Source organism: Vigna radiata, chromosome 2 (genome assembly GCF_000741045.1).
Source record: "Vigna radiata var. radiata cultivar VC1973A chromosome 2, Vradiata_ver6, whole genome shotgun sequence".
NCBI lineage: Eukaryota > Viridiplantae > Streptophyta > Magnoliopsida > Fabales > Fabaceae > Vigna > Vigna radiata.
The window spans coordinates 23,340,268-23,410,619 of NC_028352.1; the positions used below are offsets into that span (position 1 = coordinate 23,340,268).

The 70,352-nt window shown below is 30.3% G+C and overlaps 9 protein-coding genes across 13 annotated transcripts in view; 6 read left to right on the forward strand and 3 right to left on the reverse strand.

Moving 5' to 3' along the window:
* Window positions 1–1,817: 1,817 nt before the first annotated feature.
* LOC106755636 (protein trichome birefringence-like 33) lies at window positions 1,818–5,380 on the reverse strand. Its single transcript, XM_014637822.2, has 6 exons — window positions 4,999–5,380; window positions 4,700–4,913; window positions 2,936–3,107; window positions 2,636–2,835; window positions 2,388–2,546; window positions 1,818–2,315 (listed from the first exon to the last, which is right to left on the reverse strand). The coding sequence occupies exons 1-6, from the start codon at window positions 5,192–5,194 to the stop codon at window positions 1,976–1,978; spliced, it is 1,281 nt and encodes a 426-aa protein (XP_014493308.1). The 5' UTR covers window positions 5,195–5,380; the 3' UTR covers window positions 1,818–1,975.
* A 2,001-nt stretch (window positions 5,381–7,381) lies between these two features.
* LOC106777620 lies at window positions 7,382–15,742 on the reverse strand. Of its 3 annotated transcripts, none has more exons than XM_014665278.2 (11): window positions 15,394–15,742; window positions 14,912–14,954; window positions 14,214–14,267; window positions 12,570–12,633; window positions 10,884–10,940; window positions 10,585–10,691; window positions 10,426–10,464; window positions 9,376–9,464; window positions 9,200–9,278; window positions 8,154–8,201; window positions 7,382–8,002 (listed from the first exon to the last, which is right to left on the reverse strand). In XM_014665278.2, the coding sequence occupies exons 1-11, from the start codon at window positions 15,597–15,599 to the stop codon at window positions 7,922–7,924; spliced, it is 867 nt and encodes a 288-aa protein (XP_014520764.1). In that variant the 5' UTR covers window positions 15,600–15,742; the 3' UTR covers window positions 7,382–7,921. The 3 variants fall into 3 exon arrangements, with proteins under 3 accessions (XP_014520764.1, XP_022634586.1, XP_022634587.1); XM_022778865.1 differs by having other exon boundaries at window positions 14,912–14,963; XM_022778866.1 differs by lacking the exon at window positions 9,200–9,278 and having other exon boundaries at window positions 14,912–14,963.
* Window positions 15,743–18,920: 3,178 nt separating this feature from the next.
* LOC106777121 (DEAD-box ATP-dependent RNA helicase 18) lies at window positions 18,921–24,079 on the forward strand. The gene is made up of 11 exons (XM_014664651.2): window positions 18,921–19,245; window positions 19,647–19,883; window positions 20,161–20,421; window positions 20,656–20,735; window positions 20,822–20,927; window positions 21,058–21,171; window positions 21,307–21,405; window positions 21,515–21,604; window positions 21,937–22,043; window positions 22,127–22,270; window positions 23,213–24,079. Exons 1-11 carry the CDS (start codon window positions 18,982–18,984, stop codon window positions 23,472–23,474), a joined length of 1,764 nt encoding a protein of 587 aa, XP_014520137.1. The 5' UTR covers window positions 18,921–18,981; the 3' UTR covers window positions 23,475–24,079.
* A 1,002-nt stretch (window positions 24,080–25,081) lies between these two features.
* Window positions 25,082–31,938, forward strand: LOC106777164 (cytosolic endo-beta-N-acetylglucosaminidase 1). Its single transcript, XM_014664701.2, has 11 exons — window positions 25,082–25,833; window positions 26,745–26,882; window positions 27,480–27,589; window positions 27,677–27,788; window positions 27,881–27,988; window positions 28,793–28,905; window positions 29,830–29,911; window positions 30,108–30,188; window positions 30,437–30,486; window positions 30,743–30,878; window positions 31,181–31,938. The coding sequence occupies exons 1-11, from the start codon at window positions 25,330–25,332 to the stop codon at window positions 31,883–31,885; spliced, it is 2,139 nt and encodes a 712-aa protein (XP_014520187.1). The 5' UTR covers window positions 25,082–25,329; the 3' UTR covers window positions 31,886–31,938.
* A 12,107-nt stretch (window positions 31,939–44,045) lies between these two features.
* Window positions 44,046–45,064, reverse strand: LOC106755928 (LOB domain-containing protein 12). Of its 2 annotated transcripts, none has more exons than XM_022776010.1 (2): window positions 44,663–45,064; window positions 44,046–44,413 (listed from the first exon to the last, which is right to left on the reverse strand). In XM_022776010.1, exons 1-2 carry the CDS (start codon window positions 44,885–44,887, stop codon window positions 44,090–44,092), a joined length of 549 nt encoding a protein of 182 aa, XP_022631731.1. In that variant the 5' UTR covers window positions 44,888–45,064; the 3' UTR covers window positions 44,046–44,089. The 2 variants fall into 2 exon arrangements, with proteins under 2 accessions (XP_022631731.1, XP_014493648.2); XM_014638162.2 differs by having other exon boundaries at window positions 44,046–44,431; window positions 44,663–45,057.
* An 8,630-nt stretch (window positions 45,065–53,694) lies between these two features.
* Window positions 53,695–56,094, forward strand: LOC106756485 (ferritin-3, chloroplastic). Its single transcript, XM_014638937.2, has 8 exons — window positions 53,695–54,192; window positions 54,380–54,463; window positions 54,560–54,620; window positions 54,744–54,831; window positions 55,301–55,362; window positions 55,458–55,523; window positions 55,665–55,728; window positions 55,840–56,094. The coding sequence occupies exons 1-8, from the start codon at window positions 53,903–53,905 to the stop codon at window positions 55,890–55,892; spliced, it is 768 nt and encodes a 255-aa protein (XP_014494423.1). The 5' UTR covers window positions 53,695–53,902; the 3' UTR covers window positions 55,893–56,094.
* A 1,332-nt stretch (window positions 56,095–57,426) lies between these two features.
* On the forward strand, window positions 57,427–59,936 carry LOC106755536 (eukaryotic translation initiation factor 2 subunit alpha homolog). 2 transcript variants are annotated; one of them, XR_002667284.1, is made up of 7 exons: window positions 57,427–57,923; window positions 58,018–58,104; window positions 58,188–58,334; window positions 58,486–58,590; window positions 59,195–59,293; window positions 59,417–59,620; window positions 59,721–59,936. XR_002667284.1 is itself a non-coding variant. In XM_014637708.2 (6 exons), the coding sequence occupies exons 1-6, from the start codon at window positions 57,492–57,494 to the stop codon at window positions 59,567–59,569; spliced, it is 1,023 nt and encodes a 340-aa protein (XP_014493194.1). In that variant the 5' UTR covers window positions 57,427–57,491; the 3' UTR covers window positions 59,570–59,739. The 2 variants fall into 2 exon arrangements, 1 of the variants encoding a protein (XP_014493194.1); XM_014637708.2 differs by having other exon boundaries at window positions 59,417–59,739.
* A 1,180-nt stretch (window positions 59,937–61,116) lies between these two features.
* Window positions 61,117–65,753, forward strand: LOC106753518 (probable methyltransferase PMT23). The gene is made up of 8 exons (XM_014635341.2): window positions 61,117–61,637; window positions 61,964–62,113; window positions 62,805–63,075; window positions 63,202–63,312; window positions 64,366–64,540; window positions 64,841–65,095; window positions 65,198–65,392; window positions 65,550–65,753. The coding sequence occupies exons 1-8, from the start codon at window positions 61,200–61,202 to the stop codon at window positions 65,737–65,739; spliced, it is 1,785 nt and encodes a 594-aa protein (XP_014490827.1). The 5' UTR covers window positions 61,117–61,199; the 3' UTR covers window positions 65,740–65,753.
* A 3,487-nt stretch (window positions 65,754–69,240) lies between these two features.
* LOC106753527 (uncharacterized protein At3g28850-like) overlaps window positions 69,241–70,352 on the forward strand; it is a 1,210-nt gene continuing 98 nt past the window's right edge. Inside the window, exon 1 of the mRNA XM_014635350.2 lies at window positions 69,241–70,352. This exon is cut by the window's right edge and continues 98 nt beyond it. Coding sequence (XP_014490836.1) covers window positions 69,420–70,133 — 714 coding nt within the window. The 5' untranslated portion in view covers window positions 69,241–69,419 and the 3' untranslated portion in view covers window positions 70,134–70,352.

Consider the following 70,352-nt stretch of genomic DNA (forward strand, 5'->3'; position numbering starts at 1 on the left):
TCTCTTTTAGACTGTCATGTTTGATTCCAAACATATTGTTTTAAATTAAGGAGAAATAATTTTTTCACGCAAAATAAAATTTTTATATTTATTTAATAATATTTTCTTTTATTTATTATTTTTTTATAATTATTTTACTCTTCTTTAATTATGTATCAAAACAATATAAAAATATATTATGATGCCATTATTCTAAATTAAACGCGTGTTCTTTGGTCAAAAGTTACAGTTTTATTCCTGTGTTGCAAGTTTTATTAATTGGTTGGTTTTACTTCACCCATACTTGGCTTTATCAAGAGATCGTGCTTATTAATCATTTCCATATCCCAACATCTTCCACTAATTTTCATGCTTTTCATGTAATATGATAGGTTATTTATGCACCCAACAAAAATTTCTTATTAATTTCAGTTTAATAATAGATTATCAATAAAAAAAATTTCGTCGGTCGTTAATAAATTTTAGTGAAATTTATAAGTGATTGTCATAAGTTTATTGATAAATTTATGTTAATAAAATTCATGAGTAAAAATCGTGATTAGTTTTTTTTTTTGTGATTAGGTTTTTTATGTTTTGTAAAAAGTATTTAATTAATATTTAAAACAATAAATTGATGGGTACGGGTATACTCGATGGAGATTAAATGACACAGATTTCATAAATAGTTTATGGAAACTTTGTATGATATAGAAAAATAATTTTTTTATCAAATTTAGTGATCAGTTACAACAATTCATTGTTCATATTATATATTGCCTTAAAGATGTTTTATAAATATCATTATTAATTTTCATAACTTAGGATAAACTATATTTAAGGAATTAATGCATAGTGATTTTAAAACAAGTACAACATTATAGTTGAATAAGAGATGAATATGAATGTTATTGAGAAGGAACTTATAGGAGCAAGTTTGATTAAATTTGATTCTAAGAATATTTATTATTGACATTTTTCCTATTCACAGTTTTCTCAAATATTCTCTTTAAATAATTTTGATCTCAAAAAGATTAAAAAGAAAAAAAAAAGAAGCGTGACTGTTATAAATATTATTAGTTAATTTGAATATGTATAAAAAAAAATGATATTTTAACAACACTTTTTATAACTTTTTTGACAATCGAATACGTGTCATCATTTTATTGGTGTATTTGAATTTATGTTTAAAAAAATATGTAAAATAGACCAATCATAAAGTGTCATGTATATGTTATCAAAAAGTTATTAAAAAAGTGTTGTTAAAATGATTTTTTCCTAAAAAAAATCACTTTTAAGTTTCTCTAGGCACAACATTGTGAATAAGTTTATTAAAAACAAGATAAATTAACAGAGCAGCGTTAATTCTACCTCTTTTATCACTCTTTTGGCAACACACCCAAAGTGAAGACTCCTTTAAGTTAAGCACAAAGATTAGCTCAAATGAATGAAAATGGCTTGGAATTTTCATAGCAGATATTAATGCTGTTCTTTTAACATTAAATTTTCTGAAAATCAGAAATCACAACAAACAAACCCATTCTAACGTACATAGCTATGCTCCCACTTTCAAAACACGGTTATTGAGTTCTGATTGGGAGATATATACATCTGTTATCACTTTTCTTAATACGTGATACTTCAAAGCAAATCGAGATTTTTAAATATTTTCTTTCCGTTTGATAAATCTTTAAAGGTTTTATGGTATATATATGAATTGTTTCTAAAAATGTTTTGATTTAATTAATCTATTTTGATCTCAGTAATCACTGAATACTGTCTATTGTTATGATAAAAACACACACACATATTTTTCCTCTTATATTTGATTTCACACTGACTAAACTCAAAAGAGATGTTCACAGCAATTCAATTAAACAATATGTTAACATTGTGCTAAAATGTACAATCTTCTCCTTCTTCAATGTTAACTACTATTAATTATACATAAATCCTCTCTTTTTTCTTCTATATCCTATTATTTTATATACTTAACTTATTAAGGAAAAAATAACTTAGCAAACAAAAGTTCGTTCCAAGTGTCTTGAAGTCCTGGCAAACACCAATGCACACAATCAGCGTAGCTAGCAGGGTTAGCCAGTTGCTCTGAAGTCAATGGGTTCCATTGCTTCTTGTAAATTGACGTGTGTGCATCTTTTCGGTAGTTGGAAAGTTGAGTAATGTTGAGAAAAGTTATAGGTACTTTCGATTTTCCAAACACTTCTCCAATTACTTGCATTATGGTTCTTTTAGAATCAGAACCCCAATATGTTGGATCATCAATTGGTGTTGTTTCATTGTAGCAATTCCCTTCTGATTCTCTTCCCCACTCTATGCTTCTGCAATTTATATCCATGTGAATAATAAGTTAATATTAGTATATATTTTATATGTGTCTGAAGCATACTCACTTTGCATGAGAAGGTGACATGCTGGTGAAGAATACTCTTGTCGTGTTGGAGTCCATGTTCAACTTCACCCATCTAACCATACTTTTCATAGCCATACGATAAGCATCTTCTGTTGACATCTCAACAGTCTTCTTTACTTCATCATTAAAAGATCCAAGCCTGAAAGTTTGAGAAAACTTTAGGGAATATATTTTTCAAAGAAAAGTAAATAATTGGTTGAATAAAGAAAGGTATATATAGAAGCATACAAGATCTTCATCTTAGATCCAGTTATCCACCAAAGATAAGTGTTGAATACGATAATGTCAGCACCTTTCCAGTGACGACCATGAGTGTTGATTGAACCCTTTCTCACTATTCTATCAGTTACCCTATGGATCACAGCATTATCGGAGTTTGATTCAAGTAGAAAAGGTGCCCAGTAAAACTCAATTGTGGCATTGTATTCCTAGTTAAATAAGACGATGAAGACTGAGAAAATAAAAAAAGAAAGAAACATAATTATGAATTGTACAGAAACAAAGAGTGAGAGATATAATTAAGTATACCTTGGCTCTAAAGATGGTGAGGGAACCAAGAGTTTCCATGGATTTGGCATGTTCAGGAATGAGGTGATGGAGAAGACATACCAAAGAGACATATTGACCTCGGTTCAGAGAGTCTCCAACAAACATCATCCTCTTCCCACGAACTTTCTCCAGCATTAAACTTGCATTGAATCTGTTGTTCGTCTTAAATTAATGAATTAAGATTACTTTCAATGGATAACTGATTTTAATATAATGTCTTTAAAGATAACGGATTCATTATTTGTTGCATTGGAAACTTTTCCTGGAGAATGATATTTTGACAACACTTTTTTACAACGGAACACATGTCATCATTTTATTAGTTTATTTGAATTTATGTTTAAAAATATTTAAAACAGATCAATTATAAACTGCCAAGTATGCATTGATAAAAAGTTGTTAAAAAAAGTTTTTCCTTCATGTCTGATATAAATGAGGATGCTGAATTTTTGCTTTCCTTTTAAGATGAAATAAAAGCTACAAAGCATCCCTTGATCACTGTACAAAACATGTGGTAGTTGTTTGCATTATTAAACATTAATTTAACTTCAAAGACCCTACCAAATAAATCAATCCAACCAACGCTTATAATTCCTTTAGTTTCCACCACAAAAAGCAAATAATCATTCTAGATTTATTAAGGAAAAACGTAGCCACAGCTTAAGAATTTTAATTTTCTGTTTCAAACTAACTACCAATAATTTTCAACCACAAAATAAGGGCTTAAAAAATCAACTTCTAATTAATTAAATTAATATATAAAATATCACAACACATTTTCAAATCCGACTTTTCGGGCATTTTCGGAATAAAAATTAAAACCTAATGCATTTTCGGGCGATCGAGTTTCATTTTATCTCAAATTATATGTTTAAATTCATTCTAAATACATATTAATTGTAATTATATTTTAATTTTTCAATTTGATATACTGAGATTGATATATTTAAGTGACAAGATAAACTCACTCTACATTAAGAAATATTTTAAAAATCATTTAATTTTTTAAAACCAATTCAGTGAGATTGCTTACCAATTATATATGACAATTTTTTCTAAATATAGAATCTTCAATATACATTTATATCGAGACACTCATCTTAATTTTAAACATGAAACTAAACATAAATAATAATATAATAGTAAGAAAATATTTTTTTCACAATTTCTTTTTACAACATTTTAACACTGTATTTACAGTAACTTATGATTGACTTATTTTAAATATATTTTTAAAATTAAATTCAAATACATTAATAAAGTAATAAATGTTATAAAAAAATTATATAAAAAATTTATTAATATATCAAAATTCAATATAATATATAAAGTAACACGATAAATCTTAAAAATAACGTAAATCTCGATCCAATTGATTTGATGTTGGTGAAATATTTTAAAATTTTTTGATTAGGATGGAGCTAAAGCTGTCCTTGCAACAGCCACTGGAAAAAAAACACACACACACACAAGGTCGTACTGCAAAAGAGAGCTATAACTACAAGTGTCCAACTCCATCATTGCATTGCTTAATAGGTACAAAATTGTTGGTGCCAACCATTCAATTCTAGTTATATTACGACTTCAATATTCACAGCGTTCAACCACCACACCATGTCGCACCGACAACTTGGACCCGACAAAAAACACAACACACACTTTTTAACATTCTCCTTTCTAACTATTTCAAAATTACTAGAATAATTAAAAAAAAAATGTTGAAAAAAATAGCGAAGCACTTACGTGGGAAGATCGCAACCGTGAGGTTGCCATCGCCATCGTTGATACTCCTTCTCAGGCCGACCGTGTTCTTGACATGTTAACTGGGGCTGTATGTAGGGACAATCCGATTCCTCGTACAGTGGGCGAGTCAACTCGTCGCGTACCCACCTTCCCTGGAACACGTCACACCCTCCTCCTTCTTCTCTTTTGGTTTCTGTCACCGTCGTCGTGTTTCCTTCATTCGAAGACCAATAACACGAAATAAGAAGCGATAAACATGTAGATGATAATAAGAAAAAGAAAGAAAGAGTGAAACTGACGGGGTGTAGAGAAGAAGAGGGTTTGTGTTTGATCCTTAGGGTATGGATGCAAGATTAAGAGAAAGTCATGACCAGAGATGATCGTAGCGAAGAGAATGAAAGCTAAGAGGGTGAAGAGGTAAGAAGAGGAGCGAGGCTTCACTCTCAGAAGTGAAGGGAAGAAGGAGGAAGACGATGCCTTCATCAAATTTTCCATCCATAAACTATTCTTTTCATTCTTCTAACATTCACAAGCCATGGTTTTGGAGTTCTATACTTTCTAAGGCAACCCATCATCCTCCGTGATCTCCGTCACATATCAAAATTATTTTTTTAAACTATTTTGTTAACTCGATATTAATTTTCACGTAATCTTTGATTAAAATTGATGGTGTCAAATATGCATATATAGTTGAAAAATTGATGAAAATAAGAGTTTTCTTTGCTATTACTACTAAGTACATTTAAATCAAATAAAGAAAAAGGTGTGGCTATTTTACTGAATTAGGGTTTGTTGGAGAATGTTAGGTAGATGGTGATTAGATGTTAGGTCACGTTGCATTTCGAATTCACATGGACACCACAACAATTGCAAGCATTAATTCAAATATTTACGTTATCAATATTCTTTTTATGTGCCAACTAAAATAAGAATACCAATAAGTAGTAAACTTTGTAATACTTTCAATTACCATACATTTTTCCAAAACTCAAATAACGTTATATGTTGAACGTTGATTCTATTCCACGTTACTTCTATTAAAGATTATCCATACGAAAAGAATATTATTCATTGTCATGTGTTTTAGTAGTAGATATTAATCAATATTATTAGTTATGTCGATTATCCGCATAATCAGTACTAAATTATTATTACTATTATTATTATTATTATTATTATTATATATCTTTAACCATAGATTTAAATTAATTAAGTTATTTTAATAAATTGACTAATAAAATTTAATAATTATAACATATTTAATTATTTATTATATATATGAAGCAATAATTGGTAGAGCATGAAAAATATGTTGTATTCGCTAGTTTGGTTGGTTTTGTGTTGAATTGAAGTGTTGATGACAAGCAGAGGGAAGTTTGAGTTTGAGAAATGGTCCTTCGGATTTTGTCTAATATATGAACAAATGACAGAAAATTTACTTTTTTTAGTGAAAACATATCAATAATTAAATAGAAGACAAGTGTAATTCTTCTACCTATTAAATATGACACATAATTTACCAAGTCTTTCACACACTAAAAAACTTATTGAGTTATAATGGCAAAACTCAAATTGCACATATTCAAAACATAAAAAATTGTATTCACAAAATACTTACTAAGAAAAATACAATTCTTCTAATAAATATTGTAAATTTTTTCATAAGACACAATTATCTAAGTCTTTCACAATCCCAGAAAATTTAATTGAGTTGAGGTATAAAACTCAATTCAATTGAAAGTAAATAAATATGTTGAAAATCTCAATTTAATTAAAAATATCTCCATTGTAAAATCAAAGGCAGGATGAGGACGGGTTTGCATTTATGATGATCGGCCTAATGTGGCGTATAATACTTATCTTGCTGCACTTCTTGTCCATTTTTGTAACAAAAAAACAAAAGCAAAACTTAAGTCGTCACTGTCACTCTTTATTTGTTTTAGAATCTTTTTATCATAAGAAATATAAGTCATGTGGCCACAAATTATGAAGTTCAAATAATAATAATGAGGTATCAATGAAGAAACTCATTGTATTTTAGTATAGTCATAATCGAATATATTCATAGTATTTTTATTTAAATTAATCATTGAATCCTATTAACAAGCACTGATTCATAACAAACTAACTGAATCTGGTAACTAAGTCTAATAAAATTTTACTGTCAATTCTTCAAAAGTATATTGTTCTTCCTGGTAAGGGGAGAATGAACGTGAGCTATTATTTTTTTATAGTATTATTTAGTTTTTATTTCAATTTCATATAACAGATAACACTACAAGAAGTACTATTCAATCATTGTCATCAATTAGGTTGTATAACTGTTACTCTCAGGGTACAATAAAATATCTGAACATGTTCGTTTCATCTTCACACGGCTGTCTTATGGAAGTCTTAGGTTATCTATTGCAGCTAATATGTGTAGAACACAAATACTGCTAATAAGATAACACTTAATTTACTATTCTCTATTTTTAGTCATTATTATTGGAAAATATGAAATTACAAGTAAAAACGACTGAGATCACAATTTAGTAAAGAATTTATTCAAAAGTGTTAGAAATTGTTATTAGTTTTTGTCAATAGGTAAACATAACGTGGTAGTATGTACAAAAACTCGAGTATTACAAAAGCCAGCAGCGGATAGATAATATGGGATGACTCAAGACAAGAGATTAGTGCTGACCATTGAACTTACATTTACTGTGGATATATACCAGGCCATCTTAGGCAGAAAGCTAACAGCATTAAGGCACGCCCAATCCATATTAAATCAAGTAGAAATGCAAGAATGATTACAATATGAGAAACAAAAAAGAATTAATGGTCAAACTAACAAAATAAAAGTTACAATTTCATTCAATTATCTGATTATCAGCCAAAGAATGTCTACCAAAATTATTAGATTAGCTCCATTATAATCAATCCCTCCTTTCTTAAAGAATTATCCCGACTTTCTTTTTTGTGTTATCTTGTTTTCTTCTTCTTCCTCCTGCTCTTTCTCCTTGTCTTTCAAAGACGATAATGATAAATTCATGGAGGGACAATCAGAAAAATAATTACAGATTTCTGAGGAATGTTCCATATCAAGGAAGCTCAGAACTGACCAATAGGGTATCTGAAAATGGAATTTTCTGCATTTGTCTGCAGAATGTTTGCCTCGTATTTGTAAGATTTTCCGTAGGAAATTCACCAGATATATCCAGAATCAAAAATATAATCTCAGAAGTTCACAGGTGAATAGGAACTCCGGTAACTTTCAGACGGTCCCTTAAACCTCCTTACCAAAGAAGAACACAGACTCTGCAAAGAAAAAGTAGATGCTTAGACTAAAGACGCAACTCCCAACCTTCTTGTACATATATCGTTGAGCCAAAGTTTTAAAAACTCATTTTATCTTTCCCTACCGCCTGATTGGAAAAACTAAAATTGAAGCATTCATGTAGAACAATACCTGTAGTCTCCTAGGCAAGCTGACCCAGAAGTCCAAGTTAGGGATAATCTGAAAAATAGAGTTAAAGGAAAAACATTTCAATCCAAAAAGCAGTGAAGACCAAAAGGGTGGATTTAGTGCTCTAAAAGAGTGCTGTGAAGGATTTGACATGAAATTAACATTGTAAAACATCATAAACCAACTGGGTGTTATTAACAAGCAATTTCCCCCCATTGAAGGGACAGTAATGAATTTGAGTTTCAGTATGGGTTGAGGAAAATTTAGCAATGACATTAAAGTTACACATACATAAATACTAAAGCTCACCAAGAAAGGCAAACAGAAGTGTTACACTATGCAATGTTGATTCAAAATACCTCAGATAATAATTAAATTAAATCAATAGAAGAAAAAAGGCCAATAATAACTAACTAAAAGGGTTTCTTTTTCTCTTTTCACTTTCTAGGGAGAAGAGCAAGTATAATGAAACAATTATGGACTAGTCAGTTCTTACAACCTACATTAAACGCATAAATATGACATTTTCTAAAATATCAACCTTGTTTAAAATTTATCATTTTAAAAATTATAAAAAGTATGTGTTTTTGGTCCCCAATGAGATGCTGCAAACAAAACTTTTGCCAAAAGTAGAGACTAAACAAAAATAAAATTTAAACAAGACCTTGAGAAAACCATAATTTAGAATAACATATTTAAGTCCAAATAAAATTAGCATGGATGTACATAATAGTAGGACTATGGGAAAGGGGTCTTAGATACGACAGTTACGTTATTGATTAGTTAGTTAGAGGGCTGACGAGTTAAATGATTAGGAGGACGTAAGAGAAGGGATTGATTCTAGTTTGTATAATTTGTAAATAGAGTATTAGCTCTTTGTGAAGAGAAAACCTTGGAAGAGAGATTGCTCGCCTATTCCTTGTTCGTTTCATCCTATACATTAAAGTTTTTCTTTTCTTTCCTATTCATAATTATTGGTCCGTAACACATACCCTACAGGGAAGAGAGTAAAAGACAAGTAAACAACATAAAGGCAGCAGAGAGCGTACATCTACACCACGAATCCCGAGGAAGAAAAATCGGTAAACTATACCAGCCAGGAGATATGCAGCAAAAAGGCACAAAACACTGGAATGAGATAAGATGAAACAACTATTAGTAACTTAGCCAAATCACAGTCCCCCATGATAATTCACAGTCCCAGGAAAGACAGTAAAACCCTTACATGATCATTAAGGTGCCAAACCACCCCAACCCTCCTCCATGAACATTTATAATGACGGCACAACCAGATGGGTGTTTCAGCTCTGTAACCTGTTTGAGAAAATTAAAACAGAAAGTAAATAATAGCTGTCTTTGCTTTAAAATTAATATCACATTCATCTTGCCCTATGTTTTCCACTTTTTCCGAGCCATCATTGATATTCTTCTGTTCCATTACTAGACGTATATCAATGCAGGGGAATAAGAGATTGGATTTCTGTCCAACTTTCTTCATTTTGAACAGCAAAAAATTGAAGACATAAGAAAAATACTCATTATCTTGTGTATTAAAGATGAGAGCTTGTTAGCTTAGCTCTGCTGCTTTTTTGCAAAGTCAATCAATTTTCCTTCCATCTATATTCAACATCTATAGCTTCGAAAAAGATGCATTTTGACTGGTAAGGTCTTTGATCTTTTAATTTCACAAATAAAACTCCATTCAACAATAATACAGAGATAAAATAATTTGAGCACATTACAAAATAAATGTTTACACATCATTGAGGGACATGGCAGTTGGTGAAGAAAATAGCTGGAAAAGGAAAAATATAAGAAAATCTTTCTTGGTACACTTTCAACTTATAAATTAATTGACAGAAAAAGAGAAAAAATGATAGCAATATCATTTGATAATATTATGAAGATTCTACTAGACGAAAAGGAAAATCCAACAAATTCAATCACATCCATTGCTGATTCAAGAGCCCACAAACAACATTTCCTAGATTTTCAAAAATTGTCATTAATTCTCAATTTCCAAATATATATACTGCTAGAGAACATAATAGAGCTATGATAAATCTGCCTCATGGTATATCATACAATAACAGATAATATGCAAGGAAGCACTAATTATAAAAGATATCCAAAAATGGGGAGGGTTGGTTTATTGGTAAAAGTGGAAGGGAATGAGAGGTTTGAGTCCACCCCCCATTTAATAAAAAAACTAACATATTAACAATCAACATTTGGCAATTAAAAAAATAAAAGATATAAAAAATAAAGTACTCACATAATCACAGGCACCTAATCTCTCCAGAGCTTGTGGTCCCTGTAAGTAGAAGATTGATAAATGATACACTCCATCCAATCATTACCAGAGTCATAATATTTCTTTTAATCAATTAAAAACGTAAAATAAAATAAATAAGTAAATAAATAAAAAACCAACCTGCACTCCATTTGAATTGCAAATAACAGATACAGCTAGCGAACAGTTGAACTTGGGGCCATTGTTTGACATTTTAACAATGACACCAGTATGGGGATTTTTCTTATCTGCCATTGAAATAGCATTAGAGTCATATTTTCTAGTTAAGTTCATACTTAGAAGCATTACTCAACAACTTAAATCAAAATAGTGCATAACATACAAAACAGGTGAATAACTGAAGCACCGCAAATTAGCAAAAGAAAACCATAGACTAAAGAAAATAAGAAAACAGAAACAGATAGGAAAATTGCGCTTACCAATTATATTAACATCTATTTTTGGGCCACGTCCTATGGCTGTGCATACATGATAACCTGCATTAATTACTCTGTTAGAAGATGAAGATTCTATCCTACCAAAACTTCATTCTTAGATGTGTAAAATAACTGCCTTCAATAGGATATAGTTTATGTCTGGAAGGCTTTTAAGTGGCTGAGCAAAGTAGAAGGGTAATGCCAAAATTAACTATTGACCTAAAGATGATGAAAGGGGAATATTATTTCAAGCCTAAAAACAATTTCTACTAAAAGAAAACTGCAGCTCTACTAGTTCCATTGTACAAGCTGAAACAATGTTACTAATGTAAAAAACTAAGTAGTTCATGCATGAACACATTTTTTTTTTCAGATTTTAAATGCAAGAGTGCTAATGAACATGTAGAAGCAAATGAATAAATAGTTAAATCAGCGGCACGGTAGATTATAGGTTCTTCACATACCAAAAGCAGTTTACAAAAAATGAGAAACAATAAGACAAAATACAAGAAATATTAATTAGCAATAAAACTTGTAGAAAAAAGCCTGATAATTCTTTACTTATGTGTATGACTAATTATTTAATACGAACAAGTTCAATCATGCCATCCCTTAATATAATATAAGGTCGTATTGGGAGGTTGTAAGCTTAAATTTAAAAAAAATAAAAAATTGTTTGGATAAAATGTGGGTGAAATGGTTTTTGAATCAATTTTAATTCACTTTTGAAAGCAGTAGTTAAAAAGGTTTCCTAATTCTACTTCTAAGGTTTTGAAAATCGTCTCATCTGTCTTGTTATTTTCCTCTATCCTTCTCCAACTCTTGTTCAGAGTCTCTCTGCCTCCACTCACTCACCACCAACTGCTACACCTTAAACCATCACGCTTCCCTTCCCATGCCTATCCATCACCTACATACATGCCCTCTCCTGGCAGCCCCACCCCTCACCCACATTTCTCCTACCCACAATTCCTCTATTGGCAGTTCCTCCACCTGCACTGACCCCAAAACTTCTGTCATGTCCATTGACCATGACCCCAATGCCTTTATCCACCTCCCCCTCTTTCACCCCATGTTTCTAACTTCCCATTGAATAAAATTAATCGGGTACCATATTGGATGCAGACGGAATATTCTTTTCTGCTATGCTTCACTCCAGATCCTCTCATCAACACCTCATTTGAACAGTCTCACATCTTTTCAGTTAACGTTTTAAAGGAAAACTATTAGATTCACAACATTTTAAAACTGGAATAAAAAAACAACTACAATAGAGGACAAACTAAAACCTGGTTTTAGTTTTGAAAAATTGAAAATCATCCCAAATGGGGCCTAAATTGTGTTACGGTGGTGGTAGAATCAATATTTTTCAGAAAAAGAGAATTAACAACAGAGGCCAAGAAAAAAATGACCTGAACTGCGTTTTTACTTAATGACAAGCTAAAAAAAAATGCTTCAGAATAAGCAATTATTCTGCAAGTGGAGAAATCACGCCAAGGTCCAACACCTACTAATCATATAATTCATTTCAAAACAAGGAATTGTCCATCTTATAAAGCACCACAGCTAAACAAAGCAGAACTTTCCAATTGTCACCACCACTACCACAGGCATAAGCAGTAGACAGTGGACTCATTTTATGTACAAAAACAGGTAAATGGGAGAAGACAGATATGACAGGAATTCTACCTCCAACTTTGTTTGCCACGAGTGCGTTGCACTGAGTCCCACATTGATTTGGGCCTCCACAATCCTAAAGCATACAATAGGACAATCAAATAAGCAGAAAACATTGCATAATAATGGGATAATAAATAATTGAATATATTACATTATTTCCACAAATTCTTGAAATAATTTACTTTTTGGTAAATGAGTTGTGCCTAACTTAATCTCACAAAATAGACTTATAAGGTGAGGATTGCATGCCACTTATATATTATACTTTGACTTTATTCTTAGTCAATGTGAGATTTCCAACATACACCTTCTCATATTGAGGAATTAACATCTTGAACATGGGATTGGATATTTGTGGATGATCTAATAGGAGCCCAATAACGGTGCCATAGTAGTCTCAAAGAACTTGAGTAAGGATAGACTTTGAATGACTTTGAGACCATCTTAATAAATGGGTTTATGTTTAACTTAACCTTATAAAACCAATTTATAAAGTGAGGATTGCACTCCACTTATATATTATAATGGATTAGGTAAGTTTTTATTCCTTGAACTTTGATGCAAAATTGAAATTCGTCCCTATCCCTAAACTTTAAAAATGAAAAGATATATTCCTTTTAACCCAATTACGTTAAATTTTTTTGACGTATCAAAAATGTTTTCCAACAAATATTGAAGCGGGAACGTGTCAAACAGGATAAACAACTCAAATACAGCATGAAATACGTTTGACATATAAAAAAAGTTTAACGTAATTGGGTTAAAAGGACTTTATCCATTCATTTTTAAAATTTGAGACCAAAATGTATCAAAGTCTCGTACAAGGACGAATTCCAATTGTGTCAAAGTTCAGTGTCTAAAAACATACTTAACCCTATTATAATTTAGCCTTATTCCTACATGATGTAGGATCTCACACATTACTTAATGGAAATCGCAATAGCCTTAAAATCCTTCTTGTGTGCCAGTCCCTGCTGCTTTTTATCATTGGTATGAACTAGCTTTTCATCTCAACCTTTTGAAGTAGCATAGCTTATATGTGAACAGTGACCCTAGGCAGTAGACTAGACTGACTGATTACTAATTGCTAGTAAATTAAACTAAATGTAGTTTCGAATCAGCTTCATCTTTTGAACATTTATAACACATCACTAGATTATGATACGAAGTCAACTTGATTGCAAGGTACCTAGTCTAATAACTTGTTCTTTCCTGTTCATTAAAAAATGTGCAGTTTCACTGTAGTTATCTGTTGTTGAACTTCTTGGTCCAAGTGTATATCCATAAGAGAAAAGGTATGAATGCATTAAAGCTTCATATATACATTTGGATTCACTTCCTAAAGGGTAAGATCTCGGAAATGATCTTTTTACTCTACAATTTTCTAAGAAAACTTAAAAAGGATGAATAAAAACAAAGGAACATAAAAGTCTTGTACTGAAAAGAAAAGGGGAAACCATATATTTGAGATATATTACAAACAATAAATATATCTAAAACTCCTGTGATTTCATCAACTATTCATTTCCAAAACTATAAATTTCATCCAAAAGCAGAATTAATTGTAAAGTAAGATCAGAATTCATAAATCATGATTACTGTATGTCAATCAAAATAAGGAAAAATAGCGTCAAAGAAAAGAGAGAAACTCACCCAGCAGTCAGCACATACTGGAGGGTCATGATTGAAAACCATTCCATCGCAAAGCTGCTCACACAACCGATGCACAAAATTCAATTATAGATCAACATGGCACAAGCTTTAAGCTACTATAAGACCATTGTTGCCTATAAACGTATATGCTGCGTTTTGAAAGTCCATCTATTCATAGCCAGTTCAACTAAAGTGATTGACCTTGCATAGTTACATATAACAAATACCAATAATTCACTAGAAGACCAGAATGAAGCAAGTTTCTAACTATTAAACCCCTAAATTAACGTCAATATTATATGGGTTGAACATTTTAGTACCTGAGATTTAAAAAAAAAAAAAAAAAAAAAAAAAAAAAAAAAACTAAAACTGTTAGTCCCCAATTTTACAAAAAGTCATTTTTATTATTCTCTTCTACAACAGATTTCACTGCCGTTTCTCCTAAAAAAACTAAAGGAAATGACATTTTTAAATTTCCAGCGACTAAAAATGACGATGCATACAATCCCGATGACTAATTCAGAAATTCGATTGTTTCTTCGAAGAGTTAAAGTATTAAAGCCCCAAAAAGAAGAACAGATAACATTCTGTGTTTATGAATTATGTCAATGATCATAGACAACTAGAAAACATTACTGATGGATGGAAACGCTACTAGCCAGAATCCAAAGAAATAAGAGTGACCTGATGGAGCCAACCTGAAACCAAAGTGTGGTCTCGTTTACTGCCACTTTGTAAAATCTACAAGCACCGAAATAAATATGAAAAGAAAACCTTCAGTCATAACTGCATAACTGCTATATCCTTGCAAAGTAATCAAGAGTAGAGACAGTAAATCCCCTTTTCTAGATCGTGATTTAAGAACCGACGATACTGCCACTGCCAAATTACAGCAAAAACCAGAGAATCCAGATACTGACAGATAAAACATTCCAGAACACTAAATTACAAAAACTCTAGCTATAACATTAACAAACTAATCCCCGTAAGTACAATAATCTTGAATCAGGGAAGACCGAAAAATAATAGAACAACTAATGAAAAGAAAGCGTACATATCTTAACAGGGAAAACGATACTAAATCAGATAAAAAAAGAAGAAAAGACGGAACATCGTTAAATCAACGCAACAGAAAAACAGATATAGAGAGGGTTAAGGCAAGATCAAGAAGAGAGAATACCCGTCTTCGCTGAGGATGCCGTGAGGGAAGTTGCGGATGGGAGAAGAGAGGGTGTAATTGTAGAGACGGTCTCCGTCGGGAAAAGAGAATCGGCAAGGTCCGGAGGCGGTGGCGGAGGTGACGGGTAGAAGAAGCGTGAAGAAGATGATGATGATGATGCGTTGATGCAGCATTGACATTGCGAAGGTGGAAGGTTGAAAAGACATTTTATTTCATTTCATGCTGCTCGCTGCATCGTATTGAGTTGGTCGAGCAAAAGAGAGTGAAGATTGGTTTGGAGAAGCGTGGAATGTGGGGCGAAAGAAAGAACTATTGGCTATTGAGACCATATTTAACCCACCCCACCCTTCTCCCCAATTTTACAACTGCTTCCTTTACCCTCCTCTTACAAATAAAAATAAATAAATTATATATATATATATATATATATATATATATATATATATATATATATTAGACTAAATTATATGATTCATAAAGAATAATGAAGGAAGACAAAATTGTGTTATTCTTTAAGACGTGCAGGTCATCCTTTTCTCAATTTATTTTGAACCTGAGCTCTTTCTTTATTCGACGTTCAAATATATGAGTTTTTGTTTTTGTTATATTAGGATAACAAATAAACTTTTTTAAATATTCGTTTAATATTTATAAAATGTCAAGATATATTTTCTTTTAAGGACCATTTATAAAATCATGTATGATTTTCAAATTAAAATGATATTCTTATATATTCAATTTTAGATAAAACTGAAAATTCAACTTGAGCTTAAGTGTTAACTAAAAAAAATTGCTGATGTTTATAAATTCTTTAAGAGAAAAAAGATAAATGAAAAATGAAAAAGAATATGTAATTATTGTAAAAAAAAGGTATTTTTTGGGATAAATAAGACAAAATACGTTATATTTGAAAAATCATTTCAAAAGTTGAAAACTTTGAAGAATCGGGGACATCTAATATCTAATTTTAGAAACTCGTAAAAAATGTGATGAAACCGTAATTGTTGCAATTATATGCCCAATCAAATAAAAACTAAAAATGCATTTAAGATGATAATTTTATATCAATATCCAAGATTAATGGTTGATCACATAACTTTTAAAGAATTTTGTGTTGTTGTATCACCAGGTGGTTTATTGAAATATCTTAAAAAGGATATTATGAAAAGTTACTAACTTAGAAAAAAAAAATGAAATTAACTATGTCAAGGATTCAAAGTCTAATCGAAATAGAGGCTACATGACTATAACAACTCATTTTATTGATTATTTGTGTAGGTTACAAAATTGACTTGTGAGGTAATAACACTATACTTTACTTTAATAGTAATTTTTATATGAACCATGTTATTCTTAACTAAATTAATAAAATTTGTCTTTAGGTTTATATATGTGCTTGCTCTTTATACTAGTCCAGTTCTTGTTGAATTGTTGGTTGAATGTTTAATGGATATAAATTTAAATAAAAAAGTTTTTAATTTAAAGGTTGATAATTACACTATAAGTGATGTTATGATTGATCGCATTTTAAATAAGATTTCAACTAGGCGTCTTATCTCATGCAACCAATTGTTTCACATGAGATTTTATGCACATATGTTGAATTTGACCGTAAATGATGGTTTGTCAATAATTGCTAATGTTATTGAAAAAGTTAGAGAAAATGTTAATTTTTGGACAAACACACCTAATAGAGAAAATAAATTTATAAAGATATGTACTAAATTGAATATTCTAGACAAAAATTAGTTATTGATTGCACAACTATGTTGAATTCTACATTTTTAATGCTTTAAGTAGTCCTACAATACAAAGATTTATTTGATGGTTTATCATAACAAGAAAGTCAATATAAAGTTTTGTAGTCTAGCATACATGAACGGCAAGTGACAAATAAAATTTACCAAAAGTTGTAAATATTTTATGATGTGACACTTACTTTCGATATTTTTTGTCCAACTTCCAACATTTTCTTTTTAAATGTATGTCAAATTAAGTTAGCTTTGATGGTTTAAAGTTCGAAAAATACTAATCAATGTAGTAATGCCTCTAGGTAGTTAGCTAGACCCCAAGTATAAAATTGATTTGTTAAATTATTTTCTCCTTTACATGTATAGTGATGAATTTGGTTTTGAAATTGAAAATGAGATTTTTTTTAAGAACTTGGTAAGAAAATATGAAACAAACGTGAAAGGTAAAAGAAAAATGTAGGCTAAAGTGTTGATGAAAGAAAAAAAAAATGCTTGGATGAGAGATTTTACATATCATCATTAAAGAAAAGTGAACCATCAAATTATAGGTTGCAACTTGAATATAACTTAAAAAAACCGAGAGTACCTAATTCAAAATAAAGAATTTGACATTTTAGTTCTGTGAAAGGTTAATAGATTACACTATCCAATCTTGTAAATGATTGGAAGAGATTTTATAGTCATTCATATCTCAATAATTATTTATGAATATTCCTTTAGTACTGATTGATTCCTTACTCTACATCATACTAGATTACGCTCAAACATTTGTAGAGGTATTGATATGTGTTTAAGATTGACTATGAACTCCAATAAAAGATAATTAAGTGAACACTTCCAATTACATTTTTATATTAATTTAAATGATTGATTATAACGAATGAATTAATTTTTCCTTTTTAATGTCCTTCAAAATTGAAAATGAAAAAAATAACTTAATACAATACTAGAAAAAATAATTAATGATGATGTTAATAATTTGTTTTAGTATTATATTTTAATTTTATTATCCGACAGTCAGATGATATTATTTATATCTTATTTTGTTTAAAAAATTAAATAATCAGTACCAAGATACAAGAGAATAAATATAATTCTTAAAGTATAATTAAAAAAGTTATTTTTTAAATTAAATATATTTGAATATATAATTTAGGTATTATTAATTTAAATTTATGTTTTAATTTTGTTAGAATGGTCATTTACTTATACTATTTAAGTTTTAAATATTATTTATCTTTTTTTTTGTATTTTAATTTAAACTTCACTTAAAAACTTATAAAAATATATTTTTTAAAAAATATCTACAAATATCAATTAGTACACATGAATTTAAAAATACACTTTTGATGCAGTGTAACTATCGTATAAGAATGTAATATAAGATTATTTAAAATTATTAATAATTATTTTTAAAAATTGAAATTTAATTTAAAGACAATGATAAAACGATAAATTAAAAATAATTCTAAAACTCTCTCCTTTCTTTACAAGGGAAAACTCTTCAAATGTTCTAAAATCAAAGAATACTTTCTCAACATGTTTTAAATGGAATATAAACTATAAGATAGAGAAGAATTTGAAAAATAATAATTAAGAAACCGTTTTCATCTCTGATATATAAGCAACAAAATACTGGGAATATAAATGAGAAAAAAAAACTTAATTCTTCATAATTATTGTAATCATAATTACCATGATAAATATAAGATAAAATTTAAAAATAAAACAAAAATATTTTCTACTTTAATTTTGATAAATCCCTGAAATCACCCTAGACAAGAATAAAGGAAGGAAATTGAACAAAGGTAACGAACACACACTGCACGGCGCAGCCATGGATTCCGACTTCCCGAACAAGGCGTTGACGAGCACGCGTTTTTCCGACCTGAATCCGCCACTTTCCGACCCCGTTCTGCAAGCCCTATCACAATCTGGCTTCGACTTCTGCACGCCGGTCCAAGCCGCCACCATTCCTTTGCTCTGCAGCTTCAAAGACGTTGCCGTTGACGCCGCCACCGGTTCCGGAAAAACCCTAGCCTTTGTCGTCCCTCTCGTTGAGATTCTGCGCCGGTCATGCTCTCACCCCAAGCCTCACCAGGTTCCCATATACTCTTATTTCTTTGAGCAATGTCCACTGTGTCCTATTATTACTTGACAATATGTGCATACCTGAATACTAGTTTATTTGGTTTTCATTGTCGTGGAGTAATTGTTGTAGAAAATGTTAAATAGAGTGTACTGGATTTTAGTGACTGGTGTTTTAGTTCCAATCAAGCTTTTAAACTGGGGTTGCATTAGTGGTTTTATCGCTATCATTGATGTTTTGAGAAATTGCAGACAAATGTGGTCACTGCGGTTGCACACTCAAGGCTCTAGAAACCTTGATGTTGTGGCCGAAATTGGGGACCTCTTGGTTTCAGTTTATTTTGTTGGGCCACTATGATTGGGTTAATGGCAACAAATAATTAAATCATCATTATTATGTGCACATTTGTGTAGGTGCTAGGGATTATTATATCTCCTACAAGGGAGCTTTCAACCCAAATATATAATGTGGCACAACCATTCATTTCGACATTGGAGAATGTTAAGTCCATGCTCCTCGTTGGTGGAGCGGAAGTAAAAGCAGACATAAAGAAAATAGAGGAGAAAGGAGCAAACATATTGATCGGCACGCCTGGGCGGTTATATGACATAATGAATCGGATGGATGTCTTGGATTTTAAAAACTTCGAGGTATGTGTTTCACTCTTAATTTTCATGGATATTTGTTTATATCATAGGATAGGATACAATGTTTCACTGTAAAAAAATGTTCAAGGTTTTTTTGGTCGTGCTGACAAAATAATATTTAATTGATTCGTTCTGATGTTTTATGTATGCATTGGCAGGGACCACTGATTACTTACTTCATGCTTTAGAGTCATAATCTAGCTGAAGTTTGAAAAATTGACTGAATAGAATATTTGATTTTATGTCCCCGTAAATAACATTATTGTGACTATGCTCGCAGATTTTGATTTTGGATGAGGCTGATAGACTCCTAGATATGGGATTCCAGAAGCAGATAACTTCTATTATATCTCAATTGCCTAAGCTTCGTAGAACTGGTCTATTTTCTGCTACTCAAACTGAGGCTATTGAAGAGCTTTCTAAGGCAGGACTGAGAAACCCTGTGAGGGTTGAAGTTCGAGCAGAAACTAAATCAGAAAATGATCTCGTGTCTTCAAAACTGCCAGAATCTTCAAAAACACCTTCAGGACTTCACATTGAGGTAAAGCTTGTGGGGTGTTCACTAGTGCTGTTGATTCGATGTAACTTTACTATCCAATGATTTCGTTTTCTCACCTTACTAGCGGAGTCATTTGAATGTTGTTTGTAATTTAGTAGTGGTTCTCTCTTACATTATTACTTGAATCCCTGTAATAAATTTCTTGTTATTAGATTCATAACAAGTTTATGTTTATCCTTTGGTTATATTCATCCTCTCATCCTTTTGAGTATGCAGTACTTGGAATGCGAGGAAGATAAGAAGCCATCACAGCTAATAGATATTCTTATTAAAAACCGCTCAAGAAAAATTATAATGTGAGATACGCTTGGTAATTAATGATGTGATTTTTGCAGTAGAAGAGTATTTCATCGTAATCAACATCATTCTGACTCTGATGCAGATATTTCATGACTTGTGCTTGCGTTGATTATTGGGGAACTGTCCTTCCTTGTCTTTCTGTTTTGAAAGGTTCCTCCTTGATTCCCCTACATGGAAAGATGAAGCAGGTATGGTTTTAGGTGTTATCATTTTTCAATATTGAAACATAATATTATATAAGTCGGCATTGTTTTTCTTATTTCCCATTATGTATTCAATGTTTTAGTGTTTATTACTTGATTTTTTTTTGCTATGTAGTCTTCAAGGGAGAAAGCACTAGCTACATTTACATCCCTGTCAAATGGAATTCTGCTATGTACGGATGTTGCTGCGCGAGGACTAGACATACCAGGCGTTGATTGTATAGTGCAGGTAGCTATACGTGTCTGTGACCTTGTGGATGATACTGTCTATTGACTGACGTGTTTCATTTCATCTTCTTTAGTTCTGCCTTTCTCTTTGTTGCTTAAGTAAACCATACACTGGTCGAAATGTTTTCTTGTGCAGTATGATCCCCCTCAAGATCCAAATGTTTTTGTACATAGAGTTGGTCGAACTGCTCGGCTGGGAAAACAGGGTCATGCTGTTGTCTTCTTATTACCAAAGGTTTGGTCACAAGTATATTCATGTTGTAATGTTTTTGATAACCCATACAGGATTCTTCAAAATTATTCATTTCGTTGTAATGGAATCTATATTTTATACAAATGTGTAGGAGGAATCTTATGTAGAATTCTTGCGTATAAGAAGAATCCCTCTCCATGAGAGAATATGTTCTGATGGTGCATTGGATGTTGTTCCTCAGGTTTGCTCTTTAGCTTTTACAATCTTAATTTTTTTGTTTTGCTATAATATTTGTATCAACATAACAATGGCTAGTGATTAATGATTTCTTCTAACTTGTAATAGAGTTAACAAAGATAATTAGTGGAAATAAAATCCCCTTGTACAACAGCATACTGAATGCTACCTAGGCTGATGCTGATTTTCCCCATTCACTTGTAAAAATTTTCTTTTGATTGGTTGTTTTGGTAAACATGGTTACCAGTCCTATATTTATCAAATTGCAAATTATACATGTAAAAAATAAATAAATAACATTTTCCAATAAAACACTATTAATTAAACTTTCTTCAGATTCGTTCTGCTGCAAAAAAAGATCGTGATATCATGGAGAAAGGAATTAAGGCTTTTGTCTCTTACATCCGTGCTTATAAAGAGCATCACTGCTCTTATATTTTTAGGTGAGTAACACTAATTTATAATGTTGCTTTCACTTCATGGTGAAACATGATCTTTATCAAACTAGCTATTCTCACTCTTACAGGTGGAAAGAACTTGAAATTGGCAAATTGGCCATGGGATATGGCTTATTACAACTTCCTTCAATGCCAGAGGTAAAACATCACTCACTTTCCACTGACGGATTTGAACCAGTTGAAGATATCAATTTCGAGGACATTAAGTACAGGTAAAAATATTTTCATAATTCATGGCATAACTTTTCAGGTTCTTAGATAAAAGCATTGTGAAGAATCATTTATCCCCAAAAAAGCGTCAACTGATAGGTGAAAACTTCTGAACGGCTTAACCATGTCTAACATGCCACATAAGCCTTTTGGGCTTCAAGCAAAGGTCCAGGTTGCCTGACCTTGTGCTGAAATTTATCATTTTTATTTTGAAGAATGGAGATAGCATGTGTCAAACTCTAGTTCCCGGACTCTTGGACAAGAGTCTTTAATACCGTGCCAAGAACCTTTTTCCCGAAAAGATCAAGTTGATGGGTTAAACTTATGAATGGTTGTACATCTAATAAGAAGAAATGATTGTACCAAAGCTATCGCAGGGAATGAAACCATTATATAGATCTTACTTTATTGTAATACTTTTATGTTGTGGTAATTGAATGAGTACCTTAATGTGGTTTATATTGTTTGAAGCTTTCCAATGTGGAAGACTGGAGTTGGAACAGTATAAAATTTCATTAGTTTTGTTAAGATAGATAATCACATGTTTTATAAAATCATGTTATAATGAACTTCGTTGTATAATTATAATTTAATCTTTTATTATGTAATTCAAATTGAGCCTGAGCTTTGTTGTTCTTTAAGCTTTTTCCTAATTTTTATTTGAATTATTAGTGGGAATTGAAAACTCATTATAATCTACTTTTGAAGACGAGAGGGATCTAGACGCCATTTTTTTGTTTACTTATTTTCATGTTCATGTATACTAAGGGATTATCCAATTCCCCTTTTATGATGATAGAATGCTGTAAATTAATTGTCTTGTAAGATTTATTGTTTACTTTAATATGTAGGTCTTGGATTCATATTGACTTTCTATGGTCCTCAATTTACTTTCCCTTTCTCCTTTTGAAACCAATCCTGATGGCTTAACTTGAATAATATAGGGATAAATCACGGGAGAAACAAAGAAAGAAGAACCTACAAGCAAAGAAAGAAGCCAAAGAGAAAGAACCAAAACCTCAAAAACCAAAGAAAACCCCAGATGCTGTCATGCGGAAGAAAACAGCTCGACAGAGACGTGCTCAGCAGACAATAGAAGACGAGGAGGAGTTGATGCAAGAATACCGCTTGTTGAAGAAATTGAAGAAAGGGACCATAGACGAGAATGAATATGCCAAGTTGACAGGCACTGAGGAGTTACTTTGAAAGCAAAGTGTGCATGCCTGGCTGTGTGCTGTTCTGGATATCATGGTACGTGTTGTAAAGGTCTTCATTCAGTACAGAATGACAGTTCCAATCACCACGATTTTGACTAGTAAATTACGACATCTTTGCCATGTGGTTCTGTTGGCATTCTTTGAAAAATCTGAAGACAAATACATCTTTCACTAGAAATGGAGTTTGAAGAGCTCAGAAGACTTTGGTTGAGCCATGAAGCCTTCAACAGTGAACTGAAATGCATTTACAGATTATCATACATGGAAAGTGGTGACAGTGCGGAGATTTGTGGCAAGGTTGTGAAAAGCATGAAGATTAATATTATACATAATCGTTTGCCTTAATTAGTCTTTTGTATTTACATACTCTGGTCATGTGATTTTTTGATTAGTCTGATAATTTTGCCAGAGCTTCAGAGTAGAATAATGATTTAGGTGTTTGTAAGATTAAAAACTGGGTCATATGTTAAAGAATCTTGCCGTGTCCTCTTTTAGTGAATGTTGATGTATTAAGTCCATTTTGTTTTAGCCCAGAGGTAGTTCTATTATGTCCATGAAAATGCTAGAATTAAACTTGGAGCTTGTTTGAACGAATTTTACCATGAACATCTTTTTGAAGAAAAAAAATAGAAGTAGTTTCTTTTCTAACTAATTTAGAAAAGTCTTTTTTATATGATTTCTCTTATCTTTTTATTTTAATTTGGTTGCAAGTTAATTTTAATTTGTAAGAAAGTTAAAATAATTTTTTTCCTCGTTTTTCTTTGCCAACTTATAAAGAAATACGTCTAGCCTCTTAGACTAGGGTTCTTCACTAATAGAATGAACTTTTTTTATCTTCGGAAATCCTTTGAAGCAAGAATACAAAGCACTAAAGAGATGAAGCTGAGAGGCAAGTTTTCAAATGCAAGGGTGAAAGCAACTGAATGACAAAAGCTTCAAAGTAACATCATAGATATCTCTCTACCCATTGAACTTTTTTGCCCCGTCTAAATCACGTTGATGATAATCAAAGTGAAGTACCTCGGTCGTGGCCCCACCAAGATTAGGCCATAGACAGCACCATCGTCTTCCGTAACATGAAATTGCTTTTGCACATGCTGAATAAATTAAACTTCTGTATTGAATTACACTTAATGTTCTCTTTAACGTGCGTAAAATGAATGTTAACCATCTTAATTTTGCTTTAAACTTCCCCATTTGATATCAGATTTCGGAATTCAAAAGACACTTTTTTCATCTAATCTTACTCAACAAAATCTTCAAAAGACACTCGCAGTCGCACGTTGCATGATATTATATAACTTTTTGCTATACGATGAACTGGAGTTCACGTGAACGATCTTTTCTTTACAAAAAGAAAAAGGATTTTTTATGTCTGTAAATTTATTCATAATGTAACTAGCTGAAATCTTTGAATCACGATACATTGGTGATACAGCTATCCTTACCAAAATATTCTAAAACTTTTTATAAATTATTTTGATCAAAATGTTTTGTTGACTAATCAATAAAAAGATGTGTACAGTTGCGGAGGAAGAAAATTCACTTTCTTTTGAGGCCCTTAATCTCTAGTTAAACTTCAGCAATATAAAAGATTGCTTGGGAGAATAAATCTCAAACAAAAAAGAAAAAGAAAAGAAATTGTGAGAGAGAAATGAAACAAATTGAAGCACTGGCTGGAAAGAAATGTAACTTTAGCAAAATAAAGTAACGATATTTTCTTTCTCCGATCAAAGAGATAAACGTAAAGCGAATGCTTGAGTTAAAGAAGCTTTTTTTTTTCTAGAAAAAAGTGAAGTGAAGGTCAATGCTTAAGCTTAATCAGCGTTGGTTTGGATCGTGTAATGATTCCTCGGCTTCTGGGTGTCTATATAAACCGCCAATTCTTAATCAACGTTCGACATATCCTACGTTCCTTTGTTGCAGCGATTCAGACATCATACGATTTCGTTGCCATGTCCAATCCCAAATCAGAGACAGTGTCAGAATCCTCCGTTTCAGAGCCTCCACCGACGCAACCCTCTGTGCCCATTTCCTACCCAATCAAAACACTTGAGGAGTTGGAGTCTCGCTCGTATTTCGACTCCTTTCACTACCCTTTCAACAGGGCTTCGGTTCCCATTCTCAATGGAGGTTCTTCTTCGTTGCCCCAGAGGCGAAGATTGCTTGTCTGCCATGACATGGCTGGGGGCTACTTGGATGACAAGTGGATTCAAGGTGGCACTAACCCCGATGCTTATGCCATTTGGCATTGGCACTTGATCGATGTTTTTGTCTACTTTTCACACAGTCTCGTTACTCTTCCTCCTCCCTCCTGGACTAACACTGCTCATCGCCACGGCGTTAAGGTTCTTGCTTCAACAGATTTCTTGCTTTGCTTGAACAAAAGTGTTACGTTTTTAGCTTTCTGTGGCCTTAGAATTTGCTTTTGAGCTTACCTCAGCTCATTATACGACCCAAGTAGCCATATAGTTCCAAAGCTATCACTATCACTAATCACTAGAATGGGTTCTAATACTTTTTTAGAATTTGAGATAGTGTTTAACTCAACTCATGATACTCTCCCATAACACGTGGCCTTATAGGTCTGTCATGGATAGTCGGTATAGGCTTTGATGCTATCTTAGAATTTTGCCTTCGATGAACAAAACTGATAACGTTTTTAAGTTTGATGCAACTCTTAGAATTTGGATTTGGGTCTAACTCTTCATTATGTGAACTGATGATAGGTCTAATATCTGTGTCTACGATAAGTTCTGATATAACATTAGAAAGTGAGTTCGTAAATGGAGTTACCTAATAGGTCTATAGAAATCACTAGAAAGCTCTAATACCATATTAAATTTTGAATTTAAATTTAACTCATTCCTGAAAACAACTAGCTCGTGAAATGAGTGCAAACCCCGCCTATGCTTCTACTCAACGTGGGATTTCCAACGGTGGTCACCTAAAAGTTTGATCGATAATATAGCCTCACATATAGATTTTCAAGTTTTGAAAAACTATTTTCTTTTTGCTTTACTAGCAATCAGTTTTTAAGGTCATTAATTTGCTTATATAGATGATTTAGTTTAAATGTTCAAGTGATCGACGATCGTTTGATAACTTTAAACTTCTTTTCTGGTTCTTTCATTGGAGCTCAGATTTTTGGTATTTTTAGTTTGTTTCTTGCTTGGAGATGTTTTTTTGACATTATTTCATATGCTTTGATTAGTAAATAGGTTATTCTTTGGTTGTACTTGTTACTTAAATATTTCAGGTGTTGGGGACTTTCATTACTGAATGGGATGAGGGAAGGACTGCCTGTAATACATTGCTTTCAACAAAGGAAACTGCACATATGTATGCAGAACGTCTGGCAGAGCTTGCCGCTGATTTAGGTTTTGATGGGTGGCTAGTAAGTAATTCATTAATCACTGTGTGCTTATTAGTTTTATGTTCATGTCAAAGGCTCTATTTGAATTTTGTATAATTTAATTAAATAGATATTTGATTTACTCACTTCCTTTTATGAGTGATGAGTGAATTGTTGACCTGCACTGCATCGGATGCTCCAAATACATGTACAGTCTAAATTTAATAGACTAGAATGATTTAGTTCAGGCTCTTAAGCTGAATGTGCATGATGTTTCGTGTTAATACTGCTCTGAATGATGTAGGAATAATTCTCCAAGAAAATAATGGTGGATAGTAATATTGTAGAGATTTTTCTTGAACACCTGTGATTTTTTTAAGACTCAATTTTCTAACATCTACAGTTTTTAGAAGAGAAATGTAACATTGGGAGTATTATAAGTAGCCTCATAACAAATACATATTTAGACATTTACTTGATATTCTCAATGAATTGACATTAAGAAGTAAATCATAGTTAGTTGTTCTATGCTTATTTATACTAAAAGGCAAACCGATACGTAACATATTTCTCAAGCTTTACAGCCTTGTATTTCTCATATTCCTGTCAATTTTTCAAACTAGTATCATTTAAATGCAGATAAATATGGAAGTGAATTTGGATCCTGGTCAAATTCCTAATTTGATAGAGTTTGTAGACCATTTATCACTAACAATGCATTCTTCTGTTCCTGGATCGTTAGTGCTATGGTGAGTATTATTAGATAAGTCAGAAACTTTTTTATCGCAGTTGATTGTGCCAAAAGCTTACTTTGATGTGTTTTCTTGGTTCTGTAGGTATGACAGTGTTACAGTTGAGGGTAAATTGAATTGGCAAGATCAACTAAATGAACATAATAAGCCATTCTTTGATATATGTGATGGAATATTTGTGAACTATACATGGAAGGTATTGTTTATCTTCCCCTGGCATGCTGGTGCAACACTAATGTCGGATCAATTGTCATTTTCCTTGTTTAAATTTTAATGTGTACCATGTAGGAAGACTATCCAAGGCTGTCTGCAGCTGTTGCCAATGAGCGGAAGTTCGATGTGTACATGGGAATCGATGTATTTGGAAGGAACACATATGGTGGTGGACAGTGGAATGTAAGTGGTTTGTGACATGCAATCAGCTATCCCAAATTTGAACTTGTTAGGGATTAAATTTTTAGTTGTCCTGGGTGGAACTTATGTCAGAAACTGAGCTGAACATGCTAATTTGACATTTAATGGGATGTCATAGGTGACCTGCATGTTTTATTTCACTTTAAGCATAGTACAAGGTCTTTCTCCAGTGTTTCACTTTTTAATAGGCCCATCTTCAAATAAGAAAAGAAAAAGTATTGCAAACAACAACAACAACCAAAAACTTGTTCATCTCAACAGATTTAATCACTTCTCATTTTGGCTGCCAGACTATGGAATACATCATGTTCTTCAAATTCAATTTCATTACTTGGATTAAAATTATGATTAAATATGGTTTTGCACAATATTGTAGACATTTCAACCATCAGAATGCTTTGATTTCATTTGGTTATTGCAGAATATATAGCAGATTCACTTTAATCTAAAGTAATAATTTCCTTCAGAGAAGCTTATTACTACATGCTGAACCCCCCCCTTGGTGAAGCAGGCAAATTTCCTTTCAACAGATATTATTTACTAAAAAGATAATCATGATGACTTATTTTTGTTTACATACTACTTTTCATATTGCATTGTATTTTATGAAAACAGTTGCTGTTGAATTTTTTTCATAAAGTTGTACAAATTGAGCTGCCAAATAAGTTTGGACAAGTGAAATATGTAATTGGTAAAGTGAATATGATATCTGTGTTACTTCCCTTGTCTTGGTAATTCATTTCAATTTTGCTTCTGGTCCTTTTTTTATTCTCATGGATATCTCAGGTAGATGTTGCTCTTGATTTACTAAGAAAGAATGATGTCTCTGCTGCAATATTTGCTCCTGGATGGGTCTATGAGACAAAGCAAGCACCAGATTTTGAGACTGCTCAGAATAGGTAATTTAGGTACCTATTTTGCAATACCCAAAAAAATATTGCACTTTTGTTTTACAAGGTCAGCTGAGTCAGTAATTTTGAAAAAAAGAATTTAGTGGCACAAGTGGCCAACATTGTATATATAGAAAAAACATGAAGCAGAGGATGCCACAAAGGCTGGAGATCCAATAAAAAATAATGATAAATTCAATCCATCTCTACAATTCTAAATATCTATAAGAAGGATCTTTTTGAAGAATAAGAAAATAAATTATGGTTGCTCCAGAATTTGCACTTCAAAGGTTTTGATTTCATTCCGATAAGCTTAAAAATTATGTACTAATTTCAGAGAAAATCTTCCTTGAGTTGTTCTATTCTCTTTGTGATTAATAACATAATATATATGGATGATCTACCTGATTTTCTTTGCTAAAATTTATCATAAGACTAGTTTGGTATTTTGTAACACTCTCTACATTATATTTCTCCCTGATCACTCTTAGAAAGTAAATATAAAATTTTATGTTTTGTTATTTTAGAATTCAAGATTCACAATATGTTTTGTCATTTGAAACAACCATAAACTATAATTGTTAGTAACTTCGGTTACAAGTTTGTTAGTTCATTGATTCCCTGAGACAACCTTATTTTACAAAATCGGCACTTGTCTGATAATATTTTTTTTTACCTCGCTGAAGTCACGTAGACAAAATTCATGAAAGCAGAAATATTTAAGAAAGTTCATTGTTTGGAAACTTCATCGTTTGATCCTATAATTCCCATCGCCATAGAAATTCTAAAATATATCATGCATTTTCAAATGGGGTTTGGTGGGGGGCGCAAATTACACGGTCAAACTTTCTTTTTGCATTAATGATGGAGATCAAGTCAAACTTAAATTTCTTACTCAGATACCAGTATTATTGCTCTGCTCTGTTGTTGCAGTTGGTGGGGTCAGGTGGAAAAGTCATGGGGAGTACTGCGAAAATTTCCTGGACCATTACCATTCTACACTAATTTTGATCAGGTTAACAACTGCAATTCTTGTCTAAGGAAGCATTCTTTTTCCTTTGTACATTTGGAATGTGCTTTTTCCCGTACATTCTGAATAAAACTTTGAAGATATTTTTGCACATTTTATACCACAGGATTTATTTTTAATTTAATTTCAGTGAAACTGATTCTAAGACTAATTTAATGTATAGTGTGTTTGTTACTTACAGGGACGTGGTTACCATATTTCAGTTGATGGTGACAATGTATCAGATACAACTTGGTGCAACATTTCTTGCCAAGGTTTCCAGGTATGAGTCTGTCGGGTGATCATTCTTATTGTTGGCTCAACTATTAACTGTATACATCGTTGATTAGATGACCAATGAAAGATTATATGCCCCTTTTTGAATTTTTACTTTGTCATTTCTAATATAAGGGACTAATTTTGAATTACATCGATATATTAACTGGAAAACAAAGTTTAGTTTAACATTTTGAATTTATGATACTTGGTTGAAGAGCTCTATTGGAATCTAACTCAAATATTTGCGTGCAGCCACAACTTAAGCTTCTTGATCCTTCAAATTCTATTCAAGTTTCTGTAGAGTAAGTGATGGTACATATCTAACATTTTAATATGCTCCTGTAACTGGGAGCTGTAATAGAATGTGCATTATCACATATCACATCAGTTAAAAGTAAATATTCTATAACAGTGTGTGGCTTAACTTAACAGTTTGTGTGTGAAAGTGTCTGTAAAGAAAATTCATCGTAAGAATATTTTCTTATTGAATCACTACATTTTAGTTGTAGTTCTGACATATCTGCTATATGTATTTATTGACTTGCCGTCAAATTGCAGCTTGAAGGAAACATCATATAGTGGAGGGGGAAACATTACATTCAAAGGATCCCTTGAAGAGAAAACTTACTTTGAGAGCAAAATATTTCAAGTAGGGTTTCTTTTGAGCGAGTTGCCTGTCCACTTTATCTATACTGTAAGCCATAACTTCTTTATCACTATTGCTGAATAAACTGCACTTTAATCTATTTTAAAGAATGTCATCATACTTATAACCTGGAATAACCACCAATGCGTCAGTTTTGATTCAATTCTTAGTGCAAATCACTGTCGTTTGTGAACTGAACCTGGATATGAATTTGAGGCAAGGAGAATTAGAGTATGTTATCTTGATAATGGTTAAATGTGCATTCAGTCAAATTGACTGAAATGATATGTATGTATGGACTATCCCATATGAATCTTCTTTTTCACACATGAAGTTAATGACTAATGCAGGTGAAATCGGATAGCAATTCTTCATTAGGACTTAAGCTCGAGTTCACCTCCACTGGCGAAGGCAGAAGAGCATCTATTCTTCTTGCATCCCGGGAAGTGAATAACTTTTCAGACAAGTTCAGCAAAGTAATCATGACTCGTGAACGCAAGGGATTTTCCTCTGGATGGGTTATAAATGAAGGTGTAGTTGCAATGAGTGGATACACTTTAAGAGAAATTCATGCAGTGTGCTATAGATCAGATTCAAATGACAATGATGGAACTGTGGCTTCTCCATCAGAATATTTTGCACTTCTTGGTCACATCACAATCAAGAGTGTGGACTATAAGTCAGATTTTCCTCTGTCTTCTTCCTGGCTAGTTGATGGCAGCTGCATAAAATGGACATCAGACCCTCTGGGTTCAAAGACCCTTGATGTTAAGATTTCTTGGAAATTAAAACATGAGAATAGTTATCTATTTCTGAAGTTCAACGTTTACTTGGTAAAATTATCAAAACAAGCAGGTGGCAATCCAGGTACAACATTGGAGGATGTAAAAGAGTACCTTGGAGTAGCACAAGTAAGCTGTTTCTATGTTTCTGACCTAAAAGTTTCTTCAGACACTTCTACTCTCAAATTTATAATACAAGTCTGCGGTGTAGATGGGACAATTCAGGAATTGGACGAGTCTCCATATTATGAATTGGAGGTTGAAGGTCCTTAAATTCTCATTAAAATGTAACATATTTCTCCAATAAAAGAAAGCCTATATTTCCATTATAATGTAATATTGTAACATTATTTCCTCAACACAGAAAGACCCCAAATTGTCATTCAAATGTTGCATTGGAATTCAACAATTCAATTCAAAGTTTGTTTCTGAAACCATACTCTATGAAACAATGTATGATCAAAAGGCTATTTTCTCACCAATAATTAGAGATTTTTTTTTCTTGAGTAAAATGTAAATTTCCTGTTTATCATCTTGTTTAAAGTACTCTTATCAGAATATTGAATAAATTATCAATGGTTATTCAATGATATGCATAGCCAATAATTGAACCCTGCAACATTATCTGGTAAGTAACTTTAAAATGTTTCAGCTTTTTTAACAAAGCAGCTTTGTCCGTGTTCACACTTTTTTAACAAGTTCAAATTTTTTATCATTAAATAAATCGACTTTTTTTTGTACATTATTGTTTTTGGTCAATATAAATATTAAATATTTAAAAACATAAATACGCTTGTAATTTTTCTTTATTTAGAATATCATGTTCTACCACTTTTAATTTATATTTAGAATTAAAATAATAAAGTCTATAAACTCTAATTCATTGTTCTAGAATCAGAGTTTATGTTTATAATTATAAGAGAATCAGCGTTTAAATTAAAGAAACGTACGTAAAACTTAATATATATATATATATATATATATATATATATATATATATATATATATATATATATATATATATATATATAACGAAATCAAAATGATTTTCAACTGTGATATTACATGTGTGATTTTACCCTATGTTGATAGTTATAATTTACCATATAAAAATAATTGATGTTTCAATGTTGTAATATTTAAATATTTTTCAATAAGTAATTTCTTCTTCTCATGTTTTACAATTACTTTTGTTAACGATAATACTTTGGATAAGGAATCCAAATTCACTATTAAATTAATACCCTATCATTTTCTTTTTTCATCAGTGATACTTCTATATGTTTTTTTTCGTCTATTTCTATTCAAACATGGAGAAACACTATGCATAATCTCTCTCATCGATTTTTCGTATTTTATAGAATGTCAATATGAAATTTTTGAACAAAACATTCTCACATTTATTACAATTTACATTCCCCAAAAGTACTTCTCCTGCATTTGTTTTCAAATATTAAAGGTATACCTTAAATAACTATGTTTACGAAGATTAATATTTTGATCCATTTAAGTAAATGAAAAAGTTTCACTCATTTTTTAAAATGGTTTATCATTTGTTATCGATTTTGTTTTCTATTTTAATATTTGATGAGTTTTCATGAAAAAATTTACAATAAAACACATTATTAACGAGAATTATTAACACTATTTTCAATTCAAAATTTTAAAATATTAAATTTATAACATTAATTTTAACTTAAATTTTAAAATAATAAATTTATAAATTTTCATCTTTATATTATATTCAATTTTTTTTATATATACAATATCTTTAGAACGAAAAGTGTATTACAAATTTTATATCAATTAAAAATAAAATTAAGAAATTTTTCTTATAAGTGAATTTTATAAAATTAAGTTAAACTTAATTTTAATATCTAAATTCCAAAACCACCTTCCTCGAGCCCTCAAAAGGAAATCTGGGTTCCCACAATCACTTTCTTTGTCTACACAAAATTACAGAATTTCAGATTCATAAACAACAGAGACAAGGACATGATTTTGTCTTGTTATGTATTTTAACTTATTATCAATATCAGTGCTTTGTTCATTTTCCATCTTTTGACTTACGACAACCTTCTCTGTCCCACTGAACTCTCAAGAACATGAAGAGGAGACATCCATGGCCCTTCTCTATTTGCAACATGGAAAGACATTGCTCCTAATTTATGCTTTCTAGGTTATAAAAAAATTAGTTACCTTCAATATTAGCAGTCAAAATTTTATTATTTGTAATAATTTCATTCCACTAGAATATTTTTTTTTCAGAAATAGATTTTTTAGTTAAAGTGCACTGGACTCGTTTCATAAATTAGTCTATTTAAAACATTCTCAGATGAATCATGAGTTATTTTGGTGAAACACAAAATTGTGTTTCTTGCACTATATAAATTATTGGAATACTACCTGTCAAAATAGGACAGCATTTGGCTGTTACTTTTTTATTCTAAGATGTAATTTACTACGTGTTTATGTGAGAAAAATTAGAAAGCAAATTCATGATAAAGGTTATTGAACAATTTTTTAATCTTCACCCTTAACCTAAATTTACATACTACCAATTACTTTAATATTTCCTCATTCCATGATCATAAACTTATTATGAGTATAGTAGAAATAAAAAAGTTTGATAAAGAAAATTCATAAACTTATTAGCTTATTAAGTTAAAAGTAATGTTAATTTGAATTAGGTTAATTTTGATTTTTTTTAATATTTTTTTGAAAGACTTATTATAATCTATTTAATAGATTTAATTAATTTTGAAGTTTTTGATAAATTTAAAAACTTTGTAACAAATTTGAAATTTTTTAATTAGGTCATTTAAAAACTTTCATGATAATGAGTGTAAGACTCTTATTAAAAATCCAAGATGTAGTAAAGTGTTTTAAATAATGATATTTTATTATTTTAATTTAAAAATATCAAAAGTGTAAATATAATTTTTTATTAAGAAGTTTTATTAACTTAAGAACTTTGTTTATTTTAAATTTTTTTTTAAGATTCCTCTTTTCTTTAAAAATTCTATTACCTTATTTATTTATTTGAAGATCATAAATGGTTTGAGGAATTTTTTAGACGAAATCTTTAATTCTAGCCAATCAATCTCAGTTAAAAAGTAAGTTAATTTCTACCATTTTTTTAAATCAAGTGGTTTGCATGTAGGAGTTTTTCTTATTAATATGAGTTTTGAGTCTACTCTAAGATTCTCTGTTGATTAATGGTACTAAGGGTATTTCCTAATCAAATTGTTATGGTTTATAGGAGCAAATAGAGACTTGGAAGTTGTGGGAGGGGTTTTAGAGCCAACACTATTGGTCGAACATCAAACAGGTAAGGGAAACTAGTTTATTTAATTCTATTTGATAAACACATTTTGATTGATGTTTGTATGGTATATGGTGGTTGATTTGTGAAATGAAATGGAATTGTGAAATTTGGTATCTTGAGTTGCTTGTAGAAGTGGTATGTTGAACTGAAACTTATGAATGCTTGCGTATAGTTGGTTTGATGATGTAAAAGTTGATTCTTGATGAAATTGAGAATGTTTGATTGGTTATTTTGAATTATTGATGTGTTGTAGAACCTTGTTGTGGTAAGAAGATAGAAAAATGGTGTGTTTTTTGTCCAAAAATGGGGGTTTTTACAAGTCATATTCTAAAGGAATGGTAAAAGTTGACACTTTAGGGACTGTTTTTAGGTAATTTAGGACTTGGTTGGCTTTTACTTTTGCAAAAAGCTGGTTTTTATTGAGTGAGAACTATCTCACGAGTGTTTGGATGCTTGTCTTAATCTAAATGCATTGAATTTATATCCAATTGAGCAAATTTGTATCCAATCTAAGTTATAAACATGTATACGAATTAAATATAGTGCTAAGGATATATACCGATTTGGTCTTTTGAATATGTCTAGAGTGCATTTAAATCAAGTTGGAGGGTTGTTGTCATCTAGTATAGTGTTGAATGATCCTATATGGCTCTAAGCGCTATAAAACCTAAGAGCTACTGAGTTTTAGGACGTTGAGCGCCCACACTTTGGGCGTTGAGGACTAGGAAGTCAGAGAGCTCCCTAATTTATGGGCACTCAACAATGGAATTTGGCGCTAAACACCACTTTTCCACTTCAGCTTACTGTTAGGTGTCAGAACATAGCGTTGGGTGCTGGCGTTCTTCTAGTTTGTCATTTCATTTTAAAAGCTTTATGATGGATGTATTGTTTGAATTGGTTTAAGGTGCATATATTTTGATATCTATTAATGCTTTTGGAATGATATAATTATGTTATGAGAATGAAAGATATTTGTTGTGAGAAGAATATCAAAGAGAGATTCTATATTTAAGTAAGTTGTGGTGAATGCTTGATAGTGAGATTTCTGAAAGGAGGTATTATGATATTCTATAAACCATTCAACTCTTGTAGAGATGAATATTCAACTCTTGTAGAGATGAATGAGGTGGCAAAGAAAATGACAGAAGGTTTTTACCCTAGACCTTTGGGTTTTAGGAGTGGAAGATTAACCTTGTGTGTAGTAGGTTGAGTTATCCTTGTTTATAAGTTTGTAGAGTATAAATACTATCATAGGTGCATACCTTCATTGAAGTCTATGTCAAAGCATTGTATCCAGATGATTGAGTCTAAAGGTCAATTGTTGTATGATTACATGTTTTATAGAACGTTGTAAATATTGTTGATTTAAGATTTGATATATTAAGTTATAATATGTTAATTTCTTTGTATATTAGCTTACCATACTTGCTTTATTTTCTTTTTTATCTGTATTTTGTTTAATTAGTAATGATCACCATTTGATGTGAATAGAAGATATATAAGAAATAACATACCTTCAATTTAGTAAAAAGATGTAGCTAAGTAACATGCAAATCATTACTGTATTTATGTATATAGAGACGTTTTATTTAGTAAGTTTTATTCTTCTTATCAAAGTCTATTAAAATATTTTCAATGATTTAAGTTGAATTATTATATATATTTATGCAGAACAAAAATTCATATAAAAATCCCTTTCAGTATCTATTATTTAATATCTATATATAATAAAATGATTTTTATTTAATATTTATATTTATTTAAATTAAGAATGTGAAGATAATATTAATTTTATTATTTGTTTAAATTAGTTAACACTATACATTATATTTTAATAGTTATTTAAGTTAGCATCTATGTTGATTTTATAATTTATATTACATAATAGTTTCATTTCGTAACAACTAACAATATCACGTATTAATTCACACTGAACATTATTTCCTTATACTAAAAAAAAATTACAGTTAATCTTTCTTCTCTTGTTTCAACCACCACACATAAACTTTAATTGTCTCTTTCAAATAATGCGTTCATGATAGACTTTCAAAATGAAAAGCATTTTTCATACAATCATTTACTTTTCTTTAGAAGTTGTTAGGTCAATCTCTCAAAAATATCAACCTTGTTTTAATATCTGGATATTTTAATGTAAAATTTAGATATTTTAGTATTAGGTGCGGTCTCCAAGTTATACATATAATCATGATATGAATTCATTAGTTTCAATGGAGAGAAATTTTCTTGAATATTATTATTTACATGCAATGCACACATTTGTTTATAATTATTTCTAGAAGAAATTAAAAAAAAAAAACCCTAGTAAGTTTTAATAATAGAATAAATTTTAATGCATGGACCATGGTTGATGCAACAAGTCTTCAAATCAACTTCAATTATAAAAAAAAAAAAAAGTTAAAAAGTTGAAAAGAATATACAATTAGAATCACATGAAACTTTGGAGGGACCCTTCAAAAGAAGGTTCTTTGATTAGTTTAGAATTTAGGATAGAAAGATAAAGAATGGATGAAAAATGATGTTTGACCACAAAATGTTTCACATTAAACAAAGCTGATGAGGAATCTTTCAAGTTTAAGTCAGTTGTTAATTACAGCATTATTTTTTCTCTGAGTTAATTAAAGAACAGTGCTTGGATGTCCCCCACCATTAATTAAGGTTTTTCTGGTTTTCTCTTGAGCAATTAAGATAATGCTTTGATTTTGACATAAATCTGTTGGGAGAGATGGATTTAGAAACCCTACACGTAATAGGTCATATATTATACCAAGCACTTTCTTCCACAGCTTCTACACGTGAACCAGCTAGAACAAACTCATCCAAATTAATCACTAAACCCTTTAACTTTATTTTAATGTTTTTCAGTTTTTCTATTATTTATGATTAGAACATTGTGGTATATGTGCGAAGAAATTGACAGCTGTGAGTGAGATATGGAAGTGAAAGCGAGAAACATCAACTTTCTTTTTTTATAACTTTTGGACAAATGGAATACTAAGTGGCTGGAAGTAACATGCCAAGGTATAGAAGAAACACAAAAGCAAACATTTTCATGAATACTTACAAAAATATGAAAATATCCTAGGAAGAAACTAGAACTTAGGCTTTAAATTCAACATTTCTTACAAACTTCTTAATTCTACTAACTTCATACTTCATTTTAAACCTTTCTAATTTTTTAACTGTTACATATATTCTAATTAAATTATATTTTTTTTAAAGTAGTTGTGTTAAACTTCAATGTTTGATGTTTATTTTTAATCTTTAAAAACACAAGTTGTGTATATGTTTTTGAATAACGTATTTATTTGCACGTGCATGTGTGTTCTTCTTTTTATTTTTAGTTTGTACATGTGTGTCTATTATTCATTTCTAATGTGTGTGATGTGTGTTTACTATGCTATTCACTTTTTTTTTTAAGTTTTAGAAAAGTTAGGTTAAATATATTAAAAATATTAAAAAAATAATATGTTTTTTTTTTTTCCTTTTTAGAGACATATTAACAACAAAGCAAATCTGGTTGACGAGGAATACTGCTTATAGTTAAATAAACCTGAGTATTTCCACTATCAAGATCAACCAATAATATTAACTAATCGTCAGTTACACAATAATACACACGTAATTAATCAATAATCACACAAAAAAATTAACTAAGATTAAAGGAAATATGAGTTCATGATGATGGTAAAATTTTATAGCAAGAAATATAATTAGATAATCATCATGTAGAATTGTATATTAATTTGTCAACTCATTTATTACCTCTTTTTTAAATATAAAAGAGTGTCTTTTTTTATACCTCTCATGTAATAAACACGCAAAGATAAATAAAAATACTACCTCTAAACTCTTAAAAAGTGGAAACAACGCATGTAACTAGAATTAATATTAAATAATAATAATAATAATTTCAGTTTCTATTAATTTTAAGTTTTAATTAAAAAATATGTTGTGAATGGACATGTGAGTTTGTGTTATGCAAGTTGATGCTTGTTAGGTATTTATTTTTCAGAAAATTAGTTTTGTTTGTGTTTATTTTTAGAAAATTCGTCCTAAGTGTGTATGCTATTCAACTTTTAGTGTTTAGAAAAAAATTATAATTTATTTAATTATTATTTATTATTAAATATTGTTCCATTTTATAATTAATTTTTTAATAATATCATATTTTTTATTTAATTTATTAAGTATTATTTAAGTATTAAGAGAGCAAATAATTTATTAAATTAAAACGTTACATAAGAGTGGTAAATATATATAACAACAAAATATATTAATAATCTAAATATTAAAATAAACATAATACTGATTATGTATCATATTTATAATATCTAAAATGTATCAAAATTAAATAATAGATTATGTATAATATTTAATAGCATTTTATTTTAGTATATTTTTGGTTGGAGAATAAAATTATTAAAGATGTTAGAATATTTGGATCTATTATTATGAGTATATTGTATATGATCAAATATTCATGGACCATATCAATATTTATATCGTCCTAGGATGATATGACGCACAACATAATTGAATACGTCTTAAGTGCAAGTCTAATTTCTATACTGACTACAACTAAGCATATCTTGGCTGATTATCTGTCAATCTACCAGAATCAGTGATGTACCGACTATTCTATTATTATAGAATATGGTCAAATACGAACTCAGGCAAGGTAAATGGACCATTGGACCCAAGCTCAGGCTCCGTATAGGTTAGGATACACAAACGTTATAAATTATATTATAAATAGCATAATGGTCGAGGTATTTCATTTATATTTGCATTAATTACACACTGATATTTTGTTGACATGAGACTAACTTAAGTGTTGAAGTGTCTTCTACAGATACAATCATCATTCACCTTACTAAGGAGGAGAACGATGAACACTTTAAAGAATGAAAGTGAAGAAGTTTATGGATTTGAAATATTTTCAATGTGTCTTTTCAGTATGTAAGAACAATGAGAGAGATTATAAATAAGGTGCACAACAAATTTTTTTATCACAAAAGAAATAGTTATATGTTAATCGAAAGTTCAAAACATTTGAGTAATTGTTATAGTCAAACTACTTCACTAATCATTGAAAATAAAACATGATATTAAGAAGATTTGGAAAATGTATCTATTTTGATAAACTTCCATGAAAATAAGAAATCATCAGCGAAAACATAAAACAAATTATTGATTTTTTGATATCTAATAACAAGTATCATAGGCTCCATCAACACATGCTAAGAGATGAAAGTTGTTGTTGACAGGGAAGAGATCTTAACCTACAATGGACTTCAAGTATTCTAGCAAGTGATGGATTGCAGTTCAATGTGCGATTAATAGATTTTGCATGTATTGCTTAACCTTGTAAACTACAAAAGTAATGTCTAGTATGAAAATAGTCAACTACATAAGTCTTCTAGATAATCTTTTATAAACAAAGAGATTCTCAATAAAGTCACCATCATTAAAGCTAAACTTTAAATTGAGATCCATAGGTAATGTAGTTGGTTTGCTACCTAAAAACCATTATCATAAAAAAAAAAGATAAAGTATACTTTTTTATATAAAGGAGCACCCTTATAGATTTGACAATTTCAAGCTTAAAAAATATATAAGAGAACCAAGAATATTTAGTTTAAACAAAAAAAACTCAATGTCAATTGTACCTTACCAACGTAAGAAGATTAAGGACCTACTAAGATGACATCATCAACACATACCATGAATAAATATTGAGTAATCACTTTTAGACTACATAAAATCATGTTGCAATAAGGTTGAAACGAGCTTTGTAGAATCATTCTAAAAGATTGTCTTCGTTCATATATAGAGTTATTTAACTTACAAATTAATCCTTTTGTTTTTATTTTGTAGTCTTAGAAAATATCCATATATACTTTCTCAAATAACTTGTCATTTTTTGCAATACCAACTATTAACATCCTTACAAAAGATTATGTCAATTGAGTCATCAACATTGTATTTTAATTTAAAAGTCCATATGCATCCTATGCAATGTTTGCCTTATGGTAAAGAGACTATAAGAAGGTTGTCATTATCTTTCAAAGTCTTAATTTCTTGAGTCTTGACCTTTTTTCAGTTAGAGTAAATAATTTCTTGATGATAGAATTTAAACTCATAAATAGTAAAAATTTGATTAATGAAAGTTTTATACGTTAGATTGAATTTATCCACGTGATACAAATTCTAAATAGAATAAAAATTTGAGTTGCTAGATGACACATAGTCATATAAATAAGGTGCTAGAAATAGTATTAAACAAATGAGAAAAACTTTTGTCATCATAAATATATTTATTACAAGACCTTCAAATATCATAATATAGTATATCAAATAATAATTAAAACATTTTATTGAATTAAATTAAAAATAGTGTTCTAAATTTAGTAAAGAAACCAATTTAACAATTGTAGAATAAACACGAATACGAATACAATATATCAAAACTATAAAGCAAAGAAAAGACATTAAAAGATATAACGAAACCCACATCCAATTTTTCTTTTACCATCCTTATACAGAATATGAATTCCACTACATGTTCATTCAGTTATATAGGAGAATTTTGTACCATAAAATATTTTCCAAAAATGAACTAACTAACCCCCGATTCAGTATCTAAAAAACACGGCTTGTGTCTTTTATGGTGTGATGCATTAATTAGAAAACGTGGAGCCACATGCACTCATTAAATTTTATTCTTTTTGATACTATTTGAGTGTTGTAGGACGAACATAGCTTAAATATAAGATGTAAGACGCACAAGTACTTTTTTTTTTTATTTAATTAGAGTTGTTTTAATAAAAAAATACATTAAAAAAATGAATTTTAAATTTAATCAATTTTATAAAACTATAAATTTTTCGAATAACATTTACATTTATTTATATATTATAAATTTACCCTACTTACTATCTATGAAAGAAAAAAAATTAAGATAATAGAAAACATAAAATCTTAATAGATCAAACCTCACTTTCGGATCAATAATGTTTCATTTTTTTTATAATAAAAAAAACATTAATGTTATCACTAATTAAAAACAATATAACATACGTGTCTACATATAAATTCAATATGATATATATATATAGATAGTGTTTATCCACTACTTAATCAATAATAAAAATATCATTTTATATAAAAACATTAATGTTATCACTAATTAAAAACAATATAACATACGTGTCTACATATAAATTCAATATGATATATATATATAGATAGTGTTTATCCACTACTTAATCAATAATAAAAATATCATTTTATATAAAAACATTAATGTTATCACTAATTAAAAAATACTAACATATTTTTTAAAAGAATATTTTATAAATTTTAAAATAAAATTAAAAAAATAAATGAAATATAACATAATACAAATTAAATATAAACTAAAATTTTATTTTAATTAAATTAAATTTAATAAAATATAAATTAATTTAATAAAATTTAATTTATTAAAATATAAATTAAATTTTTATTATAATTTTTTGTAAATATAAATACACAAAAATATAAAGAATATGATATCATAACAATCTTTTATAAATTAATATTAAAATACTTACTATCTACAAATAATACATTCAATATGCTAATTATACAGTAAATTTTAAGTCTAAACCTTTTCTTGTCCCTTAGTTATAAGTGGATGTTCAGTTTAGTCTCCGTTTTTTAAAATGTAAATATTTAGTGCCTAAGTTATAAAAAATGTATCAATCCTTTTTTGACTTGAAATATTATTTTTGGTTGTTTCTTAACAACTGCTACATCTTTAGATTGCTCTGATTTGTTTCCTAATAATAACGCACTTTAGATTGTTCTTTGTACTTTAACCATGAACATAAAAAAAGTACTCATTTGATACATTTTTTATAACTTAGGAACCAAAGGTTTACATTTTTAAAAGCGGAAACTAAATTAAACATCCGCTCATACCTTAGGAACCAAAAAGAAGTTTAAACCTAAATTTTATTTACAAATATAAAAGATATAAATATTTTTGTTATTTATATTAAATAATAATTAATAATAATAATAATAATAATAATAAGTCAATAAAAGACAGGAACACACAATGGACCGTTTCCTACACAGATCACGCTTCCTCTCCTCACGTGGTGGTGCCAGATGCTCATACCAAACCTTAACTTTTGTTTCTATGCATAACATATCCATCACCATACCGAACCAAACCTTCGTCATCTTCCATTTCAAATTTCTCTAATAAAACTCTATTTCAATTTTCACCTCCAATCATCAAAACTTTTCCATAACAATAATTTAATCCATAAAAATGTATTATCATCCTAAAATATCTCCAACATATTTTCTTTATCTATTAAATTATTTTTCATTAAACACGATCGAAAATATAAAATGTGAAAGGAGAATGGTCTCGAAAGAAAAAACCCAAGAGGTCCACACACAAAAAGAGTTTCAACACTTATTCCTACTTGCAAACAACAAAAACAATTTTAGTCGTAGTGGAAAAAACAAAATCATTTTATTTGTGTTTCAATTACTCCATGAGATGCTAAATTTATAATTAATCATCAGAATGTTTGCCATTTTAAAAAAGACCACCGACCCTCGTCTGAATGCATTAATGTTCAAGCATCACAATTATTAGTTTATTAGGTTAATTAATGTTACTATTCCTCAACACTTTCATTACTTAATGGCATGCCACCTATACTTCACTATCAAACTGCACTCCCCTGTCTTAACTTCAAAAAAATACTAAAATACTTCACAGAACTTTCAACGCTTCAACTATGCAAATCAAAAAATAATTCACCAACAATAAATGAACATTATTAATAATCTTTAAAATATACTAATATCATTTTAGTATGTAACTTCACATCTACTTCAATATTATAATTTTTTTTAATAAACTAAGAATGATGCTAAGTTATATAGCTTAATTATATATTTAATTTATAGACGAGTCTCCATCGCTTTTAGAAATTTATTTTATATTGTCTTCTAACTTATAAAAAATCACACCACTGTACACTTTGAGCGATTAAAACAGTGAAAAACAATGTTTGCAGGGGATTAAAAAAGGAAGAAAGAACACCAAAAAGCTTTTGAATTCAGGAAACCATATCATGTCCATAAATGTTGTCTCTTGAGACAGCATCATAAATTACATTGCTAGAAGAGGCATAGTTGAGAAACTGAGGGAGTTCATTCTGGAGAAGGTAAGATTTGTGATCTGGGTTTTCCATTTCTGGATTTGGCATCACTGGCTCCTGTTGCATCTGGATGCAGAGTATCTCTGCTTGAGCCACTGCAAGCTGCATTTGAAGCTCAGAAACCTGGTTTTGTAAATAGGATATGGCCCCAACACAGCCATACACAGGGTCCCGAACTCTTGCATGTGCTTCGTACACCAAACTACTCACAGCATCTGCTCTCTGCTCAATAGGAAGTTCCTGAACCATTAACATACATTTCAGAATCTGATTCCACTTCAAAAGCTCATACATACTATTTTGATTATATCACATGTGGGTATGATATTTTCAACTCTACAAGAAGAAAAAAACTAACTTGAACCAAAAAGTTATCAAACACAAGAAGCTACAGTCGAATCCAAATATCTCCCTTTTTCATAATAATGATAATAATAAAAAGTGAGGAGGCATAGGTATTGTGTGAGATACCTGCAGCATTTTGCTAACATTGCTAGCGCCAAAAACCTTATGCACTAAGGCGAACTTTTGAGGGTCATTGGAAGGGAAATAAGGAGCAAAGATGCAGTCCTTGGTACACCTTCGTCTGAGAAGCTTGCATGAAGCACATGGAGAATTCCCAGCCATTTGATTACGGGACAAAAAGGGTAGCTGCAAAATTTCTTGTTTGGTTTGGGAGTAAAAGCTTAAAAGCATAAATAAAGCAGAAGAAAAGAAAGTTAGGAACTGAGCTTGACAGAATGAAAGAGAGGGAGGGTGTATTTATAATGGCCAACACCGTTTGAGGCCAGTCCCTAGCTTTTTGTGCAACAGTTTCAGTATCACTTTCAAGTATCAATCAGACTCAGCTCCTAAACATTACTCATTTTTTTATCAGATAAACTAATGGGTTGGCTTATTTAATTTCCTGAGGCAAGGTCATGTGTAATTTTAACTCCAAACAATTCATTACTCATTCTTCCTCAGTTTCATCATGCATTGCACTTATATTTGTGATGTGGGCAATTTGGAAAAAAAAAGTACTTTGTGGATGTTTTTTCACAAAGGACCTAGTGGCATACAAGTGGGCAATTTGATTGTGATTGGTAAATAGGATTCTCAAGAGAAATTCTGCATCAGACACAGTGTCACAAGTTAATTATTTCAGATTTTCAAAAGGGTCCAAAAAGGCCTTCAATGTCCAGATCGTTCTGAAACAAAAGCTGATGACATAGGCTTTAACTGTAGTCTTACCATACTTTTCTTTAAGCCTTAAATAATCCTGTGCTTCTTATAATAGAGATGTTCCTTGTTTTTGGACTCTGTTTTTCTTTTGGTTTTTGTCTCTACTAAACTTTCTTTTAATCGTCGTATCCATCAGTTGATTTAATGGTTAAATGTAATACAAAGTTATAAACGCCAAAATTTAAAATTACATAAAATTACAAAGACAACAAGTTTAAGGGGAAAATACAATGCTTCGAACCTTTATAATTTTAGAAAAAGGTTGTTAAAACAATTTTGCTTCTTCTTTTATTTATTTTTCTTTGAAAATGGACTAATTACGCGGACAATCACGCATTATTTTTAACGTTGCTAAGCTTTGTTCTGCCTCTTCTATTTGAATGTCACGACCAAAGTTTTCTTCACCATTAATTCAACAGCTTTTTCTTCACTTGACATTAGTCCATTTTTTCTCTTTAGGATTTTTCATTTTAATTCTTTGAATCTCTCTAAGGTATTCTATTAATTACTTATATTATACCTTTTTGAATTATATTATATGTTTATTGTTGGGCAATCATATATAAGGTGATTTTTTTATCCATAAACATCTAATTTTTAGAATATTTTATTTTCATAATTACCGTTAAATTTAGTTCGACCAGCTTTTCTATCTGAAAATAATTACTTTTTTAAACAAACTATTTTTTCTATATATATAATTCAATTTAGTACATATATGGTTGATTTATTTTATTTTTTTGAGTGCTTGGTTTGGTATGAAGGTGCATTCTCACTCTACAATGATAAAATATGAAACTATTCTGTCAGAACTTGCAGATATATAATAGATGACGTTGAGAAGAACACCTTTTAGAGATATTGATTCGAATGCGACATATGAAGCTCACTCATCAGCACAATAATCTATCATACGTTGCTTCTATTGTAGCAGCTTTTGGGACATGCATGATTTCCCTTCTCATCTTTTTTTTTTTTTTGTCTTTTTTTCAAAATTTTAAATTTTAGTTATTTTGACCGAAAATCTAATTAATGACTCGACTTGAACTGGTAAGTTAAAATTGCAAAAGAACAAAATAAAGAGAGATTAATTATACTGAATTAGAATTGAAAGATAGAAATTGATGTGCAAGCACAAAATCCCAAGAATTGGAAGAGAAAAGAAAATTATGTTATGACAGTATAAAAAAAAGGGAAAGGTTATCGCCGGCGCCGCCAAAGGTTGCGGTGGTTGTTTGACGCTTATTTAGTTAGCATCTTGTTGTATTGATATTAGTTAAGTAAGAGTTAGAGGAGTAGGGTTTATGAGAAGCAGGTGAATGGGAAGAAATTGATGAAGCTAAACGTGGATGTTTGTTGGACATACAAACATTCACGTGAATGCACGTTAATATTAATTTCTATCTCAACTTCTGTGCATACTTTGACTCTTTTCCATAAACGCCTTCTGCACACAACACAACACAACAACATAATACTTCTATATCATTTCAGATATACCACTTCCTCTCTAAAAACCTATTATTGAATATATTATCTATGGTTTGGTATAGAATTGTCTAAAGTAAAAAGATGCTGTAGTGATTCTTTATAATAATATGTGTGTAAATATTATATTATATTATATTATACATTTATATATTAGTATCTATAATAAAAATTAATTATCATTTAGTAATTTAATTTTTTATGAATACATTAGAGACCTATTTAGTGATTGAAATTAAGTATTGATTTAATGACGATTCAATGTCTGAATTAATGATCAATTTGAAATATCTAAATTTTGACCATGAAGTTTTTATTAGATTACCAAAATGCAAAGGCATTTGTTGATATAACTAGACAGATTAATTCCTCTATCCTTCAACCGTATAGTCTCATACCTATACAGTCTTTAGATCCCTCTCATTCCGATGTATGTTTGATTCGTCCATGTGCCCCTTCCACTGGAAGTCTGCCAGGAACCGTTCCTTATCTTGTGTCTCTTGCAATGACGATTACTCTCCGTCCTCGTTAGTGTCCGGGTGTCAGAATAAAACTAATGTTTAATATACGAGATATAATAAAATTATGAGAGTAACTTCAAAGAAACATTCATTTTTTTTTTATCAAATTAAGTTACAATGATGGTAAGAGAAAGTCTAATTTATGAAATTTTGAAGCTACACAACCTCTTATGCACATATTTTGTGAACTTATAAATTTTAGTTTTTGAAAAAAATCAAAGCCTATCTTTATGTTTCAGTCTTTTAAAAATTGAGACCTAAAACTTCATTAAAATTTTAATTCTTTTAAAAAAAAAAATAAAGACTTTTATGCTTCTAGATATTAGAAAGTGAGTTTATAAACTTAACTCAACTCCACAAAACCAATTTGTAAAGTAAGGATTGTACCTCACTTAAACATTATAAATTGATCTTATCTCTAGTCGATGTGAGACTTCCAACACACCTCCGTATGTCACTAATGACTTAAAGTTAATAAAAATTTCAAGTATGTCACTAATGACAAAATTAGAAAAAACAAGTGTATCATCTTCTTTTATCTTTACAAATTTACCTTGTATATTTTTAAAAATTATTATATTTGAAGATGATAGAAATGTGGACCCACACATACGAAAATGTATATTTTGACTATGAATATATATTAATACATATAAACCAACATCTAAGAGTTAAGTCTAAAAGGGGAGATCAGAATTAAGTAATTGATGATATGATTATTTTAATTTGAAGGGTTTTATGTGTAAATTAGTTTGGTTATTAATTAGCGAGAAAATGGAGTTCATTGAATTGATGTAGGGTAGTCCTGGCGCCCATGGTTTAGCATGATTAGTGAATGGTTTTGGTTTACTTCGTTTTCTTGTATCTTCTTATCAGAGAAAGTTCTACCCTATACAAAACAGATACATCACAATCTCATCATCCAATACATAATATCTTTTTTTCAACTTGAAACGTAGAGAAGACTAATCTCGTGAGCTATCATTTTATAGCTCTCTCTTTCTTTCTTTTTTTCAAGTATTATTTTTTTATATCTTATACAGCATAATTAAAAAATTAAACATAAGTAATTCGTTTTCTTATAGGAAATTAAGAAAATAGTTTTATAGAATAATTCTAAAATTTCACAATTTGTTGAAAACTTCTAGCAAAACACTTTCTCTTTAGATTACACTTTTGATCTTTAATTAGTTTTTGTGTACTTTTTTGTTTTTCCGTCAGTTTAGTCTTTAGATTTTAGAAATTATATAATTATAATTTAATTATTAATTATATATAAATTTAACTTAATTCTTATAAGATAAAGTTTTGTATATATTTATATACGATAAATTTGTCATATCAAAACATACACATTTTGAAATGAGACTAAGTATTTATGAATAATCTAATAATATGTAATACAAAAAATATAATAAATATCAAATTTTGTTAAAATAAACTTTTAAATGACTACAATATTATTTTAAAAAGTAAATTTTACTCTTAATTCAATCCTATGATATCATATTAAAAAAATAAATTTTAATCTAATTTAAGGTATCTTTTAATTTCGAAAATTCACTTCTTAACAATATGGTAGGGTTTTAGAATTTACATTCTTTTAGAATTTTGGATCAAAATGATATTTTTTTTTTAATCTTAAAAACACTGAAATTTAAAAAATAAAAATAGACTAATATTACAATTTTATTGTTTCAAACTAGGATCCATTTTTCCCCACCTTTCACAGATAAGGTTCTAAAAAAGACTTTTATTAATGCCCAAGAAAAAAAAATAAGAAACAAAATAAGAGAAATTAAGATGAAGAGCATTGGTACGTAGGTATTAGGAAGTAAATACACCCCCTCTCACGGAATATTATCATCTTATTCACTGTTGATTAATTTTAATTTATATTGAATTGCTTATTTAAATATAATTAATCAATTCCATGCATGCATTTGTATTAGTTAGGGCTGGCTATAGGCGGCCCCTACTAATGGTGATTAAACTTCACAGCCTACAATTTTAGAAGAGTCTTGATTACACTTTCTTTTTAATTGGTCAAAAATGGATATGTAAAATAATGGGACAAAGTGTTAAAAGTTCTACATTGACTATAGATAAGACCAATTTATAATATATAAGTGAGTTAGACTTAAACCAACTTTCAAACACAATAAAAACTCAAGTATTTAAATATTAATTTGGTATTAAATATAATAACTTATCTTATTATCTAATACCTATCTTATGTTTATAAATTTTAAAATAAACTTTTGATTAGTCACAATCTAATTACAATCTAATTGAAGATAATTACAGTTTTTCTTAAACTGATCAAAATTATAGTTAATTTTTCTGTTATCTGAACACTCAATCTTATCTTTTAACCTACGTTATGAAAGAAGTTCGTGTGTAGAAGTAGACCATTCCATACATATTTGATTTAGTTAAGTTAGAAAGTTCATATAGCATTTTTATGAAAAACAAACAAATAGTTAGTCCTCCCGTGTTCATTTAATTCTACCTAATATCTTATAAATTCTTACCAATTTCCCTTCCCATAAATAAATTGAAACTCGTGATATTCATTCTATCAAACTATCTTTTCTATTTATTAGCTTAAATCGAATTAATAGTAATTGAGTCAAGTATGCTTTTTTATTATCTTAATCCTTTGTCTGTATCTGCTTTTAATCTTTCAACATTTTATTTATTAATGTTACGCTCTTAACCATTGTTTCAAAAATGTTTCTAGATTTTTTTTTTAAATATTGATGTTGAGTGATAATGTTTGGTAATTTTTAATGTTAGAACTTGTGGATTATTGAAACATCTTATTAAAGACGCGTATAATGAAAAAAACTTCTAATACATTTTTCTTAAGTTTTTTTTTTCAATGTTTTTAACTATGTTTAATAGGTCTCATAACATAATATATTTTAACATACTTCTTGTTAGTTTTTATACAATAATTGATTATGTGTTGATGCAAGTCGTTCATATCAAATATATGAAATGAAAAATAGAGTTTTTTTAATCGACAAACAATATATATATATATATATATATATATATATATATATATATATATATATAACAACTTTATAATATAGTAGGATAAACACATATGTGTATGTGTGTGGAATTTTTAAATATTTTATTATTTTAATTTCTTTAAGTTAATTTATAAAAGATAAAATAAGATGTTAAAAAATGTTAAATAATGAGTAATTATTGAAATTCTTAGAAAAAAATATAATTTTTTAGAGTTATGAATTAAAAGTTTTAAATTAGTAAAAATAATAAAGATGAAAATTTTGAGTTAGGGAACTACCAAATAAAATATAAATGTAAAAAATTTAATTCAAATTTGAAAATACAATAATAAATATTAGAAAGTAATTTAACTCAATCTTATTAAACCGAACGTAAGATTTGCATATTATAAGATCAGACGATAAATCACAATTCTTCACTATATTTTTTGTTTTTTTAATCTCCGTTTGATTATTGATCTTATAATAGCTCGTCAAAGCTGAACTTTTGACCTGTCATTCATGTTCTAGTGTTTGCAATCCTTCTATTTCAACATCATTTGACATGTATTTTAGTATCATTTAATTGGAAGATGTATGATTTTTAAATTACGGTGAAGTTCAATTTTATTTTCAATTTCAGTTTTGACTTTGTGTTCAAATGAATATACTTTTTTTCATATTTTCGGTACATGAATAATAGTAAAGAATGAAATTTTCTAAAATAAAGCAAAAAATAACTTTAATAAAACAAATACAATGAAAATAATATGAACTTTATGCAAGTAAGATAGAAATCAAGAAATAAAATGAAGAAATAAAATTCATTTGAATAAAAAGGAGAGTAAAATTGAAATTAGTAATATTTTTATTAATTACCCTTAACAAATACGTTAATAATTATATTATTATGAGTAAAATAAAAAAATTTAAAATATACATTAAAGAAGTGTATCTTCTTTATACGTGAATATAGAAAATAAAAGAGGAAGACTCTTAATTCTAAACAGGAGTAATTATAATCTATTTATGTACTACACTCAGATAAAAACTGAAGTCACTTTTTTTTTAACATATTTATTTGCATACAACCTTCCTATGACTATAGTAGACAACCAAGTGAGCTTATTCCAAAAAAAAAAAAATGCATATATATAGGAGTTTTTACCAACAAACTATCTATAAGGTAAACTGAAAAAAAATGGATCTATAAAATTAATTACTATAAAAAATTCAACACAAGCTTTTTAAATTAGCTAAAAGGTAAAAAAAATGTTGTAGTAGTTTAAAATGAGAATGTATGAAACTGATAATAAGTATCCAATTGGTATGAAAATGGAACACGAGATGAATATATATATATATATATATATATATATATATATATATATATATATATATATATAGACTCAAATAATGTATACTTTATGTTAATCAAATTTCCAAATTGTTTTAAATTCTCCCAGTATGTTGAGCATTGTTTAGAAAAATAATTTGATCGCTTGAAATGAAAGCAAAGAAATCATAGGTAACTCCACCAAGCTATTAATAAGATTCCTGACATGTAATTAAGTTGTAGGGATTATTATAAATGAAGCTCATTTCAATGGAGATTACCATCGAAATTTGTAAGAGTTGGAGTTGGTGTGGTAGAAAACCCAAGCTTTCATGCATTAATTGCATCACATGATTCAAAGTTTCATCTTATAAGGAAAGTATATTCAATTTTATTTCCAGGCAATAGATGAGGATAATTCAAATTAAACTAAATTTCAGTTTATTAACCTAAAGTAAAATCCATTAATTTAATCTAGCAAGCAACACTTTCATCGTACAATATTAAAATTAAAAATTGGAACAGCCTTAACAGTTAAATATTAGTGTTAAAAAAAGAATCCTTAACATGAGTTTCAAGACTTGTATATATCCTCTTATAGAGAGACAACAGTCCCAATACACACACAAAAAAGTTGAAATCGAAAGTCAAAGATATTTTATAGGTTGAAGCAAAAATATATTCTTAAATTAAAAATAATTTAAAGAAAGTGAAAAGTTTTAGAAGTTCAACCCCTCGAAAGGTGAGACAGAAACTTGTCGTGAGGTTAATTGCGAACGTTGAAGACAATAAAAAATGGCTCAAGAAACAGACATCTCACCACCTTATAAGGGAAAAAAACATGAGACCTCCTAGGCAGACATTAAATGACCATCGTCCTTCTCAAGATTCATTTTCGAGATGTATGATGCTGAATGATTTATAACAGATTATTTTTTTATATTTTTTTAACTATGTTTCTAGAATGCTCGTTAAAAACTCAAAAATAATAAATTTCTTCAACATTTTGGAAGTTATTCAATTAGTTTATGCGCTTAGAGTTACACATCAAGATCATCTTATTCTATCTAAAGACGCTTCTTTTAATTCATGACACAGATGCAAATGCTATGCCTTTTTATTGGGGGCTTTTCCACTCTCACCCAACTCTAACTTCTTTCTGTACCTCCGTACATTTCAACCTGCACTTTCATAGATTTGTGAAATGTCTAATTTATCCTTATTTTCTTTCTCTTCCGATAGTACATTCTTTCACCATCCTCATCTTCTTCCTCCATTTCCATTAACTTCCATTAGTGTCCTTTCATTCACCTCCATTGGTGTCATTTCTTTTTCTTTCACCTCAACCCTTTTCTCTTATACCTCCAACACTCATCACCTTCTTCTTCTTCCACTTGTCTCTTCATCTATTTTTTTACTTTCTTTTCTTTCTTAGAAAGACAAATGGTATAATTTAAAATATATTTTTTATTTTATATTTTGAAATATACAATCTAAAATATAAATATAATTGAAAACATATGATTCAAAATACAATTTTTTTTCATTTTAAAATGTCTCTAAATTTTGTATTTTGGAACTAAAAAAAAAGGTTAAGTGTAATTTTCAAGAGATGCAAAAAGAAATTTTAGAGGTGCGGGAAAGAAGCTCTTTCTTCAACTTGTACCCAATAAAAATGTGGTTATATTGAAATAGGCTTTCATCCTGTATTCAACATTTTTCTTATTGTACCCCTAAACTTTTATAAATACCTTAATGTCCCTCGACTTTGACTAGGATTAAACCGTAATTTGAAGGTGCAGGAATAAAGCCCCAGTTAAAAAAAAAAGGTTTGAGGAATGATTGAAACATGGTCCAAGAAAGGAACAACAAAAAATGAAGAAAAACTATAGCCACTTAAAAGGTGAAAGAAACACGGAGCACTCATTGGAGGGAAGAACAGAAGAGTGTAGATATTGGAGCGAATGGTGACGCAGGAGAGGAGAACCCCACGCGCCAATTCCAACGTGTGCATATACCTCCATGCAGCATCATGCTTCATCATGTATCTACCTCACACTAAGAACCTCATTGCTCAACTATCACAACACATTAATTTATCCTCCTCTTCTATGCAACCATGCTTCTCAGAACCGCTTCTTCTTTCTCTCTGCTCAACGCCAACGCCGACGCCGACCATATACTCCCTCTCATAAACCCTTCTTCTGCTATTCGTTGCTACTCTCATGCCAAAAGCTTCGTTCCCTGCGCCACCAAGGGCTCAAACAACCGTCCCTTAACCGGCGTCGTTTTTGAACCCTTTGAAGAGGTCAAGAAGGAGCTCGACCTTGTCCCCACACTTCCAGAAGCTTCCCTTGCTCGCCAGAAGTACACCAATGAGTCTGAAGCTGTTGTCAACGAACAGATCAAGTGCGTTGGGCACCCTGCTTCGATCTCTTCTTACTTCAAAATTAAAATTCTCTTTTTAGTTATATTCACCAACCATAACCCCTTATAAATTTCAATTTTTATTGGTGGGAGTTGATTAAGACTTTTGATTCTTTCTGGATCTATGCTGTTTGATTCGCTTTGATATTTTTGTTTTTCCTTTTTGCAGTGTGGAGTACAATGTTTCGTATGTTTATCATGCGATGTTTGCCTACTTCGACAGGGACAATGTTGCGCTCAAGGGTCTTGCCAAGTAAATGATTTGGTTATAATTATTTACGGTTTCTGCTTTCTGGTGTTTTAATTTACCTTGTGGGGAGTTGTTAATTACTGATTTCCATCGTTGCAGATTTTTTAAGGAGTCAAGTGAGGAGGAAAGGGAGCATGCTGAGAAATTGATTGAATATCAGGTATAAATTGGTTATGGCTTTTAGTCTATACAAAGATTCAGCATCAAATTTCAGATGCTAACTTTCAGAATTGTTTTCTAGACAGCGATACTGAAAATTTGTTATGTTAATGTAAATTTTCAGAATAAACGTGGTGGAAAAGTGAAGTTGCAATCTATTGTGATGCCTCTTTCTGAGTTTGACCACGATGAAAAGGGAGATGCCCTGTATGGTTAGTGTGCACGACCCTCTCTTGTTCTGTTTTTTTCCATATAATTTATAACCAAACCGTTCTCTTTTTGCTGCACTGTGTGCATTTATTATAACAAGAGATGGGTTGAACATTTAAAGATTGTGTATAAGTATAACAAACATAGAACAAAAGCTGAAATAATTAAGATTCACAGCAATTCTTTATTGTATGATTTGAAATTGCATTTATTACTATATTTCTAATGATAAACACGATTGTCTATAAAATTGAAATGAATTCCTATTGCACTTTACGTTTAACCTGTTTCTATGCACACGTTGAGTTAATTTGGTAAGATTATAAAATATATATTTTCTTACCAGAATCGTTTCATATGTAACAGATGATGTAAGACAACTTGTTCAAAGTTTTCGCTTTGCCTGATGAACTTCCCCTGTAAATTTGTAAGTGTGACACTAAATGTATTTGTGCTTGTTACTTGTTGCAGCAATGGAACTTGCTCTGTCTTTGGAGAAGCTGACAAATGAGAAGCTTCTTAACTTGCACAGTGTAAGATGAGTTTTTTGTTTGTCTCATTTATGTCCAATTCGATGTTATTAAAATGCGGATTCCTTTCTCTGAATTTGTTGCATGTTGTTTGACAGGTTGCCTCGAAGAACAATGATGTGCAATTGACAGATTTTATTGAAAGCGAATTTTTAGGTGAACAGGTAATGTGGTGTTGCAAATGAAGCGAACTTTTGTCTTATAGTTTATTAGAGAAACTATTAAGTGACTTTGATCAATATTTAATTGACATACTTTAAATTTTAAATTGACCAAACAAAAATAATTTTTTTTTATTTGGGTAGGTCGAAGCTATTAAAAAAATCTCTGAGTACGTTGCTCAGCTCAGAAGAGTTGGCAAAGGACATGGTAAAAAATTATTTGTTCAGCTGCATCCTACTTTGTTGAATATGTCATTCCCAGATGCTTTCAGAGAAAAAAAAATGTAATTGCTATGCTTTCTTTGATGTGAATTTTCAGGTGTGTGGCACTTTGATCAAATGCTGCTCCGTGAGGAGGGAGTTAATGTTTGATTACACTTTTGTTTTCACTATCTAGTTAGTTCTTATCTGGTTCTTCCAAATGGTATTTTAAGGTTGTTGGCTAAAGATGAAGAAAGGGGGATATGGAATGATATGGAATTGGAACTCAAATTATAATTTACAATATTATGGTTATATGTTTTCATAACTTAAAAAGTATAAATAATATTAATTTTAAAAGTACTGTTTATCATATTTGTTTTTTATTTGGTATTTAATGGTAATACCTATATCAGGTGAAAGCTCGACTATTTTGAGCTTCATATACACTGTCATATGATGCCTGGGAAGTTTTAATTCAAGAAGGCCTTGTTGAAAGTCAATGTTCAACAATGACTGGAGAAAGAGCAACATTTTTTCTTTGTCTATATCTCTAGCTTATGTGGTTCTTATAGTTCTAATTTATTCTAGAAAAAGGAATGTATTTTTAGTTTATCTCACTATGATTTCTTATGTTTTAGTTTCAGGAAAATATTTGTCATTGTTAAAGTTTTAATATTTTTTATCACTGTTTTCATTTTTTTTTTATCTTTAATTATAGATAGATTAATATTGAGAATGAAAAATATTAATTAATATAATGAGGATAATATATAATATTTCAATTTAAGATGGTTAAACTTTTTAAACATTTAATTTAATTAAATAATATATTTATATTTTAATATAGAACTTGATTGTAAGTTTTTCATTAATTTAGCTTAAACATTGTATTTTTATTAAAAGTGAGAATAATTTAATTAGAGCTTAAAACGTGTTGTCTACAAATTAATTTTGATATCATAATATTAATTATTATAAAATATTTATATCTTAAATAAAAGTTTTATTTCTGAAGACAAAAATAATGAAGGGTGGTTTATTTTAAAATTATTAATTTTAACATACTAAAAATACGCATGATGTGAAACAATAAACTTTTTTTTTGTTTTTACTCAGTTTAAGACTAATATAAATTAATATTCAAAAATGTAGAAACGAAAAAAAAAAATTAATATGGGGGCTACAATCCTTACTTGAAAAATTCAAACTTAAATATTTGTTATTACTATAACATAAAAATAAAATTAAAAAAATACCCGTGACAGATTATGATGCTTCCAATGTCGATAATTGATGTTTAAAATATATATTTATTAAAATTTTAAATGAGTCCAAATACGATAGTAAATAGAAATTAAAAAAAAAAAAAGGAGTTAAAGAATACATAAAAATAAAATAAAATTCATTCACTCGTCTAGTTATGGTTTTAGTTTAGACTTTATGTCTATTCCTAACAGGTATAAAAATAAACAGTATAAAAATAGCAAAATCAATAATAAAGAATGGTTACAATCAAAATAAACAAGACAATATAGGTTTAACAGATAATTTTGGATAAAAAAAAAATCGAAAAATAAATTTTAAATTGTTTTAACATAAATCATTTTATTAATTTTATTGGGATAGAAGCGGATCAAATGTTTGGGCTTATATTGAGTCAATTATAAGCCCATGAACATGGAACATACGAATCTTTAGGATTTGTTCAGATGATGTCTGTTTGGATTTGCTCTCCGACACAACTGAAAGAAACTAACCGAAGTAAGCATGGGTCCGAACCTGGAATGTCGTATGTACGAGGCGAAGTACCCGGAGGTGGACATGGCGGTGATGATACAGGTGAAGAACATCGCTGACATGGGTGCCTACGTGTCGCTTCTGGAGTATAACAACATCGAGGGCATGATCTTGTTCTCAGAGCTCTCCCGCCGTCGAATTCGGAGCGTCAGCAGCCTCATCAAGGTGGGGCGCATCGAGCCCGTCATGGTCCTCCGTGTCGACAAGGAAAAGGGCTACATCGATCTCAGCAAGCGCAGGGTCTCCGAAGAGGATATACAGGCCTGCGAGGAGAGGTACAACAAGAGCAAGCTCGTCCATTCCATCATGCGCCACGTCGCCGAAACCCTAAACATCGATTTGGAGGACCTCTACATTCACATTGCATGGCCTTTGTATCGCAAATATGGTCATGCTTTTGAGGTTCCCATTGTTCTTGCTTTTGAAATTCTTTTATGCTTTTTTTTTATCGCTCTTTTATTGGTCGTAGTTGCTGATTAAAATTCACTCTCTGCAGGCTTTCAAAATAATTGTGACTGATCCTGATTCTGTTTTGAATACTCTCATCCGTGAGGTCAAGGAAGTTGGCCCTGATGGGCAGGAGGTAAACGTTTTTATCAGAGTAAAACTTACTACATTTCCTTATGTCTTGTTGTTGGATAAATGTATTTTCTGTTGCTGGCATAGGTGACTAAGGTAGTGCCAGCTGTTTCTGAAGAAGTGAAGGATTCTCTTGTGAAGAATATTAGAAGACGGATGACCCCCCAGCCCTTGAAAATTAGGGCGGATATTGAACTGAAATGTTTTCAATTTGATGGCGTTCTTCATATCAAGGTCTTATTTATTTCTATTCCTCCTTTTCTTTTTATTTTGGATAAAAGATCTTCTTTTTCCTTTAAGCATCTAATCTGCTATTTTGATTTGTTGCTGCCTATAACTTATCTACCACAGTATTCTCAGGTTTTATGATTATTTGCTTATGTAGGAGGCAATGCGTAGAGCTGAAGCTGCTGGAAACGACGACTGCCCTGTCAAAATTAAACTTGTTGCTCCCCCACTTTATGTTCTTACCACTCAGACACTGGACAAGGTTACTGCAACCTTCACATGTATTTTGATATGATTATTGGCTTTTTGACCAGAATTGAGTGCATATTATGCCCTTGAAGATTTTTGCTTCAGTATACAAATTTTTTGATATGTGAAGCATGAGTTTTCACTATTGTTGTATTTTAGATAGTGTTTGAGGGTACTGGGGTTGTAGAACTAGGTTGGCGAATTTTTAACCTACTATGATTGCCAAACAGCCAAATAGAATTCACCCTGAAAGGTCTTAACATTCTCTTGCAATATGTTGTTTGGTCGTGTTATCTTTCGTTACGTGATGAAAATTAATTTCTATTTAAGACATTTTTTTTTTTATATTGATACGCAGTGTTAATAAATCTAGAAGTAGCTTTATTCATAGCTTGTCTGTGGGTACGTTGTTAATACTTGGCAGAGATTTTAATTCCAAATGTGTTGTAGAAAGACATCTGGAGAGCTCAATGAACTGAGATTATTAAAATGACATCTGCTAGGCAATATCATGTGCGGTATTAATATACATGTGCAATTGTAGATTTGTGTAATAAATCCCAATTGATAAACTTACCGTCGAAAATAATTTGCGTATTTTGTGACGGTCTGAATAGGAGCAAGGAATATTGGTTCTAAACAATGCCATTAACGCTTGCACTCAAGCAATAGAGCAACACAAGGGTAAACTTGTGGTTAAAGAAGGAGCTAGAGCAGTGAGTATCACTTCCTCTTTTTGTTTTTTGATTATCATCTATATATTTTATGCATACAAAGTATTTTTTCATCTGCCTTTGGATCATGTTCTCTAGCACTCTTGACACTGCATTTTGTTTCAGGTGAGTGAACGTGATGATAAATTGCTTGCTGAGCACATGGCCAAGTTACGCCAAGATAATGAGGAGGTAAGTGGTGATGAAGACAGTGAAGAGGAAGAAGATACAGGAATGGGTGAGGTTGATGTGGATAACGGTTCTGGGATAACAGAGTGAAAAACTTGTGGGTATTGTAAGGCATCGATAGCAGAATACGACTTTACTAATTGTGTCTTCTTTATTATTCTTTATGAACTGCTTTCAAATGCTGTTGTATAATACAATTTTGAATTACTATTTGTTGAGTTGAGTCATGTATATTGCGAAGCGAGATTGGAGTTTATTGATGAGGATGTTCAACCCAAACTAAGGAGTTTCTCAGCTCTTTCTTTCTCTTCCCATGTTCTCTCTGGTTTTTGCTATTGATTAGTGGATACTTGCCAAGGCAATTCTCTTAGCTAGCACTAATTGCTTGCACTTTCTATTTGAAATTGTATTAATTTTTGCTCGATTATTTATAAATACATAGTATCCTTTACGTGCAAAATATAGTTGCAGAAATTGGATTTGGAAATCGTATATTTTCATCACATAGAAATATGTGTAGATACACTTGATACATCTTATATATAATCTTATGTGGAACATATTTAATCCATTTGTAGTTGCATTTTGTTATGTTAATATGTTGGTTTCCAGTGAAATTATCTATTAGATACAATTTATACGATTTCAATCTTAGACTTTCACATATGTTAATTCTAAATAACTAACTAATGGGTGAGATTTATTAAATAAAAAATACGGTTTTCACAGTTTTTGTTATTTATCATAATTTTTAACTAAAAGTAAAAATACTTTAAAATATGGTATTAGTATATATATTTACACATTATATACAATTAGTTAATTATAATTAAGATAAAATTCGTTTGAAAAGTTGAATTATGATATACCAACATGTGAACAATTTTTAAAATTTCACAATCGAATCAATTTTTTTGTGAGTATTAATTCACATTAGACATTACACTACACGACCTATTGTTAAATTTTATCTTAAAAGTAATTAGTTGTCACTAAAGTGATTCCCTCCCGACAGCATTACTCACATGTCAATAATAATATACAATTATGTTCATTTACTTTTAATCACTTATCAAATAAAATCAAATATATATTTATTATTAAGGACAATGATACACATTCATTTTAATTTTATCTATATCTATTATAAACTTGTTTTTTTCTTTTTATCTCTCTCTTTTTATTACATCATATAACCTATAAAGTTATATTTTTATTTTCTCACTATATGTATATTAAGTACTAATAATCATTTTTCTATTACTAAGTCGTATTTGAATAGGCACCTGTTATGTTTCTCTGTTTCCTTATGTTTCTTACACGTCATATTTCACAGTGTACAATGTACAAAATTGCTAGTGAAGCATTAGGTAGTGTAGTACTTAGAATTTTTTGATGTAACAACTTTGCCTAAAGAAGGGGAAAAAAGAGAGAAAGTGTACACAGTGGAGTAGAAGGTTTCAAATGTGATGACGTGTCATTCTGAATTGCGTATCCTTTGGAAAGTCAAGATCTGATATTGGGTCTTCAGCCTTTGACTGACACAACACCTACCTTTCTAACTTTCACGTTCATTCCCAAAGCCCCACTGTCACATCTTCTCTGTCGCACCATTTAGTTCGTTAACCATGAAAACATTGCACAAATGCTAACCCAATCTGTACAACGACAGTTATCTCTGTGTCTGTGTTAGGTGGTAAGAAATTGTTAATATCAAGAAATGAGAATTTGGGTGGAAAGGCTGTTGAGAGAGAGAAAATGCCCTTTCATTTTCACCCTCTTGGTCTTTCTCGTTTGTGTGAGCATCCTCACGTTCACGAAAAACGTAACCTCTAACTTGGATCCCATAGGCTTCTATCTTGATGTGAAAGCGCAACCTCTGGCACATTTTTCTTCGCCGGCTCCCAAACGCCAAAGATTGCCACTCAAGGGAGAGCCTTTCTTGGATGATGCAAACATTGATTGGAAGCTTTGTAAGGGTCACTTCGCTTTCGACTATGTACCCTGTTTGGATAACCTTAAGGTAATTAAAGCTCTCAGGACAAGGAGGCACATGGAACACAGGGAAAGACACTGTCCTAATTCTCCTCTCCACTGTCTGGTGCCCCTTCCCAGAGGCTACAAACTCCCCCTTCTGTGGCCTAAGAGCAGGGACATGGTGAGATTGATACTTCGGTGGTAAGATTTTTTTTCTTCTATGTGTTTGATGCATGGCTTCTTTCAACCTCTTCACCACGCAAAGGTTATTGCCAGTCCTGGCTGGACATTATATGTCTATGGTTCTTGTCAATCTTGACGTCCATGCATTCAAAATTTTCAATTTATAGGAAAAAATTAATTATACTTGACTGCATGTCATTCAAATATTAATTAGTTGGACCGTCATGATCGCCAACTACCGAGTAGTAGTCCTGTATAAATGATACGCATTGGATGGAAGAATCTTGCTAGATGTTTCTGTGATGTACTAGTTTTGGTTTTCAGATTTGGTATGATAATGTCCCTCATCCGAAGCTGGTTGAATACAAGAAGGAGCAAAACTGGGTGGTGAAGTCCGGAGATTATCTCGTCTTTCCCGGAGGTGGTACTCAGTTTAAAGAAGGTGTTAACCATTATACTGAATACATAGAGAAGGTATATATCTCGTCACTTCGCCTTTCATCATTTGCCTAAACTTTCGTATGATACGAGCGTTGTTTTCCCCTGTAAATGTTGAAAAGTTATATATACGGGGGAAATAACAAATGGGAGAAACTGTGAAATTTATATACAGTTCCCTTGATGCTTTTGAAATTGTTTCCAATCAAAATTTGAGCACACTTCAGTATTATGTATCATAAAAGTTTACATTAGAGATAAATATAGATCATAGAACTGAAATTTCGATTCATATAAGAGAACAATACAAAAAATATTAAAAGAACTGCACTCAAGAGTACGAGAGAGAGGTTTCAGAGGACAGGAATAAGGATGAAGGTGGATTCTTTTCTTCTGTTTTATTTACATGCAGTCTTTTTATTTTTTTGCGAACTAGCCTCTTAAAATGATAATGGTTTTAGCATAAGAAACAAGATATTTCAATCTAGGCCACAACTATATTTGAACAAAATTATTCTTCTTTTCCTACGGATTAATATTTTCCCAATTGATAAAGCTTTGGGCTTATAATTGGCCGTATAAGGAAGGAGCTATTGAAAACGACAGAGTTTGTTCTTACTCGTTTTCATGAGTTCGTCCAAGCATTTTTTTCAGCTTTTTATTTATGCATGACTAAGTTAGTGTCCTACATGTTCTGCTTATATAAATCTCTAATGTTTTATGCCAGACACTACCGACAATTCAATGGGGAAAGAATATCAGGGTTGTTCTTGACGTTGGTTGTGGAGTTGCTAGCTTTGGTGGCTATCTTATGGACAAAAATGTTATTACTATGTCATTTGCACCAAAGGATGAGCATGAAGCTCAGATACAGTTTGCATTGGAACGAGGAATTCCTGCAACTCATTCTGTTATTGGAACTCAAAAGTTGACATTTCCTGATAATGGATTTGATTTGGTACACTGTGCAAGATGCAGGGTGCATTGGGATGCAGACGGTACTTCTCACTTCTGAGTTGTGATTTGTGTCCATAAGAGGACAAGCTTCTTCTATTATCCACTTCCGATTTCTATTTGTACTATGTTTATGTTTATGAGAAGAGTGCTTGTTCCCAAATTTGTAGGTGGGAAACCGTTGTTTGAGCTGAACAGGATTCTTAGACCTGGTGGTTTCTTTGCTTGGTCTGCAACACCAGTTTATCGCGATGATGAAAGAGATCGCAAAGTATGGAATGGTTTGTCCCTCACCCCATGCATATATACCTCTTTTCTCATTTGAAAATAAATATTGTTTTCAACCTCTTTTGGGAGATGGGAAGGATGATTTCATGAGAGAAAAAATGGAAAAAGTTTAAAGAACAACGGAATTTAAGAAAATAGTGTGTAAGAATGCGAGTTATTGTCACTTCTTTGAATGGATGCCATGAGAAAGAAAAGAAAGGAATAGAAAAAAAAAATAGTAAAATGTGAAATTCTTTGGATTGAAAGAAAAAAAAAAGTGAAAAAAAAAAGGAAAGTGAATGAAAAAGCTTACAGTTGATCTGGTAGATTTCTAAGAAAAAATAGTTCAAATTAATTGTCAAAATATATTCTTTACTAAACAATAACGTAATGGGTATGAATTGAAAGATGAGAAAGAATTATTTTATAAAATTGAAAATAATATTAAATTATATAATAATGTATTATTATATATTTTTTCTTTTAATATAAAAGTGCATGTCTAATAACTCAACAAAAAATAATTTGTATTTAATAATACTAATGTTTTATTTTTAAAATCATTTAAAATTTATTGTTGTCAACTAAATAATTTTTTGAATGACTATACATTAGTTATCTATGTGTTATATCAAAAAAAAAAAAATTGGTTGTACACGAAAATACTAAGAAACATTTACCTGAAAATTTCTTGTAGCAAGGAAACCTTTTGTAAAGGAACCCTTTTCAAGAAGAAGAATTATTTTTTACCATCATCAGCTTTACAATTCATTTTATTAATATATATATATATATATATATATATATATATATATATATATATAAATTAAAAATAAATAATGTATAATTAAAATACTAATATTTTATTTTTTTAAGCGGAGACCTTTACATTGGAGGAGTCTCCCCTCTCTTTCAAGAAAACAATTATGGGTTTCTAATTTAAAATTACTGATTAAGAAAAAAAGTTTTTTTTTCATTTTATCTTTTCGTGCATGTTTTGTTTTTTCGTTTAGTGAAGGATGTTACAAAACAATTACAATCGTTTTAATGGTGGATGTTTTCTGCAGCCATGGTGACAGTAACAAAAGCAATGTGCTGGAGTGTTGTGGCTAAGACTCTGGACTCATCTGGTATTGGGCTTGTTATATACCAGAAGCCTAACTCATCTTCTTGTTATCAGGAACGCAAAGAGAATACTCCTCCTTTATGTGAATATAGCGACAAGAAAAGCATCTCATCCTGGTATATATATGATAGTTTTTGGTGGAACTTCTTTGACATTTATATTTAGACCAACTTTGTTTTCTCTCCAATACCATGAATGGAAACCGAATGAGTAAACTTTGTGCTACTGTTTGCATCATATGTTTTAGCCTTTTGATATGCAATGAGCTGACATTTTTGCATCATGTTTAGCACATGTTGTTCAAACGGAACCATAGAAGAAAATGTTCACAAGCCAACCATAGCAAGCAATGCTAAGCATATTACTGTTACTGTTAGTTTAACTTCTATCCCGTCTGATTTTATTTTCATGATTAGGTATGCCAAACTCAGTGGTTGCCTCATTCCACTTCCAGTTGATGGTAAGGGTAACATTCAGAGCTGGCCAATGTCTTGGCCCCAAAGGCTTACTGGTATACCTCCAAGCTTATCGAGTGAATCAGATGTCACTGAGAAGTTCTTGAATGACACCAAGCACTGGTCTGAACTAGTTTCAGACGTTTATATAGATGGTCTTTCTATAAACTGGTCAAGTATTCGAAATGTAATGGACATGAATGCTGGTTATGCAGGGTAAATTAAATTCAAACACAACTTAAAATTGCTTCTTTACCTTTCAAGTTTTCTTTGAACTTGACCCCATGCATTCATGTTCTTTTCTCTCTTTCCCTCCAGATTTGCCGCGTCACTCATTGATCTACCAGTGTGGGTGATGAATGTAGTACCCATTGACATGCCAGATACTCTTACTACTATATTTGACCGAGGGCTAATAGGATTATATCATGACTGGTGCGAGTCCTTGAGTACATACCCTCGCACCTATGATCTTGTTCATGCAAGCTTTCTTTTCAAACATCTTGAGCAAAGGTATGCATATAGAGGAAACTAAAGCCAAGAACTTGTGTTATGTGTACTACGTACATATTGTTATTTGTTTATACTGCTTTCTCGTTAGAACATATATGCTATATTGCAGAAAACACAAACAAAAAATACTGCTAATTATGATGTTTGTGTTTGTGAGATGTGAGATTGTAGATGTGGTTGTGGAGATAGATCGCATACTGAGACCAGATGGGTATGTACTGGTTCAGGACACCGTGGAAATGATGAACAAGCTTGGTCCGGTTCTGCATTCACTTCATTGGTCTGTAACATTGTATCAAAATCGGTTTCTTGTTGGTAAGAAGAGTTTCTGGCGTCCAAGACCTTAGAATTTTTAACCATTTATTATTTTATTTAATTCATAGGTTTTCTCATCTTTTTATTTTACTTTAATATAGACATTAAATCAAAAAATTGTAGATGATGTTCCAGGAAGGCAAACTTGTTGGTGAAACATTTTATTTATTTATTCATACATAAATATGAAAAAAGATTGTTATTTTTTATAAGAAAAACTTATTTTAACAATACTTTTTTAACAATTTCTTAACAATGTATATGTTACTGATTGATTCCTTTTAAATATTTTTTATATATAAATTCAAATAAACCAATAAAGTGATAACTTATAAAAATGTTAAAAAAAGTGTTGTTAAAATATATATTTTTTTTTATAAATATAAATTAACTCGTAACAGTTCAATTCCTATGCTCCGGATCGTACATTATTATTCTATTGCAGCGTTATTTTGGTTTATTTTATTATTTATTTTTATTGTCTTAATTATTTATTAAAGATAGTTATGTTATCTTGTATCTGTTTTTTTTTTTTTTTCTAATGTTCAGTTTTTCTTCACTTCTTTCTCTACTTTCCTTTCACAATCAACCAAAACAGCAAAAACAGAAAAGTAGATGGGTGATGATTGAATTTAATGGATTTTATTATTTATTGAAACATAACAAAAATAGTTTTAAAAATAATGTTGAAAATATTTAATGGATTTTAACAACTCGTAAAAATCCTACTTTCTTTTAACAATTCTCTATACTAATTTTTTATTCAATAATTTAATTTAATATTTTATTATTAATTACACTTATCAAATACATTGATTTATAAAAGTTTATATCAAAGCAACTTTTTCTTTAAAAAGAATCATGATAATTTGACATTCTAACTTATAACGTTATAAATTACTATTTTATCATAAATATTTTATTTATATTTATTTTCATTGTATTAATATAATATTTTATTACTGATTCAAAGTTTAGATGCCTTAAAATAGAGTATAATGTCTATAACTTCTAACTATTTTTTTATTTATGCCAAATTTGATTGTAGATAAAAATACTATTGCTCATAGGAATATGAGTGATAAATAATATTTAAATGTCCAAATAAATAAAAAGCCGGAACAAAATAAAAGATAAGACAAATTCTCAAAGATTATACGAATCACATTATTTTTTTTAAAGGTTTATAAATATATATTTTGTTACATGTAGTATGTAGTAGTGCTTAATTTATATTTTTTTTTACTGAATATTAAGTACTAATATCATATTATTTACTCACTTTTACTCCTTCAAAGTGTCCAACCATTGGAGGTATTCTAACTACCACATTAACTACGGGGGATGTTCGATTAAAACAAAAAAATAAATATTATAGTTTTATTAAAATATATTTTCTTTAATATTAAAAAAGTAGACAATTTTTTTCTAGGACATTTTTTTCAGGAGAAAATATTTGACATTTAAATGATCCTCTATAATGATTAGTTAATATATAATTAGAATATTTCGGACGGTAGAGACGATATTGAAAACATTAAAGATCATGAAATCCATCTCAATCTCATCTATCAAAACTAATGAAGAAATCACTTATCTTCTCAACTTCTAAACTATATTTTCTTGTCCTTTACTTTTGTTATATTTTGTTTGGATCAATGCATTATTACCTACTAAACATTTTTATATGTATCTTTTTATTTAAGCAATTTTCGATTCTATATTAGTGTTTATTTTTCTAATTTTGCCTTTATAGCAATCAATATGTTATACTTTGGTGTAAATTATTCCTAACTTAACACCTTTTGTTAATAATTGTTTGGTGGGAGTTTCTTTGAAACTTGTTATTGACATATCGAATTACATAAATATTAAGTGTAAATTTACTTAGTGATCTTTAAATCATTTAAAGAAGATTGTACTCTGAAGTTCATTTAAAACTCTTCTTTAATGTGTGTGTGCTTGTTAGACGTTCATTAAATGAACAAAACCATTTTTAATGGTGAACTTTTTATAGAGATTCTTTTAGAACTCTTCCTTAATCAATTGTTTATTGGGCAATAAGGTTTGGGTATAACTCTTTCTTAACCATTCACTTATGCTCCATCGAGAGAGACTTATGTAAAACTCTTCCTTAACCAATCGACTAATAAGTGCAGCAAGGATTCAACAGATAAACTTGTTCTTAATTGATTGATTCAAGGAACTTTGTTTGAGAATATACATTGATATATATACTTGTATAACTTATGATTTTATTAATCCAGTCATCTCTTTAAAATCTTCTCAATTTTATTAAACTTGATTACTTACCTATTTAAATAATCTGAATTATTAGTTGATTCTAATTATCATACTGGTATTTTTCAAACTAAAACTATCCATTAAAACAATATGTGTTATTAATTCACGATAATAAATTTAATTATTTTATTTTAAATTAATATCACACTTATATATAATAAATCATAAGATAAAATATGTCAATTGAGAGCAAAGAAATTTTAAGATTATTATCTATGAATATATGTGATAAAATTGTTGATCTTATAAACTTACTTTTTAAGGTGTATCTAAAATTCGTTTTAACTATTTAAAACTACTTTTTTTTAAACAATATTTACAAGTTAGAGCAGTTTTTAACGATTCGAAGAAAATCTAAAAATTGTGAATATAACAATTTAATGAGAAAGTTTTATAAATTACAACTACTTTTGGAAGAAAAAAAATAAGCACCGGACTTAAAAGAGGAATTGTCTAATAAAATGCTATTATCACGAATAATGTTATAATATGATATGTTATAATATGCTATTATCACGAATAATGTTATATTTTTCTTATCATTTTTTCATACCTGAGAAGAAAGTATTAAATGAAAAATTAAATATATTTAATGTTTTATGAATTTAAAAGTGATCAATATTTGTTAATTTTCTAAGTACAAGGATTTTTTGTAAAATTTATTTGGTATATAATTAATATATTTTTGACTGCAATGACGGTTACATGTTTAATGGAATTATGTATAATGGGAGTGTGTTTTTTTATCATATTGTACCAAAAGAAATGACAAGATCTTAATGAAATGCATATTTATAATTCAATATATTTTTACTTATATTCTATTTGAGCCAATTATACAAATTTTTAAAATTTTTAGAATTTTTATAGATTTAAACTTTTCAATTTATAATGCAAATATTACTTCGATATTTTTTTTCATCTTTTTAATTTTTATTTTCAATTTATATTTTTCTTATGCTTAATAATCTCACATTTAGGATCTGAGACTTAAATAATTTTAAATTTCGTTATTTCATCTTTCAGAACATTTTTTTTAAAAAAAAAGTGTTTGATTTTTCAAAATACATCATTTTGCAAAACAGACCACATGATGTATGCAAATTATAACAATTTCCTTTGTTATTTTATTTTTATTTTTACATTATTATTGTCATCTTATTTCATTTGTTTCATTTTCTCAAATTTTTTAATTTGTTTTTGTAGAATTTAAGTGATTTCGTTGCTTGATTTTATTTACTAATTTAATAAACAGGCAAAATAAAAAATCATCAATAACACTGGCCCTTCCCTTTTGTGTCTATTTACCAATTCAACCCCGCTCACTCCACACACTACACACATCACTCCATAAAATAAACCAAATCAACAAACAAAAAGACAAACATCCTGTTTCTCCTCTGTTTCAATGTGGTTACCATGGCGTGTCCGAACTACAGCTTCGCGTCCCAACCGATCCCGATCCCGAGCCTCCACCGTCTCCTGCACTTCCTTCAAAGACATCCAAACCCTCCTCGCTTCCGAACCCGAACCTAGCTCTCCCAAATCTCCCTCCCTTTTCCGCCGCCTCTCCGTCTCCCCCTCCCTCCTCCGTTCCCTCAGCGGCTCCCGCGCCACCGCCCCTTCCTCCTTTGCGCCGCCTCCGGACTCCGACTGTTCCTCCGTCGTCCTCTACTACACCAGCCTCCGCGTCGTCCGCCGCACCCACGACGACTGCCGCGCCGTCCGATCCATCCTCCGCGGCTTCGCCGTCGCCATCGACGAGCGCGACGTCAGTGTCGACGAACGCTTCCGCGAGGAGCTGCAGGAGATTCTCGGCCGCCGCACCGTGCCTCTTCCAAGCGTTTTCATCGCCGGAACCTACATTGGCGGCGCAGACGAAGTGCGGCGACTCTACGACAGCGGCGAGTTGCATGAGCTGATCGAACGGCTGCCGTTGTCGCGGAGCATCGCGTGCGGTCTCTGCGGAGGGCTGAGATTCGTTGTGTGCGACAAATGCGATGGAAGCCATAAAGTGTTCGCTGAAAAGAGTGGCTCCTTCAGGATCTGTTCTTCCTGCAATTCCAATGGTTTGATCAGGTGCTCTTCCTGTTTCGTGGTGCACCAGCGACACAGCAAATAATAATAGTACCTTCTCTTAGATTTCCTTTTTCAATGTTGATCATCATATCTCTCAGTGAATCATTCATCTTAGATTCCTGAAGTTTTCCATTATACCTTTGCTACGTTACTCTAACCAGTAACCAGCGAATGGTATTCGATTCAAGCCTTGTGGATACACCAACCAACTTAGGTTAAATTATATAAGTTTAGAAAATTATAATTTCATGAAACAATAGTT

Coding starts and splice junctions, on each gene's coding strand:
- LOC106755636 (XM_014637822.2), bottom strand. CDS start 5,194: ATGGAAAATTTGATGAAGGCATCGTCTTCCTCCTTCTTCCCTTCACTT. Junction 3,108..4,699: donor CACGGTTGCGATCTTCCCAC/GTAAGTGCTTCG, acceptor GACGAACAACAG/ATTCAATGCAAGTTTAATGC. Junction 2,836..2,935: donor TCACCATCTTTAGAGCCAAG/GTATACTTAATT, acceptor TTATTTAACTAG/GAATACAATGCCACAATTGA.
- LOC106777620 (XM_022778865.1), bottom strand. CDS start 15,599: ATGTCTTTTCAACCTTCCACCTTCGCAATGTCAATGCTGCATCAACGC. Junction 10,941..12,569: donor CGTGGCAAACAAAGTTGGAG/GTAGAATTCCTG, acceptor TAATTAATGCAG/GTTATCATGTATGCACAGCC. Junction 8,202..9,199: donor TCGGGATTCGTGGTGTAGAT/GTACGCTCTCTG, acceptor TCTATTTTTCAG/ATTATCCCTAACTTGGACTT.
- LOC106777121 (XM_014664651.2), top strand. CDS start 18,982: ATGGATTCCGACTTCCCGAACAAGGCGTTGACGAGCACGCGTTTTTCC. Junction 19,884..20,160: donor TGGATTTTAAAAACTTCGAG/GTATGTGTTTCA, acceptor CTATGCTCGCAG/ATTTTGATTTTGGATGAGGC. Junction 22,044..22,126: donor CACTGCTCTTATATTTTTAG/GTGAGTAACACT, acceptor TCACTCTTACAG/GTGGAAAGAACTTGAAATTG.
- LOC106777164 (XM_014664701.2), top strand. CDS start 25,330: ATGATTCCTCGGCTTCTGGGTGTCTATATAAACCGCCAATTCTTAATC. Junction 25,834..26,744: donor CTCATCGCCACGGCGTTAAG/GTTCTTGCTTCA, acceptor TAAATATTTCAG/GTGTTGGGGACTTTCATTAC. Junction 27,989..28,792: donor ATGGTGGTGGACAGTGGAAT/GTAAGTGGTTTG, acceptor TGGATATCTCAG/GTAGATGTTGCTCTTGATTT.
- LOC106755928 (XM_014638162.2), bottom strand. CDS start 44,887: ATGCTTTTAAGCTTTTACTCCCAAACCAAACAAGAAATTTTGCAGCTA. Junction 44,432..44,662: donor ATGTTAGCAAAATGCTGCAG/GTATCTCACACA, acceptor TTAATGGTTCAG/GAACTTCCTATTGAGCAGAG.
- LOC106756485 (XM_014638937.2), top strand. CDS start 53,903: ATGCTTCTCAGAACCGCTTCTTCTTTCTCTCTGCTCAACGCCAACGCC. Junction 54,832..55,300: donor AAAGGGAGATGCCCTGTATG/GTTAGTGTGCAC, acceptor TACTTGTTGCAG/CAATGGAACTTGCTCTGTCT. Junction 55,363..55,457: donor AGCTTCTTAACTTGCACAGT/GTAAGATGAGTT, acceptor GTTGTTTGACAG/GTTGCCTCGAAGAACAATGA.
- LOC106755536 (XM_014637708.2), top strand. CDS start 57,492: ATGGGTCCGAACCTGGAATGTCGTATGTACGAGGCGAAGTACCCGGAG. Junction 58,105..58,187: donor TTGGCCCTGATGGGCAGGAG/GTAAACGTTTTT, acceptor TTGCTGGCATAG/GTGACTAAGGTAGTGCCAGC. Junction 58,335..58,485: donor ATGGCGTTCTTCATATCAAG/GTCTTATTTATT, acceptor TTGCTTATGTAG/GAGGCAATGCGTAGAGCTGA.
- LOC106753518 (XM_014635341.2), top strand. CDS start 61,200: ATGAGAATTTGGGTGGAAAGGCTGTTGAGAGAGAGAAAATGCCCTTTC. Junction 61,638..61,963: donor GGCCTAAGAGCAGGGACATG/GTGAGATTGATA, acceptor TTTGGTTTTCAG/ATTTGGTATGATAATGTCCC. Junction 65,393..65,549: donor TTCAAACATCTTGAGCAAAG/GTATGCATATAG, acceptor TGTGTTTGTGAG/ATGTGAGATTGTAGATGTGG.